The sequence below is a fragment of the Vulpes lagopus genome, chromosome 16 (genome assembly GCF_018345385.1).
Source record: "Vulpes lagopus strain Blue_001 chromosome 16, ASM1834538v1, whole genome shotgun sequence".
In the NCBI taxonomy this organism is placed as follows: Eukaryota; Metazoa; Chordata; class Mammalia; order Carnivora; family Canidae; genus Vulpes; species Vulpes lagopus.
The window spans coordinates 88,259-149,718 of NC_054839.1; the positions used below are offsets into that span (position 1 = coordinate 88,259).

Below are 61,460 nucleotides of genomic sequence, written 5' to 3' on the forward strand. Positions count from 1 at the left end.
AGCCGCAGCCCCGGCCCCAGCCGCAGCCGCAGCCCCGGCCCCAGCCCCAGCCCCGGCCCCAGCCCCAGCCGCAGCCCCGGCCCCAGCCCCAGCCCCGGCCCCAGCCCCGGCCCCAGCCGCAGCCCCAGCCCCAGCCCCAGCCGCAGCCCCGGCCCCGGCCCCAGCCGCAGCCCCAGCTGCAGCCCCAGCCGCAGCCCCAGCCGCAGCCCCAGCCGCAGCCCCAGCCCCAGCCCCAGCCCCAGCCGCAGCCCCGGCCCCAGCCCCAGCCCCGGCCCCAGCCCCGGCCCCAGCCCCAGGTCGCGGTCGCCCCGGCAACGCCGCCACCGCCGTCAGGCCCAGGCAGGCGCCTCCAGCCACCCGCGGAGCACGGGCCGAGAACACAACTCAAAGGTCTCCAATCTTTAATTTTGGGGAGAGTCTTCTTCGGAAGCTGCTGGATCTGCTCACACGGGTCTGGATGGCCCCGCTCCACAAGCAAAGACCCGAAAGTCCCCTACATGCGCCGCCGGCTACGTGAACACTGCCGGGGCCGGTCGAGCCTCAAGCGCGCCCTCCTCTCCGCGGCAGGGCGATCGCGACGGAGGCCCGCGCCGACGGGAGCCTCGGGCGGCCGCGCGGGGCCTGTGGGCCCAGCCCCGTCCCGGAGCTCGGCAGAAGCAGGAAGCAGGGCGGCGGCCTCGGAAGGAGGCCCTGGCGCTCCGCAGGCCCCGCCGCGCACGCTGCCAGTCAGAGGCACTGGCGCCGCCGGGGGCGTCACTTCCGGGGCGGGGCGGACTGCTCCGCACGCCTGCGTGCTTCCGGCCTAGCGGCGCCGGGCGGTCGCGGCCGGATCGGGCCCGCCGGAGGGCGCGGGGCGCCACGCTCGCTTCCCATCAGCCCCTGCCGCTCGTCCCGCGGCGGCGCGCACGTCCGCGCGCTCGCAGCCCGCGCCTGCGCCGAGCCGCCATTCGGGAGGCCGCCGCGCCGCAGGCCTCGCGGAGCAGCCCGGGACTGCGCGCCCGGCTCCCCCGGTGCTGCTCGGGTGCGGACGTCGCCGCGGCGCGCCGGTGAGGAGCGGGGCGGGCGGGCCGGGGTGTCGTCCGGGCTGGGACGGTCTCGCCGGCTCGGGTCCGTCTGAAGAGGCCCGCCCGGGGCGTGCGCCGAGGAGCGGCCTGCGCCGAGTCCGCCGGCGGGGTGGGCCTCGGGCTGGGAGGCGAGCCCCGCGGCGTCGGCGGGGGCGGGGGCGCAGCGCGGGACCCTCGGGGCGGGACTTGGACGCTCCCGCTGGGACTCGGGACGCGGCTCCCGCTGCCCGGGCCGGCGTGGGCTTTCGTCATTGTTGCTGCTTTGGAACGAGCTGGGCAGCCCCGACGGGAGCCGGCCGCGGCTGGCGCCCGCAGCGTGCGCGGGGAGGGCCCTCGGCGGCTCGAGAGCGCGGCTTGCACGCGGCGGCGGGGCGCGGGTCCGCGGGAAGAAGCGCGGGGACGGCCCGGGGCGCTTCGGGGGCGCTTGGGGGGGCGCGGCCGCCGGCGTCGAGGGGACGCCCAGCCGAGCGTGTGCCCCGCCGGGGGCGAGTGGAGTGCCCGCGCCGGCCGGGGCCCCGCAGCTCCGCCCCTGCCTTTTCACGCCCAAGAGCTCAGACAGGGGCCAGCAGCTTTGTTCAGAGTAGCCAAAGGGGAGATACTCCGATGTCCGTCGGGAGGTGGACGGGAGGCCGGCTGCGGCCTTTGCGGTGGAATGCGATTCAGACTCGGAAATAAAGACGGTTCCAGGACCTGCTGGGGTGTGGACGTGGGGACTGAAGTCAGCCAGACAGTCCCCCACGGGGCCCGAGCCCTGAGTAGAGATTACCGGGGGCACCGGGGTGGGGGCAGTGGGGATGCCGGTTACTGTTTGTGCTCTTGAAAAGTCAGGGAAACGGATAATGAGGATGGTTGTACAGCCCTGTGATGTACTTAATGCCACTGAATTGTGCCGTTGAAAATTAGAATGGTAAGTTTTGTTGTATTTTACCAAGATTTTTTAAATGCACGGTGGGGGGGCACCTGGGTGGTGCGATCCGTTGAGTCGCCAACCCTTGGTGTAGGCTCAGGTCATGACATCTTGGGGCCTGCAGCAGTGCTCTCTGCCCAGTACAGAGTCCGCTTGTCCCTGTCCTTTTCTCTCAAATAAATACATAAAATCTGAAGGGAAAAAAAAAAGTCTGAGAAGAGGCAAAACCACAGAGACAGTAAAAAGAGCAGCGGTTATGAGGAGCACAAGGAACCGTTACAGCTGTGAAATCATCCTGTTCCATCGTGTAACGCTGGGTATACGACACTGCTTGTGTCTAACTAAAACTTCTAACTAAACTTCGCGTTAGTAAGTATATCAGTATTCCTTCTTCAGTAGTAACAAATGTACTAATACACTATGTTAGGAATAGAAGTTGTGTGCACAAGAGGAAAGAAGTAAACGAAAGTAGAGAACTTTCCCTTTTTTTTTTTTTTTTTTTTTTTTGAAGTAGAGAACTTTGAATTTCTTCTGCCGGATAGGAGATAGGTGTGATGTGGTGGACTGGCAAACTACTTAGCACCTGTCTTAGGAACAGCATGTAGACTGTAGAGGCAGGAAGTAGGATGAGAGAAACTTACTAGTGTGGACGCTGTAGAGTTACTTTCATAGTTAGGCTCAGGAGCTCTGAAATTTAGGGTGGGAAATGGCTAGAATCTTAAAGCTGGAAGGAATCTCAGTGTCCAGCATCTACCCAGGAGCTGAATTCTGCAGCATGCTGATGGGAAAGACCTCATGGTATTTCAGGAAAGGTCCAGAATCAGGCAGCCTCTGACCTTCCTAATGTTGTGATCCCAAGCACTTTTCTCCATCAGCATCAGTTTTCTCAATTCTAAAGTGGAGAGTTTAGACTCAAGTCGTCTGACGATCCTTTCAGTCCTATACTGACCATTGGCTTGTGGTTATGGAGGGCTCTTACCTGGGAAAGCAACTCATTCTAGTCCATGATTGAGTAGTTTGTAAAACTTTTTCTTAAGCTGGAATCTGTTTTCCTGCTGGCTTCTACTTGTTGCTTCTAGGATACCTTACATATTACCCATAATTCTTCCACTTGAAATTAGTCAGTTTCTGTACTCAGAAAAGGCATGTTTTTAAAGACTGCCTGCCATCCTGGTTGCTTTCTTTTGCATGTTGCCTAGTATTCTGAACTCATCCTTCCTGCCCAGAGCTGGAGACAGTGATCCACTGGGACATTCTGTCTGATGTAGATGATGGAGTGCAGTTCTCTGTCGATTCGTATTACTGATTTTGTCCATTACACTACCTTGTCAACATCTTCTAGGTTCTAGTGTGTTAGTTTAGTCAAGATATATTAGAAAGAACCTAGGTAGATGACAGAACTTTAATCTCGTCCTTTGTGAGATGCTGATTACTTGCTTCATCTTGAGCAAATTACTTAATGTCTAGGTTTGAATTTCTCAGCCATAAATTGAAGTTTCAAAGTAGATGATCCCTGAGGTCTTTCTGCTCTGAATCACAATGATTTGTAAACTAGATGGTAGCACAGGTCTCTTCTAGTTTTAAAGTCCTATGAATCTAAGATCAAGTCTCTAGTCTTCATGATGGGATGTTTAGAGGTAACGAACAGATACTTTCTGAGCATATACCATGTGCCAAGAATGTGCAAGGGTTACAGGAGTGAACAGGTACTCCCTGCCCTCTGAGAGCCAGACTCTTGTAGTGCCAGAGAGTAATGGCTACATGGAAGGTGTGCACACAAAGAGAGTTGGGGAGGGTGTTGGCCATTGTTTTTTAGGAAGTAATTCTTCCTAAAGGATGGAGAAACTTGCCCAATGGCCGAGTGTGTAAACTTACCATGCCAGGGAGTATAAATAAAGTACAGGAAATGCCTGTGTGAAAGTCCAGAGGCTAGGTTTGTATTTAAAGAAATGAAGTCCAGTCAGGGGACAGACAGATTGTGAAGGGCTATATATGCCGTGGTTTTGTCTTCTGTAGGTGTTGGGGATATTTTGAGGAACTGTGAGCAGGCCAATGGCATTAGGTTGTATTTGGAAGATGACTGGAAACAGTATGACGATTGGATGGCGAGGAAGTAAGGCTAGAGAGGCACAGACAGCACAGCTATCCACATTACAGCTTGACCATGGGTAGAGTGGTATGCTGTGCACTATCGCCTGGCTTGTTCGTGGCCAGTTTTGTTCTTGCTATTCAAGTCAACAGCTTACCCGGACCCTGACACGTTCTCTGAAATCCATGTTTGAAGAGGCTGTGCAGTCACTGGAGCACCACTGTCCTTCCTTACCCTCTGATGCCTCTTCCTTCTTTGCCCCTTGGTCCTGTGGACAATCTTGTCCCTTCCTCACTACCTGTTACTTTACTGCTCTGCAGTGTAGTGTGGATAATGGACAAAACATCAGCTGCTCCTGTATCCTGTGGTCTCGGCAGCTGAAGTGAGACGATGAATCTGAGTGCTGTGGTTATAGACAAGGGTTCAGGATTCGGTCCTGGATTTTAAAGTGGAATAAGATGTGGGTGGTGTCATTGGTAGTATCCATGGTTATCTTTGGTATTATTTCATTAAAGCAAGTGGATTGACCCCTGTCACTGTTGGTAGGGAGCAGGTCAGCAAGAGAAATAGGCAGAGTTCTTTTGCATAGATTATCACAGAAATGTAGTTTTGATTACAGTTCCTTTATTCTTTTTCTCCAGGTCCATCTTCTCATCTTTGTTCTTCATGTACTACAAACTATTTTCTATAATTAACTCAGAAGCCATGTAGACTTGCTTGCCCTTTGAAGACATACTTTCAAGGCTTCTAGGAATATAAACTGGTAAGTCTACCAGAGAAAGTATTGTTGGTCTTTATTTCTTCCCTGCTCTAAGGGGAATTGGCCTGGATTTATAGTGTTATTTTACCAGCTTTACTTTGCATATTGTTTTTGTTTGCTTTATAACAATTAGGAGAGTATGTTTAAGATGTGAACATTTTTGAGAAGTGCTTACACCTAAGGAAAATCTACAAAAGCATATATGTGCATACTTAATGATGCATGAAGATGTGACAGGTATGCATATATATGACAGAGTTTGGGGTTTGAGAAGTGAATTTTAAACAGTTCTTTAAAAAATTTTTTTGAGTAAGGGGTTACTAGGGTCTGATGATGAGGCTGGGAAATAGACACTTTGAGACTGGCCAGAAGAGTTGATGGTAAGAAGAGGAAATAGGGAGGGGCAGATGAGGGAGATGGGAAACACCCAAGTCTAAGGAGCCATCAGATTTAACACAGATTGAGAGGGAGCAGGATCGGTGAGGAACTGATTGGCACTCCATGGAGGGTGAGAGAGCTGATGATTTAACATGCAGCAGTTAAGGACAAAAGGAATCCAAGCTGAGGTGGCTGGGGGCCACTTGGAGGCAAAAGAAGCAGGAATTACGGCAAGTGGTATTCATCAAAGAAAACTAATTGGGGATCCCTGGGTGGCTCAGAGGTTTAGCGCCTGCCTTTGGCCCAGGGCAGGATCCTGGAGTCCCGAGACCAGGTCGGGCTCCAGGCATGGAGCCTGCTTCTCCCTCCTCCTGTGTCTCTGCCTCTCTCTCTCTCTCTCTCTCTCTCTCTCTTTGTGTGTTTGTGTCTAAAATAAATAAATACATACATACATACATACATACATACATACTTTAAAAAAAAGAAAGATAAACTAATTTACAGAAGCAGCAATAAAATGTAGGGTTAGTGTAAAATTTCCAGAGAGGCAAGAAACAGAGATACAGCCAATGGAAAGTAGAAGTAAGCAGAAATAGTGGTAGAGTTTTGCCTATAGAAAGCAACCACAAGGGGAATCCCTGGGTGGCTCAGCGGTTTAGTGCCTGCCTTTGGCCCAGGGTGTGATCCTGGAGTCCTGGGATCAAGTCCCACATCAGGCTCCTTGCATGGAGCCTGCTTCTTCCTCTGCCTGTGTCTCTGCCTCTCTCACTCTCTCTCTCTGTGTCTCTCATGAATAAATAAATAAAATATTTTTTTAAAAAAAAGGAAAGGAAAGGAACCACAATTCTTTCATAGGAGTGGGAACAGGGGGTGTGGTTCTCCAGTTGTTGCACTAATGTTAGAGATGTTAATTTATGAGATGTGGTTTTATTTTCTTTTTCATTTGGTAAGTTTGCCAGAAGCATTTTTTTCCCTTAGATTTATTTATTAGCAAGAGAGTGAGAGAATGAGTGGGAGGAGGGCAGAGGGAGAAGTAGACTCCCCCACTGAGCAGGAAGCCGGTATAGGGCTCCATTCCAGGACACTGGGATAACAACCTGAGCCAAGGGTGGGCTCTTAACCAACTGAGCCGCCCAGGCATGCCATGGAAGCATTTTTTAAAAACTTTCCTGATGACAGAATAGTGTGCTCAGTAATTTCTGTAGGAAGAGAACAAAATGCTTTACTCTTACAGTTCATAATCTGATTCCTGTATTACACACTTATTGGGCTTATTGGTAACCTCTATTTTATGAACTAGTATTGGTAAAAAGTTGAGTTAACAGGGATCCCTGGATGGCGCAGCAGTTTGGCGCCTGCCTTTGGCCCAGGGCGCGATCCTGGAGACCCGGATTGAATCCCACGTCAGGCTCCCAGTGCATGGAGCCTGCTTCTCCCTCTGCCTGTGTCTCAGCCTCTCTCTCTCTCTCTCTGTATGACTATCATAAATAAATAATAAAAAAAAAAAAAGTTGAGTTAACATACAGGAAATGAAGAAAGTTGTTTTGTTGACAGGACTGTAAATTAGGCAAAGACTATAGAGAGGTTACTGAGTAAGATACTTTCTCCTACTCTACACTAGTTTCTTGAGAAGATGGGAAAAGTTTCATAGTTAACAGTTTAAGAAACTCAAGTTGTGAAAGTACAAGTCGGGATCCCTGGGTGGCGCAGCGGTTTAGCGCCTGCCTTTGGCCCAGGGCGCGATCCTGGAGACCCAGGATCGAATCCCACGTTGGGCTCCCAGTGCATGGAGCCTGCTTCTCCCTCTGCCTGTGTCTCTGCCTCTCTCTCTCTCTCTCTCTCTCTCTGTGTGACTATCATAAATAAATTAAAAAAAAAAAAAAAAAAGAAAGTACAAAGTCTATCTTCCTATCATAAATAGGACTTGAGTATATTTCAGATGAGATACTGCGTGCTGGTCAGCCATAACTTTAGCAAGGTCATTGGGCAATATTTACTTACCAGAAACTGAACTATTGGTTAGAGGATGCCCTTGTAGTTTCTAGTATAATAATCATAGCTGACACCGATGGTTCACCATGAGATACTGTTCTAAATATGCTACAAAATATTAACATCCGTTGTAGAGTCCAGGAACCTGAAACATAAGTTCAGCAACCTAACAAAAGCCATATACTGGAACCAGGACTCACTCAAACCCAACAAGCCTGAGGTCTTAACCTCTGTGTCATATATATGCAACTTAGGGTTTATTATACTATAATGATGGCTTTTAATATGTAATGTCCCACTTATGAACATCCCTTGACTATTGATTGTGGCCATTTAGGCCAGATGCGGTTATTGAGAAATCGCTGCCTTTTCTTATAACATTCTTATACTTTTATGAGACACTGGGTTTTAGGTGGATCGTTAACCTACACATTCTTTCTACATGTTATCTTCATTATGTTTGCAAGTTTCAGAGATTTTTTATTCAGTATTCAGTGATTATATTCTTTTTTTAGTCAGCCCATAGAGCCCTAAAAACAATTTTCTGAAAGCCAGGATAGTTGCAGGAGCTAATTCTTTCAGAATTAGCTTTCAGAATTCCTGAAGGAGCTAATACTTTCTGAAAAGCACTCGTTTGTTTCCTCAACTGTCTTGTCACCTTTTTATATTTAAACTGCTCCCGCCAGGCGCAAATAATAAACCAGTAATATAGGTGATAGAAAACAGTGTTGTAGGCAATAACATCTTCAAGACAAGTTCTCAAAATCAGAAATATTGTACAGTTTTTAAGTTATTGTTTCTGAAATTATTAAAGGGGATCCTCTTAATATAAATAAGTATCTCTAATCTGTATTGTAGTTTGAGGAGCAATAACCAACCTGGAAGGAATACATTTTGACCCCGTAATTACTATTAGCACAGAGCACATTAAATGCTCTTGGTGGTAGCTGATACTTTTGGTAAAGGATAGGACAGGGACGCCAGGGTGGCTCAGCGGTTTAGCACTTGCCTTCATGCCCAGGGCATGATCCCAGGGTTCCACATCAGGCTCCCTGTATGGAGCCTGCTTCTCCCTCTGCCTGTGTCTGCTCCCCACTGCCCCCTCCCCCAGTCTCTCATGAATAAATAAATAAATAAATAAAATCTTTATTTTTTTTGTAATAATAAATTAATTTTTATTGGTGTTCAGTTTACCAACATACAGAATAACACCCAGTGCTCATCCCGTCAAGTGTCCCCCTCAGTGCCCGTCACCCATTCACCCCCACCCCCTGCCCTCCTCCCCTTCCAGCACCCCTAGTTCGTTTCCCAGAGTTAGGAGTCTTTATGTTCTGTTTCCCTTCCTGATATTTCCCACACATTTCTTCTCCCTTCCTTTATATTCCCTTTCACTATTATTTATATTCCCCAAATGAATGAGAACATACACTGTTTGTCCTCCGATTGACTTACTGCACTCAGCATAATACCCTCCAGTTCAATCCACGTTGAAGCAAATGGTGGGTATTTGTTGTTTCTCATGGCTGAGTAATATTCCATTGTATCCATAAACCACATCTTCTTTATCCATTCATCTTTCGATGGACACCGAGGCTCCTTCCACAGTTTGGCTATTGTGGACATTGCTGCTATACACATCGGGGTGCAGGTGTCCTGGCGTTTCATTGCATCTGAATCTTTGGGGTAAATCCCCAACAGTGCAATTGCTGGGTCGTAGGGCAGGTCTATTTTTAACTCTTTGAGGAACCTCCACACAGTTTTCCAGAGTGGCTGCTCCAGTTCACATTCCCACCAACAGTATAAGAGGGTTCCCCTTCTCCACATCCTCTCCAACATTTGTGGTTTCCTGCCTTATTAATTTTCCCCATTCTCACTGGTGTGAGGTGGTATCTCATTGTGGTTTTGATTTGTATTTCCCTGATGGCAAGTGATGCAGTGGGATCAAGTTCCACATCAGGCTCCCTGTATGGAGCCTGCTTCTCCCTCTGCCTGTGTCTGCTCCCCACTGCCCCCCCCCATCTCATGAATAAATAAATAAAATCTTTAAAAAAAAAAAAAAAAAGGAAGTGCAAAGGGGCTTCTGACTTCCTGGACACAAATGCAAATCTCGCCTTCCTTAAAAAAAAAAAAAAAAAAAAAAAGATAGGACATAATTTAATGACAAAAAGACTTTATGATCCACTTGGATAAACTCATCAACTGTGTTACAGAATCTGTTTTGGCAGCTGTTGAGTTCACATGCTGAGAAGAGCATACAAGATGGAAATGGTAGAGAATAGAAGAGTCCAGGGGTGCCTGGCTGGCTCAGTTGGAAGAGCATGTGATTCTTGATTTCAGGGTTGTGAGTTCGAGCCCTGTTTTGAAGATAGAGATTGCCTAAGAAAAAATTTAAAAAGAAAGACTAGAATCCAGAATGGATTTATCAACACAAAATTTAGTAAATGCAAAATGGAACATTACATATCAGTGCAGAGACCACTGAATTGTCCGTTTGGGATGGAAAAATAGGCTGAATCCCTATCTCCCTCCTTTTACCAGATAAAGTAAAAATATAAATGTAAAGGAGTGCCTGGGTGGCTCAGTCGGTTAAGTGTCTGACTCTTGGTTTTCGCTCAGGTCATGATCCCAAAGTTGTGAGATCGAGCCCCATGTTGGGCTGTCTCACCCTGGGCATGAAGCCTGCTTAAGGTTCTCTCTCTCTCCCTCTGTCCCTTTCCCTCCCTCAAAAAAGTACAAATGTAAGAAGAATGAAATCCTCAAAATCACAGTAAAAAAGTATTGACTGCTTTAAAAAGTATCGGAATAGGAAAGCATAATTTATAACAATCGTAAGGAAGACACCTTTAAGTTTTTAATTTTTCCATAAACCAGTTGTGTGTGAAGAAGCGCACATATATATACATATACATACCATAAAGTCAAGAGACATGATAAACTATGAAAATATTTTCAATAAAAGAGCTGATTTCTTTTATGCATACTATTTTCAAATAATTAAAAGGAGAAGGCACATCCTACAAAAGAAATACACAGGGCTAACAAGGGAAATTTTCACTCTTTCTTATTAAAGTCAAGCACCTTAAAACAATGCTGAGACTCCAATTTTCACCCAAGAAGTGGCAAAGATTAGAAGTTTAATAATACTCAGTATTGGTGAGGGAGTTGGGGAATTGTCCACTTGTTGATTGGTACATAATAGTATTGTAACTTTTCGAGACTTCTGTGAAATCTATCAATTATAAATGTAAATCACCTTTTGCTCAGGTAATTCACTTCTAGGAATCTCCTCTTCAGAAATACCCTCATACGCAAGATATGCACAAGAAGATTTAGTGCTTGCTCTCTGTATAAGTAGAAACAGAACTCTAGGTAGAAACACAGAAACTTGGCCTTCTTTGGTTTCTAGAATCACTGAAACTCCACTTCTCACCGTGAAGCCTCAGGAGCTGGTCTTCTTTCTCCTGAAGCATCTTCTCTTCCCTAAATGAAAACAAGTTGCAGAGCAGTGTGTTTAATATCCCATTTTTGGCTATAAGCTCCTGTTACTTTTTACCACCCTAGAAGACTTGCTTAAACTTCGAAAAAGTCATAATTACTGACAAGCAAGTTCCTGCCTTAAGGGTTAGTCATCTCTGAATTGCCCTTTGCTAGGCAAACTCCTTTACATCATTCAGGATCAGTGCTTGAGCATCTTTCCTTGACAGCCTTCTCTACGTTCACAGTTGGTTTTGCACCTAATGTAACCGCCATAGTACAAAACACCTCTTTTTTTTTTTTTTAAGACACCCTTTAAACCCTAGAAAAGCAGGGCACAAAAAGTAATTCATTTATGAAATGAATGAATGAATGAAATACTTTATATTAGGTTGGGTAAAACATTACAGAATAATTTGATATTTTTAAAAACCATCTTTTCATAATTTTAGTTAAAGTATTTCTGAAGTGGATCTAGTTTTGTGCTCAGCCTTAAACTGCCTAGCTTTAATTTTGATGTTGGCTCAGCTTTATATGTTGACAGCTTGTTCATTCCAGATTTCACAGTCAGGCTGTAAGGCATGTGCTAGGTGATTCTGGGATCAAGCTTGGGTCACTGGCAGTCCTATTACTGGGGTAAGGCACCTCTGAACCTATTTCTTCATCTGCAAATAAAAGTAATACTGAGTCATAGTGTTAGGAAGATTAAAAATTAGTTCATTCTCTCTTTTCTCTTCAAAATCTCTATTAAGGTTTTATCTGATAAATGTACATGCCATATGAGACTTAAAATTATGCAGGTTTAGAATGGACAGAGAACAGCACTTTATTCAAAATTAGGTTTCCTGAAAATAATTAATTTCTACTTTGTTGCAGCACTGTTGAAAGTTTTTAAAGAATATAATCGTGTGTGTTGTGACAGAGAGAGAAATGGAAGTATTCCAGGAAGTCCGTAAACCATCATCACGTTTGGAGTGTGACCACTGCAGTTTTCGAGGCACAGATTATGAAAATGTGCAAATCCACATGGGTACCATCCATCCAGAATTTTGTGATGAAATGGATGCTGGTGGGTTAGGTAAAATGATTTTTTACCAGAAAAGTGCAAAGCTGTTTCACTGCCATAAGTGCTTCTTCACCAGCAAGATGTACTCTAATGTGTACTATCACATTACATCCAAACATGCAGGCCCAGAGAAGTGGAATGAGAAACCAAAAAATCCAGTAAGCAAAGAAACAGATCCTGGGAAAAGCCCTCCTCTTCCTGAGCACCAGAAAATGTCCTCAAATTCAGCAGAACTCCCAAAACCTATACCTGCTCTTTCCATAGAAACACAGAAACTTGGCCCGATTTTGTCTCCAGAATCACCAAAACCTACACCTCTCACTTACCTAGAGCCTCAGAAGCCTGGCCCTGTTGTTTCTCCTGAGCCACAGACACCCTCTCTTCCTTCTCCTGAGCCTCCAAAATCTGCCTCTGTTTCTTCTCCTGAACTTCCAAAACCAGTCCCTATTGTTTCTGAATCTCAGAAACCAGTCCCTGTTCCTTCTCCAGAACCGCAGAAACTTGGTCCTATATCTCCTGAGCCAGTAAAGGCCACTCTTGTTAATCCTAAACCTCAGAAACACTCCCATTTCACAGAAACATTGGGGCCACCTTCAGGCTCATCTCCAGAGTCACCAGTTTTAGCTGCTTCTCCAGAACCTTGGGGTCCATCCCCAACTGCATCTCCAGAGTCTCGGAAGCCAGCCCGGACTATCTCCCCTGAGCCAAGGAAGCCATCCCCATCGGAATCTCCTGAACCTTGGAAGCCATTCCCTGCTGTCTCTCCAGAGCCCAGGAGACCAGCCCCAGCTGTGTCACCAGGTTCTTGGAAGCCAGGGCCACCTGGGTCCCCGAGGTCTTGGAAATCTAGTCCTTCAGCATCATCGGGACCTTGGAAGCCAGCTAAACCTGCTCCATCTGTGTCTCCTGGTCCTTGGAAGCCAATTCCTTCTATCTCACCTGGACCATGGAAACCAACTTCCTCTGTGTCCCCCGCATCCTGGAAGTCTTCATCGGTTTCGCCTGGTTCCTGGAAGTCTCCCCCTGCGTCTCCTGAGGCGTGGAAGTCTGGCCCACCAGAACTCCGAAAGACAGCTCCCACCTTGTCACCTGAACATTGGAAGACAGTTCCCTCAGTGTCCCCTGAGCTTCGTAAAGCAGGACCTCCCTTGTCTCCTGAACTTCGCAAACCAGGCCCACCATTGTCCCCAGAGATCCGCAGTCCAGCAGGATCTCCAGAGCTCAGAAAACCTTCAGGGTCTCCAGAGCTTTGGAAGCTTTCTTCTGATCAGCGAAAAACTTCTCCTGCTTCACTTGATTTTTCCGAGTCCCAGAAGAGTTCCCGCGGTGGTTCCCCAGACCTTTGGAAGTCTTCCTTTTTTATTGAACCTCAAAAACCTGTCTTCCCTGAGACCCGGAAACCTTCTGGACCATGTGAGTCCCCTAAAGCAGGTTCCGATATCTGGAAGCCTGTTCTCTCTCTTGATACTGAACCTAGAAAACCTGCCTTGTTTTCTGAGCCCACCAAAACAGCCCCTCCAGCTTCTCCTGAACCACGAAAACGTGCTCTTTTTCCAGAGCCCCGGAAACATGCCCTTTTCCCTGAACTTCCCAAATCTGCTATCTTCTCAGAGTCTCAGAAGGCAGTTGAGCTTGGTGATGAACTACAGACAAATGCCATAGATGATCAAAAGTGTGATATTTTGGTTCAAGAAGAACTACTAGCTACACCTAAAAAACTCTTAGAAGACACTTTATTTCCTTCCTCAAAAAAGCTCAAGAAAGACAACCAAGAGAGCTCAGATGCTGAGCTTAGTAGCAGTGAGTATATAAAAGCAGATTTAGATGTGATAGACAGCAAGGGCCAAGAATCAAGCAGTGATCAAGAGCAGGTAGATGTGGAATCTATTGATTTCAGTAAAGAGAACAAAATGGATATGACTAATCCAGAGCAGTCCAAAAATGTGTTACAATTTACTGAAGAGAAAGAGGCTTTTATCTCTGAAGAAGAGATCGCAAAGTATATGAAGCGTGGAAAAGGAAAGTATTATTGCAAAATTTGTTGCTGTCGAGCTATGAAAAAAGGTGCAGTTTTGCATCATTTGGTTAATAAACATAATGTTCATAGCCCTTACAAATGTACAATTTGTGGAAAGGCTTTTCTTTTGGAATCTCTCCTTAAAAATCATGTAGCAGCCCATGGGCAGAGTTTACTTAAATGTCCACGTTGTAATTTTGAATCAAATTTCCCAAGAGGCTTTAAAAAACATTTAACTCACTGTCAAAGCCGGCATAATGAAGAAGCAAATAAAAAGCTAATGGAAGCTCTTGAACAGCCACTGGAGGAGCAGCAAATCTGATTTTTACACGTGGTGTGGATATATGATCTACAGAGTTGTTTGTTGAAACTGTAAAGCATAGTTAATAGCATAGTTGGATCAGTAGATGTTGATGTGTATGGTGTATTGTGTTTAATTGTCTCAGTAGTGTTACAGAGAATAAGCATTTGGTTCTTTTTTTCATGGTCTCTGTTTATGTGATTATCTTGTAAGTCAATAAATTCATAACTGTATTCCAGATGGATAAAATTTCTCTAGTTCCTTTTAAATATATTTGAATAATATGAAAATGTAGGTGGTCCACTTAACAATCAATAGCAAGTTGTACTCAATTTGAAACATCTAATCAAAGTGTCTGTATCTTTTTTTTGTGGAACTAACTCCAGACAATGGAAATTATTAGTTGGAATGTTTAAGAATTAGGTATGAAAAATTTCAGAAATTTTCTCTTAAATGTATTTTCAGATCATAAAAGTTATTTTGAAGTTCCTATTTGATCATATGAAGTTATTTATAAATCTTGAGCAGTTCTAGATGTTTATTAGCTTTTACGTCATGGAAAATTAGAGTCTCAGGGTTACTGATTTTCTGCTAAAAGATGTAGAGTAAGTTTTAAAAGGTTTGCGGCTTCCTCTAGGAAACTGGGAAAGATGAGTGTGACTTAGGTCTTGTCCTTAGTTGTTTCCTTCTGAGGAGTCTTCCATTCTACATCGCCTTCCCCACCCCACCCCCAGGTCTGGTTCTTCTCTTCCCTGTGAGCCCATACCTATAGATGATCCTTAACCGCCAAATGTGTTAGAACTGCACTTGCTGCTCCTGCGCCTCACAGGTCACCTGTGGGGTTTCAGACCTGGTGATGAGTAGGAACTGAGAGTCTTCCAGATTCACAGTAGAAAATTTTTTAAGTAGACATTTCTGTTTGAGAGTATGTCAGTTGTATGTTTTCCACAGTTGTTAACTGTAAATACTTTGTGCCTGTTTGTTGATTATTTTTGTTCTAAACTATTTTGTCAAATGTGTATCAACCAAATTAAAAGCAAAGGCTATCATGTCAGCAGCATCCTCATGTGTGTGTATTCTTTTGTGTAATTTTCATTGTATGACACCCAGATTCCATTATTTCTTGTTCCCCCTGTTCTCAGCATGCTAATTTTCCTATCTGGAGCAGCATTTCCTAAAGCTGGGTTTTCTCAGTTCTGTGGTCAGGTAAGTGAAGGAAATGCCACACTTGGCAGTGTTCCTTGTGGAAGATCCACAACCTAGTGGACTTGTGTAAACAGTGTGAAGCATTTAGTGCCATAAGGATTCTCCTGTGCACCCAAGGGTTGAGAGACTACGTTTATTTAAGCTGTTCCTAGACATTTTTGAACAGTGAGCACTTTTTTTCATAGCCTCCAAAGTAATATGCCAATTGAGAAGACTTAGTGTTTATAGAATACTGGGAAGAACTTACAGGCTCCAGGTCTCACCTCCTGGGTGAGTAGTTAAGCTGTCGTCAGTTAATATTGGGTCCCTTCAGAACAAGCTTCCAGTACTGGCATTTCCTTCTAGGCCAGCAAGTAGGACAGGTAGGGTTCCTTGGATAAGACAGTCCTGTTCTCATCAATGCTGGCTTGATTAAAATTACGACGAACATACAAAGGTGTGGAACGTGCAAAAACCGTTTTGAAGCCTGCAGTCTCAAACCAGCTGTGTTATGTGTGACATTATTTCCTTAGGACTTTACACTTTTGGTGCACACTTCTCACAGAACCCTTCCTAGACCTTTACTCAAGGTGGAGCCAACTACATCCCCTGACTTGCTATCTCATGTGGGTTTTTTCATAATACAGAGGATATGATGCTGAAGATGCAGAAATAGTTTTGGCCTTTGGTTAAGCCACTGTGTTCTTGGCCTCACTTCATTTGTGGCTTTCTACATTTTTTTTTCTTTTACGTCTCAGATCAGGATAACCTAATACTTTTTTTTTTTTTTAAACCTTGGCAATTTGCTTCCTGTACAGTCACATGCCTCTAGTCATTGTGACCCTGTCTACATTTTCATTTTCTTACTTTCCTATGTAATTATATAACTATTTTAAATAAACTCAGTCCAGTGATTTTATATGAGAAATTCTATAAATATGAGAAAATTAGAAAATTATAAGAAATATGTACCACCTTTCACTCAACATTCATGGACCTGATAACCACTATATTTTAGGTGACCTACTTCCTTTTCATTAATTGGACTCTTACCTGAACTGGGATGTCTTTTTTTTCTTTCTTTCTTTTTTTTTTTTTTTTATTGAAGTCCAATTTGCCAACATACAGTATAACACCCAGTGCTCATCCTGTCAAGTGCCCGTCACCCAGTCACCCCATCCCCCTCCATTTCCCCTTCTACTACCCCTTGTGAACTGGGATGTCTTTAGCAGATACTGCTTGTTTTGTTTTTTAAGATTTTTTTTTAAGTAATTACTATACCCCATGGGCTTGAATCTACATTTATGAGATCAAGAGTCACATGCTCTGCCAATTGAGCCAACCAGACACCACAATGCTTTGGTTTTTAATATTGGTTGTGGATTCTATAGTTTTGTCTTAGATGAAGACATAGAAGGATTCTTGGTTGTGGATTCTATAGTTTTGTCTTAGATGAAGACATAGAAGGATGCTTACCATGTTGGATCTAAGCAAGCAACAAGTTACATGAAATTCAGATGCTTAGAACATAAATTTGTTTTCTTAAATTTCTATAGTTCACTGGGCCAAAGCCAGGGTGTCAGCAGGGAGGCACTAGAAGAGCATCCATTCCCTTTGCTTTGCATTTTCTATCGGCTCATGGTGCCCTTCCTAGCACCTAGCATCTTCCATGTGTTTACACTAGGCCACCCAGATAATCTAAGATGATTTTCCTATTGTAAAGTCAGCTGATTAGCAATCCTAAATCTCCTTTGCCATTTAAACTGCCACAGTCATGAGGCCTGACAATTGGGACCAGACCTGGGCTTGAAATTTGGGGTTTTGGTTCCTCTGCTTGGCTTATTGCAAGACAGGTTTCTTCAGCAATACATCTGTTGCCACCTTACTGGTCTAGGCCCTCATCACTGTGTAAATCTATTAGTACAGTAGACTGCTTATAGTGTGGGAACTCAGTGTCAATTCCCATTCACCCTTTACACACTGAAATAAGGTCTCCACAAGACTGATTTTATGTTGCACATTTAAGGTCCAGTTACTAAGATCTGTTGACAAACCAGACCTTACTCAAGCAACCTTCAAACCCCACTCTGCTCATTGTTTTTTCTTCCCCCAAGAAAGTGCTCCCTGTTTCCTGTTAAACTGCCACCCTGGGATGCCTGGGTGGCTCAGCTGGTTAAGCCTCAGCTTTCAGCTCAGGTCATGATCTCAGGATCCTGGAATCAAGTCCTGCATTGGGCTTCCTGCTCTGGAGAAGTCGGAGTCTGCTTCCCCCACTCCCTGTGCCCCTCCCCTCTGCTGAATCTCTCTCTCTGTCTCAAATAGACAAGTCTTTTTTTTTTTTTTTTTTTTTTTTGAGTTCAATTTGCCAACATACAGCATTCAAATAGACAAGTCTTAAAAACACACATACAACTGTTACTCACTAAGCAAGCTTAGCACAATTCTCTCCACCTAGGGCTACTCTTCCCAAACTTTTTTATGAACAAGAAAGAATGGGGCATCTGGGTGGCTTAGTGGTTGAGCATCTGCCTTTGGCTCAGGTCATGATCCTGGGGTTCTGGGATCAAGTCCCCACATCAGGCTCCTTGCAGGGAGTCTGCGTCTTCTGCCTATGTCTCTCTGTGTATCTCTTATGAATAAATAAAATCTTTTTAAAAAATTTTTAAGTGAATTGGAGAAAGAAGAGAAAACCCTATACAAATGAATTGGGCCTCTTTTACTGTTGACTCAGTGCAGGTATGCTATGTTTACATTACAAGTTCTCCAGACTAAAACTGAAAAAAAGTTGGGATAGAATAATAAATACATTTCAACACTTTTGATCCTGACCAATTAGTGGCTTAGTTGGCTTGAGCATAATGTTAATTAACTTGCTTCTATCACTAGCTGATCTCTTGCAAATGCTTGCCATGGACCAATAAGACTAGTTGAAATACATAGAAGCCTAGTAAATTCTTGATTTGTATAATTGGAAGAGTTAGTTGTAAGTCAAGTGAACAAAAATCATATTTGAATCAAAAACAGAGAACCCTGGCCCTTCAGTCAGTTCCCAGACTTGAGCTAGTGTACAAACCCAGAACCCTTTGGATGCAGGGGAGTCCTGGTCCCCTTGAGCAAGGACCCAAGTACACTGCCAAAACTTTATAGTTAGCCTTTCTCCTAACCTTCACCCAACTGATGGCTTTGGAGCAGGACAACTGTGAGCTGAGGAGAGGAAATAGACCCTCAGGGATACCTGGACATGGACTGGACTGGAGTGATCTCAGGAGACCCCAAGTGTCCCTGTGGCCCCTCCATTCCAAGCAGGGGCTCATGCAGGTCAGGTTTCCACAGTGTCAGCTCAGGGCTGTCTCAGCTGGCTCTGTGGGCCCATAAACCGTCCTGTGGCTATTGCCCCAGCTTGGAAAGTATATAATTATAGTAGCTATGTTCCATAACTGGCAGCATCCCCACATGGGTTCCCTGGCCTGTGGGGTAAGAGCTATTACAGTGGAAGAGACTAACTGAAAGCCACTAGCCTCTACCTAGGAAAATAGCAAATCAAAGGCAGTCAAGAAGTGAGAATTCTGGGAAGATAAGAGTAGGAAGCACCAGGAATCTGTTCCCCAGGTAGACAACAGTTGCACTGGAGAACCTCTCTGATGTAGCCTTGGAACATCAGTCGAAAGCTTGCAACTCGCAGGGGAAGGCTTGGACAGTAACTGTTAGCTCTTCACACAGTGGCACCCATCCCCACCCTCGGCCATGTGAGCATCTTGCGAACAACTTGCAGGAGCTAGGGTGGGTAAAAAGGACCCTGTCTTCCAAATGTTGGGGATCTGCACTTTGCTGATTCCTAATTTTGATCAAAGAGGCAAGCAGCCATTCTGGTTGCATCTCCCTCATTGTTGCAATCCCTTCTCCATCCAGCTGAAATGACTTTTAGGAGATTTAAAGGGCAGGACTCCCCCCCCCCCAACCACCACCACTACTACCCTACCCCCACCCCGGCCTCAGTTTTGCTTTTCCTCTGGGAAGCCAGATATTAGGATATTAAAAAACAGCTGCATGTACAGGGAAAATTAGAAAGTGGCTATGAATGCCAAAGGAAAGTCTCAGAAGAGACATAAGACATTGTTTATACCTCAGGCTGATCTCAGCACAGAACCTACAATAATAAAATGAAAACAACAAAAAATAGCAAAACCTGGGGAAGGAGGAGACTGATTTCCACAGTTACACATTTTAGATTCAAATGTCCAGTGTTTCACAAAATATTACAAGACAAAGACCCATTCAAAGGGAAAAATTTCAGCAGAATCTGTGAGAAAGATTTAATGGCAGATATACTAGACAAAGACTCTAAAACAATGGTCCTAAAGATGCTCAAAGGACTAAAGAAAGGTGGAGAAAGTCAAGAAAAGGATGTATGGACAAAATGGAAATACTAACAAGGATACTGAAAACCTAAAAACTTCTGGAGCTGAAAATACCACAACTAAATGAAAAATTCACCAGGGGGATTCAGAGGCAGACAGGAATTCATGAATTTGAAGATAGGACAATGGAAATTATCCAGATTGAGGAACAGAAATAAAAAGGATTGAAGAATAGTGAGCAGAACCTGAGACATGTAGGACATTACCAAGTAGACCAACATACACATTGTGGGCATCCCAGAGAAGGAAGAGATAAAGGGGAGGAGTGAATATCTGAAGAAAAAAAATGGCTGAAAACTTTCCAAACCTGAGGAAATACATGAATATAAATATCCAAGAAGTTCAACAAACTCCAAGTAGTATGAACTCAAGAGACCCACCCTGAGACACATTATAATCAAACATTTAAAAGTCAAAGAACAAATCTTGAAAGCAATAACAGAGAAGAAAATTATCACATACAAGGGATCCTCCATGAGAATATGTGCAGATTTCTTATCAAAATTTGTAGGCCAGAAGACACTGGATCAATGCATTAAGAGTGCTAAAAGGAAGAAAAAAAAAACCCTGTCAACCAAGAATTCAATATCTGGCAAAACTGTCCTTCAAAAGTGAGGGAGAAATCAAGACATTTCCAGAATAAAAAGCTGAGTGATTCTGTGACCTCCAGTTGTACCCCCTCAGTAAATGCTCAATGGAGTCCTGTAGGGGGACATGAATAGACACTAGACATTACCTCAAAGCCAATATGGAGAAATGAATATCTTCATAAAGGTAAATATATGGGCAATTATAAAAGCTAGTATTATTGTAACTATGGTTTGTAACTGTACTTTTTTCTTAGCTAAGTGATTTTTTTAAAAGATTGTATTTATTCATGAGACACACACACACAGAAGCAGACAGAGGCAGAGGGAGAAGCAGGCTTCCTTCAGGAAGCCTGACATGGAACTCAATCCCAGGACCCCAGGATCATGACCTGAGCCAAAGGCAGATGCTCAACCAGTGAGCCACCCAGGCATCCCTAGCTAAGTGATTTAAAAGATTATCACATATAAAGGAAAAAATGACTACTATAAAACTAGTATTCATAACTTGGCTTTTAACTCCAAAATTTGTTTTCTACATTACTTAGGAGACTAATGCATTTATTTGGGGTTTTTTTAATGTTTCATTTATTTGTCAGCACAAATGAGGGGAGCAGCCCAGGCCCCCAGAAGGCTAGTGCCTTCTGCTGGTGGAAAGGGGGCTTTTCTCTTCTGCCAGGCAGAGTTGGTTCTGCTGAATGACCACCGAAGGTTCACAGCCAGCAGAGGGTGGCAGGTGGGAACTAACATGGTCTCCTGGCTCCAGAGTGCCCAGCACATTGTAGGCACTCAGTACACACTGGCTGATTACATGAGTGAATGGCCTTTCCACAAACATGCACAGGCTACCAGGAACGTGATGCTGGCCAGCCGAGTTCCTTTATGGAATGTAAGTGACAATGGAAAGTCTACCCTTTTCCATACAGTCTTGTTTGCTCCTGTGAAGCTGGGGGCAGAGAGCACTTTGCTTGGAACAGGATGCTGTGAGAAAAAAAGGTGGTGAGAAAAAAAGCAAGAGTGGTGAGCACAGAAACCACCCTGGCCATGCATACTATTTGTGGTTGTGGAACTCCAGAAGGAGCTCATGACCTCCTCTCTCCTACCCTATGATCTGTATAAGACTAGAAGACAGGCTCCCTCTCCATGCAAGGACTTCCACCACCTGGCCATCACCAAAAGTGAGGTGAGGCACCGGCAAAGCTAAGGACCCACCTTCTTGGACATTACAACTTTAATGCTTGATGAGCACACACCTACTTTCCTACTGGGGATGATGAGCACAGTGGTTGAGAGCTTGGGCTGTGAAGTCAAACCCACATTTGTACCCGCCTCCCTTGTTGAGTGTGTATGTGTGTGCATGCCTGAATGTGAATTTGAACAAGCTATTATCCTCATGTGCAAAATGGGGCTTACTTGTAGGACTTACCTCATAAGGTTTTTGTGGAGTAAGACAGCACTTAGTAAAGTTACTGGCACACTGAATGTAATTCATAAATACTGGATGTCATTGTTACCTCATGCTCTGATTGAATCGTGCTAATGAGAATTTTGACCACTGGTGGGGCAAGTAATAGTGAAAGATTAAGATTTTATGGCCTACCTCTTCTTTTTTTCTTTTTGTTAAGATTTTATTTATTCATGAGAGACACAGGCAGAGAGAGAAGCAGGGTCCCTGTGGGGAGCCCGATGTGGGACTCGGTCCTGGGACCCTGGGACCATGACCTGAGCCAAAGGCAGATGCTCAATCACTGAGCCACCCAGGTGCCCTGGCCTACCTCTTCATGACAATGAGTTGCGAGCCTTTTGTGTCTGCTTCCCAGAGACAGAAGATGAATGAGTCCAACTGAATAGCAAACCCTTTTAAAAGTTGGGTCTTGGGATCCCTGGGTGGCGCAGTGGTTTGGCGCCTGCCTTTGGCCCAGGGCGCGATCCTGGAAACCCGGGATCGAATCCCACGTCGGGCTCCCGGTGCATGGAGCCTGCTTCTCCCTCTGCCTGTGTCTCTGCCTCTCTCTCTCTCTCTCTCTCTCTCTCTCTCTGTGACTATCATAAATTAAAAAAAAAAAAAGGGTCTTTGTTTTCAGTAAGATTGAAAGAGTTATCAAATGATAAAACCCTTACAAGTAATATTTGATTATAGATAAGTTGAACACTTGGCCTATAATTTGAAAGAAACTTAAAGAATTAGGTAGTATTTCTATTACAAGACCCCTCTGGTCCCTACTACATCAACATGATCTCAGCAATTAGAACAATGAAAATGAAACACTGGTATAGAACTGTCCAGCATCATCTTATTGTATCAGTACAAAGAATTCATTCAATTAATCTGTCAACATATGAACCAAGTGGGAAAAAATCCCCATCTGAGATGAATTTTTAAACACTTTATTACTAAAATTTTTAAACATTCATAAAACTGGAGAGAGTAGTGAAATAGATCCTTACCAGCTTCAACCAGCTTGTGAATATGCTGCTGTTTTTAATTCACAGAGGGATGTTGTCAATTCAGGTGCTGTAGCAGACTACCAGTGATGGGCCCCCACAGTGGGAAACTACTGTGCCAGAATGCATGTGTCTGCTTCTCTGGACAGCTTATCTGGAAGTCACAGACAGTTTTCTCTCCACCTAGAACAACTCTCCCAAGAGAGGTGAGGAACATCCACGCAGATTTCCAGCTGAACAAGTAGCAGCAGGGCAAGTGTGGTAGCAGTGGCGGGGGAACACTCTGCGGTGCCTGCAGCATTTCCAGTTGTCTCAGGCTCCCATGGCTGCTCTTTCCTCACTCTTTAAAGAAAGCCCGTATTCCTGGCTCTAGAGGCCTGGCTGGTGGGTGTGAGGGAGCCCAGGGGCTGCCCCACTTGGCTGAACTCCTACAAGCTGTGGGTTTGCACCAGCCCCCAGCAGAACTGTGATGCAGTCACGTGACCTCCTGTCTGGGGGCTCGGTCAGACATTTCTTGCTCTACCCTAGGAGGGTCCCAGAGTGGAACCAATGAAGGATGCATGGATTTGTTCACTCCTTTGAAAGTGCCCACTGTGTGTCAGAACCAGCTCTAGGTTCGGGGATAGGAAATGAATATAGCAGCCAGCTTCTGTGGTATTCAAAGGCAGAGAGTGGTAATAGGCTGAGTGAACACTAAGTTGTTCTCAAATGAAGAGTGAGTTTCTCAGGGAGGCCCAGGCAGTCAGGGCACTGAGAAGACTGTTCTAGAGCAGCTGGCTCACAGCCTGAGGTGAGGGTGGAGCCTGGGAGCCTTGTGGGGTCAGAAGGCCTGCATGGGGCTGGAGATGCTGTACCCTCCAACAAGTAGGGATGTAGGGGAGAGGCACATTAGTAGGATACAAGGGCACAAGCAGACGGCAGTGGAGGCAGCATGCAGGTGCTGGACACAGAAAGGAGCACCCAGGAAAGCTTGGATGGTCCCAAAGCATGGGTCATCTCAGATGACTCAGGGTCACAGCAGTGCCATCCCTAAACCACCCCGCACTGCTGACACCCATGCTGGTCCCCTGTGTCCTCTACTTGAGACTGTCAACTCCACAGTTGCGCACAGAGCGTCAGTGAGCTGGAGTCTTGCAGGTTCCATACCCTGACAAACGCGCAGTCTTGCCAACTGTCGAGCTTGTGGGTCTTTGCCAACCTGCAGTAAATGCCTACAGAAAAAGTCACAAAATAGATTTGTTCTCACAGGGTTCCTTGAGTGTAGCTATCTACCTGGACAGCTGAGGATCTCTGGTCTGTGAAACCATTCTAGTCTAGAAACTGGTTGAAGGGCCAGGTATCTCTTAGCGCTGCTCAAATCAGGCCTATATTTACAGGACCTGATGTAGGGTTTGATTATGCCAAGCAGGCAGGAATCTAGCAGGCAGTTTACCCTTTCCTGCCCCAGGCACTTGGTAATCAGTCACCCCCAGAGTCCTCCGGAGGAAGGCCATTCTGATTGCCACCTGGCCCTTCTGCCTGCTACAGTCAGCTTCTCTCAGCTTTGCCACGAAACTCCTGGGTCCTCCTTTCCCATTAAACCCAGGGTGCCTACAGTAGTTTCCTATGGCTGCTGTGACAAATGACCACAAGTTTGGTGGCTTAAAAGCACAGAAATTTACTCTTGTTACAATTACGGAGGCCACAGTGTCGGCAAGGTTTGCTCCCACAGGAGACCCTGGGGAACCATCTGTTTTTGGCCTCCTCCAGCTCGTGGGGGCCGCAGGCTTCCATGGCTTGTGATGGTGTCTGCATGTCACCTTCTCTTCTGAACACAAAATATGAAATTTTATTTACTCATGAGAATTTATTCATTTTTTTCACTGGGGGTGAAACCCTTCCCTGTTTCCCTTACCTGCACATCCCAGGAGAATCTCCCCATGTCAGACCCTGAATTTAATGAATTTAATCATGTCTACAAAACCCTTTACCTCCCCATATAGGGTAACCTTCACAGGCCCCAAAGACTAGGATGTGGCCACCTCCTGGGGCTGTTTCCCAGCCCAATCCAGAGCTCACTTCAAGTGTGATAAGAATTTTGGATATTTCAACCTCATTTGGCCACTACTGAATATAGGCTCCTACCAACCAGCTGTATCAACAAGTAGAACCTCCTCTTTGTTTAAACCAATACATTATTCATAAAATCAGCCTATTTTATTCTCTAGACTCCTACACTCAGAACCCATTCCTCCATTTTTTCCCTTCATCTTTGCTGACAGGTAAAGGACTGTGTTCTTTTGTGGAAGCCGAGTCTTCCCAGCATCGACCTGTATTTCAGGTCTGATAACATTGGTGGGTTGGGAGGAGCCTGAGAGAATCTGCTTCCCTGGGGAGGGAAGGGCATGAGAGCATCAGTGGGGTGTGGGTGTTGGGACAGCCTGGTGTGTTGCCAGTCTGTCAAAGACTCCTAAATACCTATATTCTGGCACAGAGGCCACTCTTTCCATATTATTGAACCAACTTTCATATTTTGTGGCTATTTTCACCATGTGACCATACAACAATTTTACGACTTGCATAGCAACTCCCAGTTTCTAGGTTTTAAGAATTTAGAGGTTTTGTTTGGTTTACATTCCAATTCAGTGCTGCTAGAAATCGCCACCCCATACCATATCTTGCACTCCTTTCGCCTTTTACATTGTTCCATGGTGGTAGCAATGTGATTTCCACAAACCTGAACCAGTGGATAGTTGATTCTAGGTGACCACAGATGATTACCACCATAGGATACAGGCTGCCAGATTCTTATTCCTGGATACTAATGGTACTTGTACTCAAGCCAGTGTAACTTCTTCCCCCAGATTTCCTTGTTACTGTTGCCTCTAACTCCCTCCCTATTTATCTGTTTTCCTGTGGAGTTCTTAGTTTTAAGTAACAGATAATTGATCCTAGCTGACGTAAGCAGAAAAGGGAAATTATTGGAAGGATCATAAGTAGCTCAGAGAATGAACGTGAAGCCTGGAGAATGAGATGAGGCTCAGAACCAATGGACAGGGTGGAGTGCAGGAAGCTGCACCGGGCCCTGCCACTGGGTGCCATTATCACCAGTGCCACCACATGCTGCTGCCTTCAGTGGCTCCACATTGTGCCTCACCTCTGCATCATTCCCAAACCAGGGTCATGGGGTGTTGAGCTTCGGCTTCCTGTTGTCAGGGGCAAGGGATCCCAAATTTTATTACTCCCAAATAGATCAGTGTCCCTGGGAAGATGACTTTAAAAAGTCAGGAAATACCTGTATTTCCTGTGTACACTTCAGCCCTTACTTCAGCCCTTATGTCAGTGAACCATAATTGTCTCTTCATCTACTTATGTGGATTTCCCTGGCAAACAGAGAGCTCACTGTCAGCAAAACTCTTGTGCTTTGTAACCTGAGCACACAGCATCTGTCCCTGGTACGACATAGACACCCACACCAGTGTATCTTCACTGAAGCAATGAAGTAGAGGGGTGTAGGCTGTGGGGCTGCCCATGGCAGGTGAAGGGTTGTGTCTGTGCTGTGGGAGAAGATGCAGCCCTGTCCCTTATTCCTAGAGGGCAGAACTTGTAATTCACCTCTTAGAAGCAGCATAAGAGGATTATGGAAATGTGTATAAAATGGAAATGCTTAAGTTCCAGGAAAAATTTGGAGGACTTCGTATTTCTCTTGTCTGTTTTTTGTTTTTGTTTTTTTTTTTTTTTAATTTGGGAGAGAGCAACTGCATGCACAAGCAGAAAGAGAGGCAAAAGGAGAAGGACAAGTAGACTCTTCACTGAGAGCAGAGCCCAGTGTGGGGTTCAATCCCAGGACCCTGAGATCATGACCTGAGCCAAAATCAAGAGTTGGACACTTAACTGCCCGAACCACCAAGGCGCCCCTAAATATTTGTTTAATTAGCGAGAGTTGCAAGAGGAACCATAGCTTTATCACATTACAACCTCAGGCCTTTGGGTTGTTTCTTTGCATCCATTTGTAAATGGAGGTCATGGCTGCGCACTGGTGTGGCCTCTGGTTCTTACAGAAAACATGGTGGGATGAAGAGGGTCTCTGGAGGCTTCAGAACCACATGGAGGATGAGAGCTGGGCCCAAAATTATCAGAAGTTCTTAGGCAGCACTTGGGAATGCTTATTTCAAGTAAGTCCCCCAGGAGCTGCTGGGGGTGGGGTACCGCACTGTTGGGCAGGCAGTGGATTTCCTCAGGGTGAAAGCTTTCATATACATTAAAACAAAACAAAACCTGTCAGTCAGGATCAGATTTGACTGCAAGTAATGGACACAGTCACTCAGCTTAAACAAGGATACCCCCTCTCACCCAGGAGTCCACAGGAGATGAGCTCGCTGCACTCACAGAGGCCATGAACCCACCACCCGACCAGGGACAGCTGCCCCACACAGGTCCAGAGCAGACTGGTTGCATCTGGGGGCAGCACAGATCAGACAGGGGCAGGATGCTAGGGGCTCTGGTCAGAAGAAAGCAGGCAAGAGGGATCATAGGCCTACTTGGCAGTGAAGTGTCTGTGACTTTAGGTGACAGCTTTTGCCTAGAATGCTCAATTGCTCCATGTTATGTTTATGGCAAGAGGCCTGTGGAAACCATTTAGCACTGGATTACAGACAGCCTAATGTAGGAGACTTTTAACTTTTTAAAAGTTGTTCCTTTGAGGGTCTGACAAAAGCTTAATATAGACCAGACCAGAGGAAAAAAAATATTTTATCTTCTTATTCATAATATGGTGAGGTTAATTAGGGAGCCCGTGGATGGCCACAAGAACAGCAGCGTCAAAACAGTGTGGATTTCAAAACAATGTGGATTTCAGGTTAAGGATTCCTGATCTAGAGGACTCAGTTCTGCCATTTATGACTCAGAGGACATGAGGAAGACCCTCCCTTTTAGGTATTTCTCCTCCTTTTGTGAAGGGTATGAGCCCCAAAAAGTCAAGAGGCTGGTCTTTGCTCACTGCTGCAGGCTTGATGCCTACAAAAGTGCCGCCTCCCACAGAGGCATTCACTGCAAATGTGATGAATGAGTAAATGAATGGACATCCTAGAGTGATGAAATTGCCTCTTCAAAGAGCTGTTGTCAGACGAAATGTGAGGAACGTAATGGTGAGATTCCATCATTTCACTGAAGCAGTTGTTATTTCTTAATGAGGACCATCTTTTCAGTGGGAATATGGCTTTATTCCCTTTGTGAAGAAGCACAGGTACTTTTAAAATCAAGTGACTTCTTTAGAGAGTGGGTGGGATTGAGTTGGCCTGTCATAACCTGTCCTGTCTCTGCCCATGGCTGTCTTGTTCTCTCGCTGATATTTAGGTCAGGTGTGGAAAGTGCTTGGGAAAGAATCCTATTCCTCAAGGAGGATTCTTCTTTGAATCTGTGTCGGGGAAAATTTGATTTGTTAGTTCACATGCCTGACAACATAGTCCTACAGATCTTCTCTTTTTTTGATTTGGATGACACTGGGCAGCTGTTGAAACCTGCAAAAAATTCCAAAAGGTAAGGCCTTAAAAAATAAATAGATGTATTTTTATACTGGTAAATATTATACAGAATTCCAAAGAGAAGGAGCATGATTTAGAAAACCCTAACTTCATGTGATGACAAACCCTGGATTTGGGCAATGACAAAATAGGTTTTACTTACAGCCTAAGAAACTGGTTAGGTTACTGCTCAAGAGGCAAAACAGTGGCACATCTGAGAGAATGATAAGGTGGTCATTGTAAAACATAAGGTCAGTAAGTGTTGTAGACAAACCTATTCTTGCAAAAGGAAATTCATCATGCTGCAAGTCAAAGTAAAGGGTATTAACACACATATTTAAGGAAAATGTTAAAAATAGTACTATTATAGCTTCTAGTTGAACTTAAGCAAATACTAGAAACAGAAAAAGAAACTGTATGGAAGCTCCTAAATGCTGGTTTCACTAGTGTCCTTCAATGAGAAACTTGGCAGATTAGCAAAGACCCCTGGGGAAAGAATGTTTTCAAATTCCTCATTTCACATGTATTATTTCAAGCATTTGTATATATTTGGTAACAAGTTTTGAACCCATTTGGAATGAGAAGCAATGAAAATCTATTTTTGTACACAGTTATTATTTAAAAATCAGAAAACAACTAAAAATCATCTTAATCCTACCTCCAATTGCTATTAAATTGTAGTATATGTCCTGTATTTTTCCTAAAAGATTGAGTATTTTTGTGTTTGTACCTCTTAATCCCTTTCACCCATTTTGCCCATCCCCCCATCCCCCCCTCTCCTCTGGCAACCACTGGTTTGTTCTCTTACTTAGGAGTCTGTTTCATTTGTTTTATTTTTTTAGATTCTATATAAAAGTGAAATAATTTGTATTGCTTTTTCCATCCATGTTTTCACAAATAACAAGATCTCATTCATTTTTGTGACTAATATTCCATTTATATACATACCACGTCCATTCATGGACGGACATTGGGCTGCTTCTGTATCTCTACTATTATAAATAATGCTACAAAAAACACGCATGCATTTTTTCAAATTAGTGTTTCGATTTTCCTTGGGAAAATAAACAGCAGTAGAATTACTGAATCATGTGGGATTTCCATTTTTAATATTTTCAGTAACTTCTGTACCATTTTCCATAGTGGCTACACCAATTAACACTCCCACCAACGGTGAACAAGGGTTCCCTCTTCTCCATATCCTCTCCAACACTTGTTATCTCTTGTCTTTTTGATACTAGCCATTCTGAACAGGATGAAGTGATTTCTCATTGTGGTTTTAATTTGCATTTCACTGATTAGAGATGTTCTGCATCTTTTCATGTGTCTTTTGACCATCTGTGTCTTTGGGGAAATGTCTCTTCAGGTCTTCTGACCACTTATTAATCAGATTGTTCTTCCAGAATTGATTTATATAATCTTTATATATCTTGGATATTAACCCTTTATCAGATATGTCATTTATGTCATTTGCAAATATTTTCTCCTGTTCTGTAGGTTGCCTTTTTGTTTTCTTGGTAGTTTCTTTTGCTGTGCAGAAGTTTTTCATTTTGGTGTAGTCCCAAGAGTTTATTTTTGCTTTTGTTTCCTTTGCCTGAGATATATCCACAGATATGTTGCTAAGGCTGATGACCACGAGATTGCTGCCTATGTTTTCCTTTAGGAGTTTTATGGTTTCAGGTCTCACATTTAGGTCTTTAATCTGTTTGGAGTTTATTTCTAAGTGTGGTGTAAGAAAATGACCTGGTTTCATTCTTCTGCCTACAGCTATCCAGAACCCAGCACCATTCATTGGGGAGACTATCTTTTCTCCATCATGTATTCTTGCTTCCTTTGTTGTAGATTAACTGACCATATACTTCTACAGTGGTACACATCTTTGCAGACATTTTCTAGCACAAATATCCTATGTGTCTATAAACTACTTAAAGCAAATCTTGCACTTCTAAATTTTTAACACACTGTGGACATTTCAGTGTCAGTTTTCTGCCAGCCAGCCACTGCTGCTGAACAGTGGGCAGTCTCCATTTCTCTGGTTAGGACAGGGAATAGGGACAGCTGGCATGCTTCCTGTCTGTACTTGTGCGAGTCTGTCTGTAGGATGTAGTATTAGTTAGGAGTTCACATGCTGGGTGTGAGGATATTTCCATTTTATGTCTCAATATGGTAATTTTGCCCGAAGAATTTTCTTTGTAACATAGGAATGACCAAATCTTATTGGAATGATGCAGGAGAGGGGAACCACCACTGGGTTCCTTCCTGATATTCTGCACCCTCTCAGTCCTCAGGTTCCCTGAAACAGGCCTGTCTCAGTCAGCTCCAGCCACTGTTAACAAAATACTACAGATGGGCAGCTTCAGACACACATACTTATTTCTCACAGTTCTAGAGGTTTAAAGTCCAAGATCATAGTGCCACTTGTTCTGGTCCCTGATAAGGCCTTCCTGGCTTGCAGGTGGGCACCTTTTGGTGTCTCCTCTTACAATAATGCTAATTCTATCAGATCAGGGCACCATCCTCATGACCCCATAAACACTGACTACTTCTTCGTTCCAGATATAGGCCACACAGTGGGGGGTTAGGGCTTCAACATGTGAAGGAGTTTGGGAGTTCAGTCCCTAACAAGGCTTGAGTCTGAATATCATGGTTTCTACCATCTGTTAAGACATCCAAGAAATGCCAGCAGTTTGGCACCCAAACATCTCCTAGACTGTCCCTCACACCCCAGAGTGGCAGAAGAAACCTTAGTCAAATCAGTTGTTCCACTTTTTGGTTCAGAAAAGTATGGTCCCAGTGATGTAGGAAATGGCTACATGGTGTGTGTGACTGGGTAATTATATGTAGGCACACATCTCTCGGTTTGGCACCTTGACATTTCTACGAAGACAATAATTTCTTCTACTAAAAATGCTATTATCATTGAAAAATGCCATTCCTCTATGAGAGAGACTGCTTGTGTTTAAGTCTGCCAGGTCATCTTTTATTGCTTTTGTGATACAGAGTAACTAATGTACTTATTTTTCTTTTAGACTTGTCACAGTAAAGAATTTGGGGAGAAATTTAAAACATTGTATGATAAACATGCTTCTGATACAAAGATAAGGAGGAGCACTTACAAGAAGCTGTTAGCTCTCCACCAAAATGCAGCCAACAGAAGCTCACACAGAGCAGACAGCATTTTTCTAAACTTCATTGAAATGACAAAAGTTTTAAAATAAAAATTTAAAACTGAATTTTCATATAACAATTACTATCCCCTTAGATCTTGCTATAGTTGGGACTGCACTGAGGAATTACCAGGTGGATTTAAGTGGGCTAATTTGCTTTAAAAAAAAAAAAAAAAACCCTCTTGACTCTGAATACTATTCTGAAAATAAACTTATTCTCTCTTATTTTTCTCTTTTTTGCTATTAACACAGATCAAATAGGTCAAATACCTACTTAATTTTCCACTTTAATCTCTGACATGTCCTTAATTTTAGACAGGAAGAACAGAAAACAAATCTACCTGAAGTAGATACCTGATACTTATCTCTTTTCATCAGAGTTGAGAAGACAGACACAAATGAGAGTTCATGATAGATGTGAAAATAAAAGATCCTTCCTCAGGGTGTGATGTGAAAAAGCTCACAACCTTCACCATCTAGGGTCCTCTACATATGCAGAAAGATGGTGGCCAGAAGGGCCACCCGGCCATGGCCTTGCACTCTGTACAGAGAACATACCGCCTCATGAGCTGCCTCACTTTCCTCCAAGGGTCTCACTGTCATTTGACTCAGGAAGTGGGAGACGATGACTTGGTGAGGACTATTATCAAGCAAGTGAAAACCTGTTTCCAAAGATATGAGATTCTTCAAGGTGCCTATTTCATGTCAGATTTGAGGAATTACCTCAGTCAGCTAGTGTTTATAATTTACTAACAAGACTAAGATCCATTAAAATACTGATAGCTAATGTTCTGCTTTGCTATGTTCACATTTAAATTATTAAAATTATTAGGTAGCTGAATAAAACCAGACTGGCATCTAAAATGAGAAACAATAGGAAAAAGAAAGTTTTGCAAAGCCAATTAGAAGGCAAACCAACAGGTGGCCAGCCCCACGCCACCCCTCGGTCACGCTGAGCACTGCAGTCCAACTCCCATGCGTGTGAAGAATATTCTTTCTTAACATTTCTACCATTTCTTAGACAGGTGATAAACTCAGAAACCTTTTCTTAGGGTTATTAGTAATAAAAATTCTACAAATATTAAGGCAACTTGACTTTGCCAGCAACAGGTGCCAGATATCTAAACTTACAGGGACATCATGTATGTCCTGCCCAACCAATTCTAAAGTGAGTCTAAGCCAAAACTGGGAAGTAAATATGGAAATGTTTTATACCAAAGTAACTCATTATCCAAATGTGTTATTGTTTATTTTTTTAAAGATTTTATTTATTTATTCATGAGAGACAGAGAGAGAGAGAGAGAGAGGCAGAGACACAGGCAGAGGGAGAAGCAGGCTCCACGCAAGGAGCCCGACGTGGGACTCGATCCCAGGTCTCCAGGATGAAAGCAGGCGCTTAAACTGCCGGGCCACCCAGGGATCCCTGTGTTATTGTTTCAAATCAGTAATCTCAAAGTGACTTCTGGGAAGCCCTGGGGACACATCTCAGGAAACTTTCAGAGCATGTAACTAATTTTTACTTATTTTCCAGCTCTACTGAGGTATAACTGACAAATTTATAATGTATTTAAAGTACACAACATATTGATCTGTAAAATGTATACATTATGAAAGGATTCACACTGAGTATCACCTCACATATTTACTTTTTTTGCATGAGAAAATTCTCTCTTAAGCAAATTTCAATTTACAATACAGTGTTATCACCTACAATCATCATGTGTACATAAGATCCTCGACCTTACTCTTCTAACTGAATAACCTAGGACTTTCACTAACGTTTCCGTATTTCCCTCATACTCTAGTCCTGGTGGCCATCATTTTACTCTGTTTCTAGTAGTTTGACTTTTTTTTACACTGTCCATATAAGTGATACATGCAGTATTTGTCTTTTTTCTGTCTGGTTTACTTCATTTAGCACAACGGCCTCCAAAGTTTACCCATGTTGCTGAAAATGGCAGGGCTTCCTTCTATGAGGCCGCATAATGTTCCATTTCCTTTATCCACCCATCCATAGTGGACACTAAGGTTGTTTCCATCCTTGGCTACTGTGAATAACAGTGAAAAACATGTGAACAGCTATCTCTTCAAGATAGTGATTCTGCTCCCTTTGGACCTATGCCCACAGTGGAACAGGTAAATAGTAAGGTAGCTCTATTTCTAATTTCTTGATGAACTTCCATAATGGCATACTATAGTGGTTCTACCAATCGGCATTCCCACCAACAGTGCACAAGAGTTCCCCTTCCTTCACATCATTGCCAAGCCTTGCTCTCTTGTCTTTCTGGTTTTAGCCACTCTGACAGGTGTGAGGTGATATCTCCTTGAGGTTTTGATTTGTTTTTCTCTGATGAGTAGTGGTGTTGAGCATCTTCTCCTGTACCTGTCGGCTATCTGGGATGTTTTCTGTGGAAAAATGTCTATTTGGGACTTTTGCCCCCTTTTTAAATTGGGTAATTTGGTTTTCTGCTATTGAGTTGTATGAGTTCCTCATATATTTTGGGTTAGGATATTTACACTTACTAGGTGTGTTGTGTGGAGATATTTTCTCTCTCCATGGGTTGTGTTTTCATTTTACAAATGAGTTCCTTTCACGTGAAGCTTTTTAGTTCAATGTAGTTCCATTTGTTTAGTTTTACTCTTATTGCCTTTGCTTTTCATGTCAAATACAAAAAATTATCACCAAGAATGGTGACAAGGAGTTCCTTCTGGGAATTTTATGGTTCCGTGTCTTATGTTCCAGTCTTCAGTCCATTTTGAGCTGCACTCCTGTTTCCAGATCAAAGCCCAAACAAATAGTGAGAATACAGTGGCTCACTCATCAGGAGATCCAGCCTGATCCATACTCTAAGTTGAGGTCAACAAACTATGATCCATAGGCCAAATATGGCTTGCTGCCTATTTTTATAAATAAAATGTTATTGAAACACACCCCTGCCCATTCATTATTGCTTACTGGCAGAGTTTACAAGCTGTAACAGAGACCAGAGAGCTGGCAAAGTCTACAATAGTTACTACCTACCCCTTTTCCACCACAGCTGGCCATGCTGGGTCACATGGACCTCATTAAATCACAGCAAGTCCTTCTTACTCCTCCTCCACCAAATTCTTGGAGCTCCAGAGTCAAGAGCAAAAGCATAGCAATGCCAAGGGACGGACTGTATGTCCCACAGTCAAACGTCTTTAATGATAAACGAGTAATTCTCCATTTTTTGATAAACATTTCATATTTATTAAGGAATAATCAACAAAATACTCAGGTAATTAAAGCTACATTTTGAAAATATTTTATTATGTAAAATTTGATGTAGGAAAAGTACAACTGGACTTCAAATCCATAGCAACTAAAATTAGTGTTCTAAAGCATAGTGCCAAAAATACATTGTTTAAAAATTTCACTAACATTAGAAAATACTGCGAATACTTAATTGCAGAAAACTCCATTATGTTCTTTCAAAATAAAACTGTCTCAGTCTGCAAAAAGGAAAACGCCAGATGCTGTACCTAAGTTATCTCTGTACCCAAATAATGCCCTTATGCTATCTCAGCAGCCTTTACATAAGTGGTTATAACCGTGAGCAGCACATCCATCATTAGACTGTGAAAATACCAGCCAAATTGTTATAGGGGCAATACTTAAAGTATTACCCCCTTTACCCAGGGGTAAGGTTCCTGGCTTCAGGGCTACGGCACACAGTTGGCATGAGGGGCTGGATCACCAGGTTACAAAGGCCTAAGAGCTGCTCCCTTCCCTTTTATAAAGTACAGCTCACACACATGCGATCCGGATCCTGACAGATCACTTACTTATAAATGGGCAGAATTCAAAGTACATGTTATTCCTACATGTTTCAAAGTGCTTCAGAGTCCACACTGGTACAATACTAATTTCTTCCCTGTTTTAATCATACATTTCTACTTTCCAAAGGATATTATTTGTTCTGTTTTGGCTAAACAGTATATACTAGTTTGTACTAGAAACAGTAACATCTATGACAACTTTTCAATTTTTTAAAAGCGCTTTTTTCTTAAGAATGGTTTCTAGATGTATATTTCTAGTTTCTGATTTCTTTATAAAGAGTAAATTCACCTTGCAGGTTATACTTGACACTGATTGATACATTTCTGGAATGCCCTCTCTAACCCACAGAACACTGAATGGGATGTCCCCGTCAAATGTGCATGCTGACTCACCCTGCCTCTTCACTCTTCTGGGAACCAGCCAGTGCCAAATCTTCAGCCTCGCCCCTGCTCCCATCACAGCCCTCAACAGAGATTCCCCCACCACTTTCTTGTGCTCGGATGTGAGCTTCTGGTTGGTACAGCTGCAAGGCCGGCAAATCCTGCTAGGACAGAGGGAGGGGTTACTCTTCCAAAGGTTGGCAACACAGGAGGGAGCAAAACATCTCTATTTCCAGGGTCTGATGATCCTAATCATCTAAAGCAATCAGTCTTACAGCTAAAAAAAATCTGCCTTTTTTTCACCGCACTATCTCAAAAACCAGGCATTTTAAAGACAAAAAAAAAAAAAAAAAAGCCATGACGACAGTTAATACTTAAAATAACTCGAAGTCAGGTAAAATTAGAGTCTGGGAAAATGTTCTTGCTCAAGCCCAGAACACCCCTGGGGCCAGGAGAATCATGGTATTCTCCTCCCAGGTGGAGAGGTGGAGACTTACAAGCACACCTCAGCGCCTTCCACTAAGGAAAAAAAAGCCCAACCAATAGAGAGAGTAGGAAAGGGCAAGGCAGGCCTCATGGATCTGAATCCCTGTGCACACAGATGTGCAGGGTTTCCATGTCACCTCCTGCCTGAGGCTGACATGTAGAGTCCTGCTTTTCACCAAGGCAACATGGGTGTGCAGAGATGGTGAAAGGACCGTGTAACTCGCAAGGCCTCCTAAGAAATGAGCCACTATGCACAAGGCACCTTATTACCAACAGAGCATCACAGTTAAGTGAGAGGAGTCCCAACATCTAAACCTGTGCAAACACAGATCACTCAGTGCTGCTATATAAACAGACAGCTGAAACTTAAGTGTTTATGTGAACAAGCCCCACCAAAAAGACCCATCGGGCCCTGCTGTTAAGGTAGGTTACCTGACGTTAAGGTAACCACATAAACCTTTTGAGTGATACAGACGTGATTAGGCAAGGGTACAGATAAGAAGGCTCCCTTCTTGCCTATAGCTCTGCCCTTGCCTTTGCTGGAAACATTTTACAAATCAACATCACTGATACCAACAACACCTTGGGTAGATCTGAAGGGAATTACGCTGAGTGAGAAAGCCAATCTCAGGTCACACACTGTGTATCTCCACTTATATAGCATCCCTGAAATGACAAAATCATGCAGAGGACAGTGTGCCTGCTGAGGCTGGGACAGGGTGGGAGGCATGGCCTACAGCTCGGGCAGGCTCAGTCCCTTTAGTCACTGGTTGGCTGGGCTGTATAGGGGACTGACTGGCACTGTGGGGCTGGGCCCTGGAAGGGAGGGGACCCAGTTAACAGTGCTTCTCTGCAACAATGTAATCTGAATAAAAATTAACCTCAAACTCTTGGGGGAAAAAAGCCATTTGTTGGTCTAAGTGGGTAATTCCAATCCTGTGTCAACTGCACAGACTTAACTCGTGAGTATTTATGAGCCACTATCTACTAATAATCAGTACATTATTAACAACGTAAGGGAAAGCTCCACAAAGTGTCATGAAAAGCAAACTCTCAGGGTGGTGCACTCCCTATGAGCACAATACCCAGTGGGGGTGGACGTCCCATGACAGAGTATGTGAGCCTACTATAGATTTTTCGCTTTTGGCTAAATAAAAGAACTTCTGTTTAGCAAAGCAGGTGTAAGCATGCAGACATGTAGCTTATACTTTTAGGATTGATGAATGAAAGATTATCCCAAACAAAGAGGAGACCTTGTTTCCGGGGCACTCCATGCTGGATGCTAGGCCACCTTCACTCTTGTGTTCTCTCCCAGGCCACTCTGCTGCCTCCACAGGGATGCTACTGTCCTGGTTCCCCTTCTTCCCTCGGTCTGGGGGTACTCCTTTCCCCCATCTCGGCTCTTCTTCATTTCTCCTTGCAAACCTGTTAAACTCACAGTGCACTCTGTGCATGCTGCCATCCATGTGGCATCTTTGTGTCTCAGGCTCCTTTGCTTGAAGTCTTCTCTCCATCTCTCTTTGCTCTTTGTCACTATCATTCTGTGACCTGTGATTCAATACAAATTCTCAGGAACCTTAGGTATACTGCTTGTCCATTACCTGTCTTCCCATTCAGACTGCAAGTTCTAGAAGAGGCAGGGAATACCTAAGTCTGCTCATCAGCACGTCAGCAGGTGTGCACGTAATGGGCACAAAACAGGCATTTAAGACAAAATTGCTGGGCAGCCCTGGTGGCCCAGAGATTTAGCACTGCCTTCAGCCCGGGGTGTGATCCTGGAGACCCGGGATCGAGTCCTACATCGGGCTCCCTGCATGCAGCCTGCTTCTCCCTCTGCCTGTGTCTCTGCCTCTCTCTCTCTCTCTCTGTGAGTCTGTCATGAATGAATGAATAAATAAATAAATAAATAAATAAATAATCTTAAGACAAAATTACTGAAAGATGAATCAACAATAGTAACGACACTACCTAATGTTAAATATGAATGCCAGACAGGATGAGCACTGGGTGTTATTCTGTATGTTGGCAAACTGAACACCAATAAAAAATAAATTTATAAAAATAAAAAAATAAAAAATAATAATAATAAATTTATTATAAAAAAATATGAATGCCATAAGTAATAGGCAAATATATTTAGTTTTCTAATTCTCAGGGAACCTCCCAAAGTAAATATAAGTCCCCTTTACAGATAAAGTACAGGAGACCAAAGTGCTCATCTGACTAGGAAAGTGGCCCAGGTCCACCTCCATCATGACACAGAGCTGACACTGATGGCTTGGTTTCTGCCTCAAGAGAAGCTAAAATTAATTGAAATTTACTGATTTTTATACATATATCAAACTGATAAATGCATACTATATAAATTAGTGGCTGCTTAGCTCCCTTGGTTCTTAAAGTCTTTCCCTCCACAATCCACAGGTAAAAGGGAAAAAAAGCCCACACACTGGTAAAAGTCCTCACACATTGTCTGTGTCTTCCCCACAAAACAGAAGCAACAGGATTGGTGGGGAGAAAAAGATCTATAAGCAAAGTGTGAATTCACACCAGAAACATGACAAAAAGCACTGCTATATCATAAGCAATAATAGAAATACCTCCAACAGAAACAGTGCTATCAGAGATTTCATAATCATGTATAAATTAATTTTATAAACAAACCAGTAAATCAGAACCCCCAAAAAGAGGGGAAATTTTTTTTTAATCACAACTCTGTATGTAATAAAGACTGTAAGAAGTTATTTAGATTGTTGGTTTTCTGGGCAAACGGCAGCTTAATCCTATGACCCTGCTGTCTTGCCTGCAAACATAACTTTATTTTCAGACACCTCAGAAGCAAAGCAGCCCTGGGCTCCAGGAAGCCCCAAGGGTGTCCTGATGCCGTGCACAGGTAGGAGCCCTGGGCCAGGGGAACAAGAAGCCTAGACACACATGGCCCCCCATTGGTTATGGGGAGGTGACCAAACCGCAATGAGGCTTGCGGACAGGAGGGAGGTACTCCCACCTGACAAGATTCTGAAGGGCCTCTCTGGCCCCCATGCAGAGACTGTGTCTGTCCCATTCCCACAGAAGCCCTGCTCAAGCTCCTTTCATGAGCAGCATGTCACAAGTGGGCAGAGGAGTCCATGACCAAGGACCTCTAGCCTGAGGCAGGCAGGGCTGGTGGAACAGTAGAATCCAGAGCGGCTGGACAAATTCTATGGAAGGGCCACAAGGACACTAATGCCAACAAAGGAAGCCTAGCACTTGGACAGGAGACTGGGAAGGAGATCCTGAAGACCTAAACGGGGAGAACAGGAATCCGAAGGAAGAGGCCAGGACAGGCACAGCTAAGGAACCAGCAGGACATGTCCCTCCTTTGAAGACAGACTTGAGGCTGCTGACGAAATGAGTTTACCAAGTTCCTAGCATGACCAAGGAGGAATAAAGACATGGACAAGCATATCCTGGTAAAATCCCTGAATTCCACAAGCAGTATGAAATACAAGCACTTGTACTGAAAAAGGACATGTGTTTCTGACTCAGCCACAGTCTTAGATCTTTAATGTGGTCAAACAAAGCAACAAAAACTTGGGCTTACTTTTTCCTGGGCTTCTCCAGCGAGCTCTCCAAGGGCATGGGCTTCAGGACAGCATAGCTAAGACTCATCTCCTGCTTCCCATCTCCTACATCCACTTCCTCTCCTCTTTCCTTTGGCTTCTCAGTTGGTTCCTGCCCCTTTTCTGGTTTCTTAAGAAGCTAAGAAATTATAATGTCAGTAAAATATCATTTAAGAATGAAACAGGTAAAATGTTAAAGCCAAGGACGAAAAGCTGCTTCTCATCACAGGTGTGTACTATGTCACTTTATATGCTCTTAATCTGCCTGTGGGATCTGTGAATGTAAACATTTCCTTTCAGATATCTATTGACTTTTTTTTTTTTTTAAGTTTTATTTATTTGAGAGAGAGAGAGAGAGAGAGAAAGAGCAAGAGAACACATCAGGGAGAGAGGCAGGGGAGAGCAAGAAGCAGACTCCCCACTGACCAGGAAGCCCGATGTGGGGCTCAATCCCAGAACCCTGATCATAACCTGAGCTGAAAGCAGAGGCTTAACTGAGCCACCCAGGCATCCCTACTGACATATATTTTAATTAAAATGGTTCATATACGCTGGTAATAAAAGCAAACCATAGGTATAATAGTTTGTTTCCACCCATCTCTCCAACAAATAATCTTCTATACCTATGAATTGTTTTACTTGTTTCTGAAACCAAATGTGTGGTGTCTTTTCCAATACCACTTCTCCAACCCTCCAACACAGACTGGGTGTCCTACAATTCCATTCAGTTTGACACTAGCTAGCTGGAATTAATGTCAGATTGGACAAAACTGTCCCCATTTCAGATGCCTGAAGCTACCCAGGGCTTTAGTCACCTGTCATCTCACTGGCATATAGAAGACACTCATCACCCCAGAGATTACAAGGATTTTATGAGCTATGTGCTGGGAACCGGAGAAAAAGACCCTATATTTGGTGCTAGGAATACAGTTGTGAGTAAGAGAAAAGTCACCATTATAGGAATTCACAGGACATTCTACAGCAGTAGAATGGTGGCCCTGGAGGGAGGGGAAGAAAGGTATACACAGAAAGAGTGGACCAGATAACCTTAGGAGTCATGAATGCTACAAACATCTAATAAACGGAAAAAAGGACAGAGAGGTGTGGTGTGAGAGGGGATGGCTTCTCAAGGAGTTCAAGGGCCTCTCCATGGAGGTAAGACATGAATGGAGACCAGATAATGAGGAAACACTTCTGAGAAGCCCTAAGTCTTGGGAGAAAGCTCCCTGTGGAGGGAAGCAAGCAGAGGCCTGATGTAAATCAGACTGGCAAAGGGAGGAGGAGAGAGAGTGAGGAGAGAAGAAGGGGAATGGAGAAGGGAGAAAGAAGAGGAGGAAGAGGAGAAGGAAGAGGAGCCCAGCATAGGAGGTCAAAGCAGTTGCAGATCTTCTATGCTTCCCTCCAGCCGGCATTTGTTTTTAATAAGCTTTGTGAAAAAAGATAACACAACTTCGTTAATATAATCTATTGCCTATAATCTGTATATTCAGGAATTTTATTTGTAACTTCCTACTCCAACTTAAGAATCCTCAGAGGAGGGGGGCAGATGGCAGAGGAGCAGGGTCCTCACCTCACCTGGCCCCACCAACTTAACTAGGTAACTTTCAAATCATCCTGAACCCCTATGAATTCAACCTGAGATTTAAAGACAGAGCAGCTAGAATGCTGCAGAGAGAAGGGTTTTTGCTTCTAACAAGAAGTCAGAAAAAAAGTAATAAAAGGAATCAAGCAGGGGAGGGACCCTGAGAGGAGCCGGGCTAAGGCCCTCGGCAAGAGCCTCCAGGACAGGAAAGCCCAGCCCTAGAGGAGCAGGAACTTTAAAAACCCATGCTGGGGGGATCCCTGGGTGGCGCAGCAGTTTGGCGCCTGCCTTTGGCCCAGGGCACGATCCTGGAGACCTAGGATCGAATCCCACGTCGGGCTCCCGGGGCATGGAGCCTGCTTCTCCCTCTGCCTGTGTCTCTGCTCTCTCTCTCTCTCTGTGACTATCATAAATAATTAAAAAAAAAAAAAAAAAAACCCGTGCCGGATTCTTCCCGAACTGAAAGGCGCTTAGCAGGGAAATGGGGCAGAACCACAAGAGTGCAGTGAAGCCTTCAGATTCCTGGCTTCAACTATTGGGGATTTACCCCAAAGATACAGATGCAAAGAAACGCCGAGACACCTGCACCCCGATGTTTCTAGCAGCAATGTCCACAGTAGCCACACTGTGGAAGGAGCCTCGGTGTCCATCGAAAGATGAATGGATAAAGAAGCTGTGGTCTATGTACACAATGGAATATTCCTCAGCCATTAGAAACTACAAATACCCACCATTTGCTTCAACGTGGATGGAACTGGACGGTATTATGCTGAGTGAAGTCAATCGGAGAAGGACAGTGTATGTTCTCTTTCATTTGGGGAATATAAATAATAGTGAAAGGGAATATAAGGGAAGGGAGAAGAAGTGTGTGGGAAATATCAGAAAGGGAGACAGAACATAAAGACTCCTGACTCTGGGAAACAAACTAGGGGTGGTGGAAGGGGAGGAGGGCGGGGGGTGGGGGGAAATGGGTGATGGGCACTGAAGGGGGCACTTGACGGGATGAGCACTGGGTGTTATTCTGTATGTTGGCAAATTGAACGCCAATAAAAAATAAATTTATTATTAAAAAAAAAAAAAAGATCCCTGGCTTCACTAGGAGAGGAGGGGCGCCTGGGGGAGCGCTCACCACACACCACAGCCGATCTTAATAAAGGGCTGGAGCGCGCACCCGGCAGGGCCTCGGGAGAAGCCAGTGGGTCGGGTGGGGCTCCAGGCTGAGGGGTCTTGTGCCCTGGTGCCTTCGGGAGCCACGCCCCGGGGAACCCGATTCCAGCAGCACAGGGCCCAGATTCCAGGGCACGGGAGACACAGACCCCAATCCTGCACTCCCCCTGGGACTGGCAGAGGCAGGTAGGGAGGGCACAGGACAGTGAGGACTCTCCTGCAACCGGATGCCCCCAAGTTGTGCACAACAGCACCCACTCTGCCCCAGGAACACCTGGGCCAGTGCAGACTGGGAGCTGCAGGTGGTTATTGAGGGAGTTGACTCCAGAGCTGGAGACCTGGCCCCCACCAGTGGTGTTGTTCCTCCTTGTGTCACCTTGTGCCTGTGGGGGCAGGCCAGGGAACGGGGGCCTCACAGGATAAACAGCTCCCACTGAGCCCAGCATCAGCAGGGGGCAGGGCAGCTCCCCCAGGTGCACACACCTGAGAATCAGCACAGCAGCCCCTCAACCAGAAGAGCAGCTTGTAAGGACAGGGGAAGAGCAAGCTCTTGACCAAGCAGCACTGGAAAGCTCCAGGGGAAGTTGAGGGATTTACAGTATATAGAACTAGAGGGTACCCTCCCTTCCCCCCCTTTTTCCAGTACAACTCGTTTTTATATCAGACTAAGAATTTCCAGTATTTTTTCTCTTTTCCCACCTTAACTACAATATTTTTTTTTTTAATTTATTTATGATAGTCACAGAGAGAGAGAGAGAGAGAGGCAGAGACACAGGCAGAGGGAGAAGCAGGCTTCATGCACCAGGAGCCCGATGTGGGATTCGATCCCGGGTCAACAGGATCGCACCCTGGGCCAAAGGCAGGCGCTAAACCGCTGCGCCACCCAGGGATCCTTAACTACAATATTCTACCACCTCTTCATTTTTAGGTTTCTTCCTTTCTGACTTTCATATTTCTACAATTACAGGTCCTAGATATATTTTCCACTTCTGAATTCTCTTCAACATACTCAATTTAATTTTGGGAGATATATGAGATATGGGCTTTTGTGTTTTTTCTCTGCCTCAGTTTGTTCTACAATGGCGGAAGTTAATACCTTCTAAAACATGACCAGCATGCACCCAGAACCAAGTGGAATACCATGCTGGTTCATTCTGTGAGAGTATATTCTCTCTTCATTCTCATTCTGCCCCCTTCTTTTATCTTGTTTATGTTTTGGTGGTCAATGTTGGGGCTTTCTACAAGTATCGCTGGTTTATATAAATTTGGGACTGAGCATCCTCTAACATACAGAACTTAATACACTCAGAACCAAGAGGATCACCCTCTAGGACCCCTTAGGTGGACTATATTCTCTCTCCACTACAACTTCTTCACCACCACCATCTCCCAATGGTGGGAGAGAAGGTCCACTTTTTTCTCTTTCTTTTTTTTCCTTTCTTCTCTTGTTTTTCTTTTTCCACTTTACTTTTGTTTTTTCTCTTTCTTTTTATTCTTTTTCTTCTTTGGGATTTTTGGCCTTTTATTTTTTACTACTTTGTTTTAAAATTTTTCACTCTAATGGTCCTTTTGTTTTATTTTGTTCTGATCTTTGTTTTCATTTTTCTGGTCTCTGACCTTGTCAGAATCATCTAGGGTGAAATTTACTTAGGTCGTGGTTGATATTATTTTTTTTAAAGATTTGTATCTGGTTACTGTGCGGGGGTGGCTAAGAAGGTGGCTGTGGTGGCGGTGGCGGCGGCGGCTGAGGCAGTGGCTGAGGCAGCAACGGAGGAAACAGAAGATGGCAGATTTTTTGAAAGGACTGCCTATCTACAACAAAAGCAATTTTAGTCGATTTCATGCTGACTCTGTGTGCAAAGCTTCGAACCGGCGTCCTTCAGTCTACTTGCCCACCCGGGAATACCCATCTGAACAGATCATTGTGACAGAAAAGACAAACATCCTTTTGCACTACCTACATAAGCAATGGGACAAAAAGAACGCCACAAAGAAGAGAGACCAGGAGCAAGTGGACCTTGAGGGTGAGAGCTCTGCACCCCTCCGCAAGGTCGCATGGACCGATAGCCCGGACATGCATGAAGACACTTAAGACTCTCACTCCCCCACAGTCGCCTCCTGTCTTTCTGCTCCTCGCCCGCCCGCCTTGTGTAAGTGCCCCCTGCCCTGCCCCTACCAGCCCACCCACACCTGACCATCCATACCACTTCCAACCTCATAGGAGCCGATGTATTTATTTTCCTTGAGTTTTTATTTATGCTGTAAAATGTACCAAGCGATGGTTAAAGGGGACGTCAGATCCAGTAGTGTGATGTTGGTAGATGCTTTTTAAAAAACATTGTTATTCACAAACCCCACTACCCAGAACCCCTTTTACTCCCCGACCCCCTCCAGTTCTCCTCCAGAAAAACAGAGCGTGTCTGCAAGGGTCTAGAGCCAGGGCCCTGCTGGAGCCCAGCAGCATGGGTGGGAGCCTTTCTCCCTGCTCCTGCTCTCCAGTCCGGGCCTTAAAGACATGGCTGGGACCTATTCTGTGCCCAGGCTTTGCTCTGAATGTGTGCCAGGGGGAGAAGTAGGCATTTCCGGATCTTTCTCTTAAGTCATTTTATCATGGACTAGTGCGTACTCCGTGTCCACCCCAATAAAAGGATCTTTCCTACTCAAAAAAAAAAAAAAAAAAAAAAAAAATTTTATCCATTCCTTCATGAGACACAGAGAGAGGCAGAGACAGGCAGAGAGAGAGAAGCAGGCTCCATGCAGGGAGCCCGATGTAGGACTCAATCTCCAGACCCCAGGATTACATCCTGGGCCAAAAGCAGGCACTTAACTGCCGAGCCACCCCGGCATTGCTGTGGTTGATATTCTTGACTCAGCCTGCTCATTCAGGCACTCTGCACTGAGCAAAATGACTAGAAGGAAAATTCACCACAAAATAAAGAAGCAGAAACAGTACTTTCTTCCATCGAGTTACAGAATATGGATTACAATTTGATGTCAGAAAGCCAATTCAGAAGCACAATTTTAAAGCTACTGGTGGCTCCAGAAAATAGTATAAAGGACTCTAAAGAATTCATGACTGCAGAATTTAGATCTAATCAGGCCGAAGTTATAAATCAATTAACTGATATGCAATCCAAACTGGAGATCCTAATGACACGGGTTAATGAGGTGGAAGAAAGAGTGAGTGACATAGAAGACAAGTTGACAGCAAGGAAGGAAGCTGAGTGAAAAAGAGAAAAACAATGAAGAGACCATGAGTAAAGGTTAAGGGAAATAAATGACAGCCTCGGAAGGAAGAACCCACATATAATTGGGGTTCCAGAAAATGCCAAGAGGGACAAAGGGCCAGAAAGTATATCTACACAAATCATAGCTGAGAGCTTCCCTAATTTGGGGAGGAAAACAGACATTCAGATCCAAGAGATAGAGAGGACGCCCCCCACAATCAATAAACACTGTTCAACACCTCGACATTTAATAGTCAAATTTGCTATTCCCAAGATAAAGAGAAAATCTTTAAAGCAGCTCAAGACAAGAGATTTTTTAACTTATATGGGGAGAAATATCAGATTAACAGCAGACCTGTCCACAGAGACCTGGCAGGCCAGAAAGGGCTGGCAGGATATATTCAGGGTCCTAAATGAGAAGAACATGCAGCCAAGAATACTTTATCCAGCAAGGCTCTCATTCGGAAAAGAAGGAGAGATAAAGAGCTTCCAAGACAGGCAGAAATGAAAGAATATATGACCTCCAAACCAGTTCTGCAAGAAATATTAAGGGGGATCTTGCAAAAGAAAAACAAAGCCCAAAGAAATAATCCATGAAAACAGGGACTGAATAGGTATTACAATGACACTAAACTCATATCTTTCAATAGTTACTTGGAACATGAGTAGGCTAAATGATCCCATCAAAAGATGCAGGTTTTGGACTGGATAAAAAAGCAAGACCCATCTATTTGCTGTCTACAAGAGACTTATTTTTTTTAAAAAAGATTTTATTTATTTATTCATGAGAGAGAGAGAGAGGGAGAGAGAGAGAGAGAGAGAGGCAGAGACACAGGCAGAGGGAGAAGCAGGCTCCATGCAGGGAGCCCGACATGGGACTCGATCCTGGGTCTCCAGGATCACGTCCTGGGCTGAAGGTGGGGCTAAACCGCTGAGCCACCCAGGCTGCCCCAAGAGACTCATTTTAGACCTAAGGACACCTACAGCCTGAAAGTGAAAGGGTGGCAAACCATTTACCTACCATTCAAATGGTCCTCAAAAGAAAGCTGGGGTAGCACCCTCATATCAGATAAATTAAAGTTTATCCCAAAGATTGTAGTAAGAGATGAAGAGGGACACCATATCATACTTAAAGGGTCTATCCAACAAGAAGACCTAACAATCATGAATATTTATGCCCCTAATGTGGGAGCTGGCAAGTGTATCAATCAATTAAAAACATAAGTAAAGGCATACTTAGATAATACCCTAATAGTAGGAGACTTCAACATGGCACTTTCTGCAAATGACAGATTTTATAAGCACAATATCACAAAAGAAACAAGGGCTTTAAATGATACACTGGGCCAGATAGATTTCACAGATATTTACAGAACTTTCCATCCAAACGCAGCTGAATACACATTTTTCTCAAGTGGAGTTCCATTTTTCTCACATGGAACTTTCTCCAGAATAGACCACATGCTGGGTCACAAATCAGGTCTCAACCGATACCAAAAGACTGGGATTGTCCCCTGCATATTTTCAGACCACAATGCTTTGAAAGTAGAATTCAATCACAAGACGAAATTTGGAAGAAACTCAAACATATGGAGGTTAAAGAGCATCCTACTAAAAGATGAATGGGCCAAACAGGAAATTAGAAAAGAATTAAAAAGATTCATGGAAACTAATGAAAATGAAGATACAAGCATTCAGAATCTTCAGGATACAGCGAAAGCAATCCTAAGATGGAAATACATCGCAATACAAGCATCCCTCAAAAAATTGGAAAAAACTCAAAATACACAAGCTAACCTCGTACCTAAAGGAACTGGAGAAAGAACAGCAAATAAAACCTACACTAAGCAGAAAAGGAGATAATAAAGACTCGAGCAGAACTCAATGAAATAGAGACCAGCAGAACTCAATGAAATAGAGACCAGAAGAACTGTAGAACAGATCAACAAAACCAGGAGTTGGTTCTTCGAAAGAATTAATAAGATAAATAAACCATTAGCCAGCCTTATTAAAAAGAAAAAGACTCAAATTAATAAAAATCATGAATGAAAGAGGAGAGATCACAACCAATACAACGAAATACAAATGATTTTTAAAAACGTATTATGAGCAGCTGTATGCCAATAAATTAGGTGATCTAGAAGAAATGGGTGCATTTCTGGAAAACCACAAACTACCAAAACTGAAACAGGAAGAAATAGAAAACCTGAACAGGCCAATAACCAGGGAAAAAATTGAAGCAGTCATCAAAAACCTCCCAAGACACAAAAATCCAGGGCCAGATGGCTTCCCAGGGGGAATTCTATCAAATGTTTAAAGAAGAAACAATACCTATTCTACTAAAGCTACTCCGAATACTTGGAACAGTATACTTGGAATACTTCCAAACTCGTTCTATGAGGCCAGCATCACCTTGATTCCAATACCAGACAAAGACCCCACCAAAAAGGAGAATTATAGACCAATATCCCTGATGAACACAGATACAAAAATTCTCAACAAGATACTAGCCAATAGGATCCAACAAGATACTAGCCAATAGGATCCAATCTTCTCCAATTAAGAAGATTATTCACCATGACCATGATAAATGGGATTTATTCCCGGGATGCAAGGCTGGTTCAACACTCGTAAAAAAAAAAAAAAAAAAATCAATGTGATAGATCACATCAACAAGAGAAAAAACAAGAACCATATGAACCTCTCAATAGATGCAGAGAAAGCATTTGACAAAATACAGCATCCATTCCTGATCAAAACTCTTCAGAAATTATCCAGCACTGGATAGAGGGAACATTCCTCAGCACCTTAAAAGCCATCTATGAAAATCCCACAGCAAATATCATTCTCAATGGGGAAGCACTGGGAGCTTTTCCCCTAAGATCAGGAACAAAATAGGGTTGTCCACTCTCACTACTTCTATTCAACATAGTACTAGAAATCCTAGCCTCATCAATCAGACAACAAAAAGAAATAAAAGGCATTCAAATTCACAAAGAAGAATTCAAACTCTCCCTCTTCACAGATGACATAATACTGTACATAAAAAACCCAAAAGACTCCACCCCAAGATTGCTAGAACTCATACAGCAATTCGGCAGTGTGGCAGGATACAAAATCAATGTCCAGAAATCAGTGGCATTCCTATACACTAACAATAAGACTGAAGAAAGAGAAATTAAGGAGTCAATCCCATTTACAATTGCACCCAAAAGCATAAGATACCTAGGAATAAACCTAACCAAAGAGGTAAAGGATCTATATGCTAAAAACTAATAATAAAAAAAAAGAATCCTCAGAGGAAAATAAAAACAGCTTGAATCAGTTTATTTTTAAAAATAGACCTGAAGATCTCTCTCTGCATTTGTATTTTTGTGATATCAATACAAACTCTTTTAGTGTTTCTTCATTAATTTTATTTTTCAGGTAAAAAAAAAAAAGCTACTTTTCCAAATTATTTGTAAATCAGACAGTCCTACAATGAGCCCAGATGATTACTAAGGGCAAACTTTGGGCTCAGGTGAGTGCCATCATGTCAGGATACCAGACACTCCATAGGCAGAGACTGTTGATTACTCATGTCATTGGGGTCTGCCACTAAGATTTTGTTTTACCAGACTTGGATAAGAATAACCTTTTCTCAGGACACCTGGATGGCTCAGCGGTTGAGCGTCTGCCTTCGGCCCAGGGCGTGATCCTGGGGACCCGGGATTGGGTCCCACGTCGGGCTCCCTGCATGTAGCCTGCCTCTCTCTCTCTCTCTCTCTGTCTCTCATAAATAAATAAATAAAATATTAAAAAAAAAAAAAAAAGAATACCCTTTTCTCTTCCTCTATGTTTTGACTTATTTTTTTTCTTATGAAAGAGTATATGTTTATTTTAACAGACTTAATTTTTTATTTCTTTGGCTTATTTTTGGACTCTAATTTCATAATATAAAATATAGAAGTAAAATGCTATACTCCAAAACTTTCTGTCTTAAAATTATAATTGAAATTATAAGCTACAAGTTTCAAACATTATTCCTGAAAAACTCTCAAAGCTACTGAAAAAAGTGCTTTTGAGAGTGTAAAGATTAGGCACTGGATTAGCCATTATGTGTTTAGAAAGGTCAAAGAGAAGGTCAGAAAATGTTTCCATCTATGACCATAAAATCTGCATTAAATGCAAATACCTCCTCTATGCCTGGACATGATAGAGCTGAATTCCAACCACAATTAATGTTTTTTTGTTTTGTTTTAAAGATTCCATTCATTTATTCATGAAAGACACAGAGAGAGAGAGGCAGGGACATAGGCAGGGGGAGAAGCAGGCTCCATGTAGGGAGCCCGATGTGGGACTCGATCCCAGGACTCCAGGATCATGCCCTGAGCCAAAGGCAGACACTCAACCGCTGAGCCACCGGTGTCCCCCAACCACAATTAATGTTAAAGATTTCCCTATATTAACGTTTTTATTATTACCATTCCAGAACTGTTAATTTATGCTACTGGAAATGACAAGTTATAGGAAGTTGAGTTGCTACAATTTTCTTGGGAGAGTTCTGTGGGTCCTAAACCACATGGACAAACAGAAAACACCCCCTCAGAGTTATTTCCCTGAGGAATACCCTGGTTTTGCCATGTTCTTGTCAATGGGGAATGGATCATCTTTACTTGATAGTCTTGGTTGGGTTCCTCAATCTCATCAGTTATCATCAGATTATGAAATACTTTTTGTGGGACATCTTGCACATCTAGGATTTGTCTTCACAACAAGGGATGTGGTCAAGGGATGTGACCTCTTATCAAGAAAGGGTGTTCGGCAATGTCTTTAAACTTAAAGAGAAGCATTTCCAGAAACAGTCTTCAGAAATTATTCATTAGTGTGTTCATCAGATATTTCTGGTTCTCTTCCTGGCTTGCTTCTTGAATATGCCTCCCGATCTGAGATTAGGTGCCACCAGGTGGCTTGCTATGGCCAATGCCATGTGGGCAGAAGGGCTGTGTCTCTTCCATGTGATTTAAGAACCAGGGTACAATCTGCTGGGTTAAACTTTCCCTTCCCCATCATAAGGGACTGCGGAAGAAAGCGCCATGGTGGAGCCTCCATTGTTGGGTCACCAGATGGCAATGGTGAGCAGCATGCAATGGCCAAGAAATACCAACAACAGATCCAGTTATGTGAACCAGTGAGCTGTGAGGCTGTTACTGCAGAAAACCCAGTCACATGCTTGTGTGTTTTCGTAGGAATTTTGTTAAGAAATTGTTCCCTCCAGCTAGTGAGTCCCATATGACCACCTTCAGGAGAAAGTGACTTAGAAGCAAAGGCCTAGGGATCCCTGGGTGGCGCAGCGGTTTAGTGCCTGACTTTAGCCCAGGGCGCGATCCTGGAGACCCGGGATCGAATCCCACGTCGGGCTCCCAGTGCATGGAGCCTGCTTCTCCCTCTGCCTACGTCTCTGCCTCTCTCTCTCTCTCTCTCTGTGTGACTATCATAAATAAATAAAAATTAAAAAAAAAAAAAAAAAAAAGAAGCAAAGGTCTAGAAAAAGCTTTGCCTCCCTTGAAGAAATGACATGTTTTCTCCTCATGGATAATGAAACTATGTTTCTGATCAAGCATATCAGAAACTAATCTATGATGGATGCAGTCTACATATATAATGGACTGTTACTCAGCCATCAAAAAGAATCAAATCTTGCCATTTGCAATGCTGTGGATAGAACTCCAGGATATTATGCTGAGTGAAATAAGTCAATCAGAGAGACAATTATTGTATGATCTCACTCATCTGTGGAATTTAAGAAAGAAAACAAAGGATCATGGGGGAAGGGAAGGAAAAATAAGACAGAATCAGAGCGGAAGACAAACCATGAGAGGCTCTTAATCACAGGAAACAAACTGAGGGTAGCTGGATGGGAGGAGAGTCGGGGAACGGGGTAACTGGGTGATGGACATGAAGGAGGGCACGTGGTATGGATCAGCACTGGGTGCTATATAAGATGGATGAATCACTGACCCCTACGTCTGAAACTAGTAATATGTTGTTATATGTTAATTAATTGAAGTTAAAAATATAAGTAATATACATATATTTAAAAAAAGAAACTAATCTATGGCAACTCTGACCTCTTCCCCATCTTCTCCCTTTCTACTCTATCTTCCCCCAAAGTCCTGATCTTTTATTTTCTTTCTTTTTATGATAAAATTTCAAAGAATCCCTAAGAGCAGTTCAAACCCTTTATGGAATGAGGGAAGATGCACATCAGGTCGAAATCTAGGTTTAATAAGGTCATCTGAGCAGAATACTAACAAAGAAGGGCTGACTCACACTGGAACATATTTTACACAGGGGAAGAACAACTTCTACGCACTAACCCACCCTTCTAAATGAACATATCCATCAAAGGAGAAACTGGGCAAGAGGTGTAGAAACCACTGCTACTACTGTAAAAGAAACAATAAAAACCAGTTCCAGGAGTGAGCCTTTGTCTAGAAAAGCCAGTGTACACACCAAGCCAGTGGTTTCCAAATGTGTACATTTTAGTCAGGGAGTCTTTTCTCTAAAGGAAAATGTAAGCAGAAACCCAATCCATGACAAGTAAGTGTGGGGTTCCTCTGGGTGAAGTGCTATCATTCACACCCAGGAGGCTGGGCCCCCTCCCCAACAGTATGGCCAAGGAACCCCCAGGGCGCAGGGAACACAGTTTGAGAACCAATGTTGTACTCCAGAGAAACAGTACCATAATAACAAAAGGGCTAACTGGAAATGTCCTTATAAGTTGGAAGAGCAGGATGCTTGGGTGGCTCAGTGGTTGAGCATCTGCCTTTGGTTCAGGGCATGACCCCGGAGTCCTGGGATTGAGTCCCGCATCAGGCTCCTTGCAAGGAGCCTGCTTCTCCCTCTGCCTGTGTCTCTGCCTCTCTCTGTGTCTCTCTCATGAATAAATAAATAAAATATTTAAAAAAAAAAAAAACAAGCTGGAGGAGCTAAATACCTAAAAGACATAACTGTAGCAGAACTGGCTTTAGAAAAAAGAAATGAGCTATCTCCTCAAAATTACCTTAATCCTTACTTCTCTCTCAGCAGCTCTCTTCTCTCTGTCTGCCTCTTTCCTCTTACACCTCTCCTCTTCTCTCTTCTTCCTCTTTTCTTCTTCCCGTAAACGCTTCTTCTCCAGTTCCCTCCTCCTTCGCTCTTCTTGCTTCTCTTCTCGAATCCTCTAGAGACGTGGGAAAGCATGTGTATAAATGATCTGTGTGGACGCAGCAGAGACAGGAAGGATACTCATCAGGTAAGAGGGCAGACCTACCTGCTTTTCTAATTTTCTATTTCTAATATATTCCAAAAGAGGTGTAGTTCTTCTAGCTAAAACACAAAAATTGTTATGCAAGATTTAACTCTAAAATAAGATTTATTTTTCCTTCATTTTAAATACTTGTTTTCAATTTAACGTTTAAATAAATTAGCATGGCTCAGTTAGAAGAGCATGTAACTCCTCATCTCCAGCTTGTAAATTCGAGCCCCATGTTGGGTGTAGAGATTGCTTAAAAATTAAATCTAATAAATAAATGAATGAATAACTACATACATATATACATAAAATTTAGATGAGCATATATTGTATCTCAGAGTTCCTATTAGGAATAGAGAGTATTCCCCTATTAGGAATAGGGGAATACTATTATCCCTAATAATAATAGGGATAATAGTAGGGAATACCAATATCCCCTATTAGTAATAGGGAGTTCCTATTCCATCACTATAAAGTCAAGTTATTTGGAGGTACTGACAACTCTATAAATAGTAAGCAACAAATTCCTGATTCTCAAGGACTCTTCATATTACTTACAAAGAGACTATACAAGCAAAAAAAGAAAAATGAGTACAACGCATTAAACTTTCCAATTGAAAAAAATAAAGATAAAAATAAATTTAAAAAAACTTTCCAATTGTTATAAGTATCTTCACATGTTTGCAGATATTTTAAACATTACGTAACATTATAGATTCACTTCGATTCAGAACATATTCTGGAAATTTCTTCCTTTTCTACTCTCTTGACAATGATTTTAAGCAATGTGGATTCTTATCATATACGCTCCACAAACCAAAATAAACCAGATGTGAAAGTTTAGACAGTGATCTCACATGGCACTTCATCTAATCAGCACTAACCACCCAGGAATGAACCTCTCTGTAAACTCAAACTCCATCATCAGTTTTCAGGCCCCAGATGTGTCTGACCTAACCTGGAATGGGGCACCCAAATATGGTGGGCCTCAAGGCATAGCCTCTCAGAGGGACTGGTTCTGAGAAATGTGTTCCCTATAGCAGTAGCTGAGGATACAGGTGGAAGGTGGAAGAGTGGGTCTATTCTACAGCTCTTTCAAGACCCAAGATTAAATGGGGGAAGGAAAATTCCCTGGAAACAACTGGAGACTGGCCATGACATTTCTCAAATTCTTAGATCAGGAACTAATCAGGAATTCTGTAAGAGAGACTTTGGGCAGGGAATTAAGAACTCCTGAACACCTCAACACAATGTATCAAATGGCTTCTGCCAGGAAAGCTCTTCCCCAGATACAGGGCTGTGAAAATGCCCACATTTCATCCCAGGTACAGGGGCCAAGACAAGAAGAGCCCATTCCCTCCCTGGGTAGCTCCTGTGTTAACCATGAGCTCTGACCCAGGATGAGCACAGCCTCTGTAATAGGCAGCCTGCTTTAAATTGAGGAGGACTCTTGCTCTGCACCGTGGGAGTTCTGGATTTATCAGCAAAGAGCAGGACCAAGACTGGGTGGGTGGAGGGGCTGATGCCAAGACCCCACCCGCCTCCCCCCTTCTCCGAAGAAAATACCTGCCTTGTTACCCCAAAGGATCAATGTGAAGGGTAAATGAGACCTGTTTATGAAAGTGCTTTACAAACCACAGAAGTATATCATTTGTTCAACAGAATATTGCATGGCTGTATAACAGAACACTAATTTAACCAACAGTCTAACTGTCAGCACTTAGAGAGCTACTGGGCACTGTCACAACCACCTGGGAGGGAACAGGACACTGAGCCCAGACCTGTCTGCTCTGTTGCCCCTGCTAGGACACCGCACTAACCTGCAACTTCCGAGGGGATTCCTATTTCCATTTAACCCTCACTCCTCAGATTAGATCATAAGAATCCACTAAAGGCCAAAATCTAAGAAAAGAAAAAGGCAAACTACCTTGAATTGCTTAAGATCCAAACCTGGATGGGCAGAAACAGGATCAAAGCTCCCTAGCCTCATCTTGGACTAGTAGATTGTGAATCACACTTACTCATTCTGTAAAATGCTATGAAACCTACTATGTACCAGGAGCTGGGCTGGGGATGGGAGCTGGATGGTGTGTGTGTCTGGCCACCAAGGACTGCCTCAAAACTGCCCATAAGTAGAAGACTCTGGTTCTTCTCTGTGGCTATTCTATACAAGGGCATTTACAGCAAAGTGGAAAAGGAAAAAGGGTGGAGAGTCCTAGAATTTCTAATTTGTCTTTTTTTTTTTTTTTTTTAGCTCTTAAACTTAACATGCTCTATAGTGAGATCTTACATTCCTTCCAGTAATGTTTCTCCCCCAGTCTGTCCCACATCAATGATGCTGCTTCCATCCACTGATCTATTCCAGTCATACTTGAAGTCTGGATTCCTTCTGCCCCTTTCTTCCCACACCCAACTGGCCAGAGCATACACAGACTCTGCCAGCTAGTGCAAGCAGTCCACCCTGGGCTGGAGCAAAGCCTTCCCATTGGAAGCCTAATGTCTGCTCAGGGCATCCACAATCCAACATGTATGAAGCCATGGCCATGTGCCACTCACACGTCTTCTCCACTGCTCATTTGGAAGCTCTGTAACTGAAAGCTCTGGCACTCTCCTTCAACTGATGCTCAGAAATAGTTTCCCAGGTTGCCATATTTTTGTTACAACTGGAAAAAACTCTAAATCCCTGGTAAACCTGTCATGAGCGTGAATTTTAAAGTAACTGGAAAAGAAATAAATATATATCTCAATAAGGTAAAGAGAAGAAGAGAAGAATAAACAGACCAATAAGTTCTCTTGTCTTTGCCTCTATGTCTCCCAGAAGAGTTTCGGGATTCGCATTAGGTTTCTCTTCCTCCACACAGTAAGTTTCCAAAAACTTCTTATATTCTGGATCTATTAATTAAAAAAGAAAAAAAGAAACACGTTCCTCCCCACATGAGAGAGAAATTATATTTGATCACTATATTTAATTTGGCAGTTTCATAAGCCAGTCTTTATAAAAGGACTCACCGTCTTCAATGCTTCCAGTTTTGGCATCTTTTTTCTTTAGCTTCTTTTTGGCTATCTTCTGGAATGGGGCAAATTCTACCACTGCAGGATATTCTAGGCCTTTAGCAGAAAAGAAATTGCAAAAGCCATTCTAAAATTCCACTATATTCATTCTGGAAAATAATGATTTAGGTTTTTCTTTTCTCTTTTTTCTTTTTTTTTGGGGGGTGGGGTGGGGGTGGGGAGGGACAGAAGGAGAGGGAAAGAATCTTAAGCAGGCTCCACACCCAGTACAGAACCCCGGTACAGACACGGGACTCAATCCCACAACCCTGAAATCATGACCTGAGATTATGAAATCAAGATCAGATGCTTAACTGAGTGAGCCACCCAGGTGCCCCAAGAGTACTGTTTAAAAGGACATAGATGTAAATGAATAACATATCCTAGAAAATTTCTATTGAACATGAGGAAAGTGATTTAGTTTGGGTACATAAGTGAAGATCACTTATCTAGAAAACTCATTTATGTGAAAAACATCATTCTAATGATAATTAGGTTGTCACTGATACAAAGAATTGCTAGAGTTCTTTGGTTTAGGTATAATTTTAATTTTCAACATAAGCACACAAGTACAGTAACACAATCGAAATTTATGAACTTGTTTTAGATTGGTATCTGAGAGGGCACCATCTGAGGTGGTTCAACCAGTTAAGTGTCTGCCTTGGGCTAAGGTCATGATCTCAGGGTCCTGGGATCAAGTCCAACATTGGGCTCCCTGCTCAGCAGGAAGCCTGGTTCTCCCTCTGTCTCTGCCTCTCCCCCTGCCTGTGCATGTGTGTACGCACACTCACTCTGTCAAATAATAATTAAAAAAAAAAAAATAGGTTGGTATCTGAAAACTTACTTATAATTCACAAACATTCCAGCAAAACTTTATTAACATGCTTTGAGATGATAATAAAGAGTCTAAAAAGCCAATGATACAACCTTTACTGTCAGTGAAGATATAGCCATCAAAACGATCTCTAAAAAGAAGGATGTCCTCAGGATTTCTAAAATTAATGTATGCTCTTGAGTAGAGATGAGGATAAAGACTGAAATAAAAGATAACGATGAAAATTGTAAAAACTGCAAGACTTCTTTAATTTTGCTTTTTTTTTTTTTTCTTTTCTGGGCACAAGAAACTATTTCAGATAAAACCTATATGCCAAAGAATCATTTCTCAGCTAAATACAACAATCCGAGTATTCTTTTTTTTTATAATAAATTTATTTTTTATTGGTGTTCAATTTGCCAACATACAGAATAACACCCAGTGCTCATCCCATCAAGTGCCCCCCTCAGTGCCCGTCACCCAGTCACCCCCATCCCCTGCCTTCCTCCCCTTCCACCACCCCCAGTTCGTTTCCCAGAGTTAGGAGTCTTTATGTTCTGTCTCCCTTTCTGACACTTCCCACACATTTCTTCTCCCTTCCCTTATATTCCCTTTCACTATTATTTATATTCCAATCCGGGTATTCTTTAGCAAAAAAGCAAAAATAAACATTACTGGAAATCTTTTTAATAACTTGGAAAAGACATGTAAGGTCAGTATCTCTACTACACAGAATCAGAGTTAAAATACTGGTCTTCCAAGGTTGAAAAGTCAAAGGAAAGCTTATTCAAAGGTCATTCCTTAGCACACATCAAGACCCAACACTACCTAGTCATGATTCATTCATAATGAAAACGTCCTATCCTATAAGAGCTTCTTCACTGACTTAGAGAACACATTTATGTACTTTAGAGGGACCATTAACTACAGCACATGGTATGGGGACTACAGAAGAACTAAGCCTTTCTCCTATTGGTAATTTGGTAGTCAGTATTTCACAACTACCAACATCCTTCCTAGGAGGAACTTTCAATCCATTTCAGAGATGAGAACACTGAGGCTCATAGAAATTCAGTGTGTGCAAAAGGTGCAGCAAGTTAAAAGGTGGGACTGGGATTCCAACCGAACCACTCTGAGTCCAGGGCCTGTCCTTTAACTGTACCAGTTTTCTTCAACTTTAGTCATTTGAAAATCACCTATTATTTTTTTAAGATCAAATTTGTATTTCACTGTTAGTGATATTTTTCTTTGAAGAGGCTGACTTAAGTTTTCACGTAAAGGTATTTATTCAGGAGGCCTTATACGGCCATCACAAACGCAAACTCACAATGATTACAAAAGGTGTAGTAAACACAGTGAAAATCGCACGATCTGGCTGGGTTTTCTCTTTGCTAATAAAAGGAGATCTGGAAGTGTCAACGCGCCCTCAGAGTCACCCTTCCACCGAGCTGTAAGGGACTAAAAGAAGAGATGACCTGGTAGGTGTGGGGCGGGGGCGGGGGCAGCGGCGCGGGGAGCGCAGGGTTTGCAGGGGCCGCGACACGCTTCTCCCTTCGGTGCGTGTCTTTCTCCTTAGACCACGGCGGTGCCGGCGGGGGCTACGTCCCGGCCTACTCCAGAGGAGCCGCAGGACCGCCTGCTCGGCGCTCACCGAGGGAGGCTCTGCACCGGCTCCTTCCCCCAGGGCCCGACGCGGCCAGACCCTCACCTCACGTCGGCGGCGAAGAACGCGAAGTAGTCGTGCGCCGGCAGCGGGCGCAGCTGCTCTTCCAGCTGCCCCTCGGTGAGGCTGGGGGGAAGCCGCCGGACCACCACCTGCGGAAAGGGTGCCGGGCGCTGGGTCCTTCCGCGCCCATCGCCTGCCGCCCGTGTGCGGCCAAGAAACCCGCGCGTTTGTCAGGGAGGCCAGTGCGGTCGGAGGGCTGCGCGTAACCCGGACGACACGGCTCCTCCCGGGCCCCGCCCGCCCGGGCCCAGCGCCTCAGGCCGCCAGCCCCGCCGGGTCGCCGCGGGCTCCAGGCGCTGTCCTTCCTCGCACGCACGCGAGGAGCGGCCGCGTCGGGCCGAGCGGACCTGCCCACGCCGCCGGCGGCCTCCGTCCCTTCGCCGCACCCCAAACCCCGAGCCCGCCGTCCGTCTGCTCAGCGCCATCCCCCACCCCGCAAGGTTTGCCGGCCCGGCCCCGCCCACCTGCTTCCGGAACGCCCCCCGGCTCCGCCCCCGCCCCGGTCAAGACCATCCCTCTTCTCGCGACATTTGCAAGCACCACCCTGCCCCCCGCCCTCGTCTCAGCGGTAGACGACCTCCTCCTCTCGCGAGGTTTGCGTTCCCCGGCCCTTCCCCACCTTGCTCAGAACCGTCTTCTCCTCGCGAGGTTTGCCCGTACCGGCCCCACCGCCAGAGGACGAGGCTGGGTGTGCCTCTGCTTCTCGCCACGGCGACTCCCGGCGGAACCGGACTTCCCCAGCGGACTGCTTCTCCCTCCCGCTCGGGCCGCGCCCAGGAACTGCCGCCCGAGGGCCTCCGACCCCCTCCTCCTCTGAGCGCATCTCGCACCCGCCGCGAAGCCACCGCCGCCTCCCGCCCGGCTGCAAACGTCGCGAGAACTGGGTCTCCGCCGCCCCTCCCCCCCGTGACAGTCCACGTCCGGCGCCGCAGGCCCCGGCCCCGGCCCCGGGAAACTCGGAGCGCGCCTCGTGGAGCCCTGACGGCCACGTCCCCCTGTCCGAGGAGCGCTGGACTGCGGCCTGAGGACGGGCGGGGGCTGGTGGCGGAGGGCCGGGGCCGGCGAGCGCACGGGACAGCGGCGCGGCGGCTCCTCGTGTTCCTGTCCTCGCGCGGCCTCCCTGCCAGGCCCTGCGGTACCAGCGGCAACGCCGAGGAACGACTGCGGCCCGGACTGCTCGGCCCCCGACAGCTGCGACCCTGCGGGCGCCGCAGGCCGGCGAGTTGTCCGCAGCTCCTCGGAGCCCCCTTGGAGACGCGTGACAAGGCTGCACACCCGGGATCGCGACTTCCACTTGTTTTTGAGATTTTCTTCGTCAGAGCGCGCTAGCACAGGCGAGGGGAGGGGGGAGCAGCCCCCGCCCGCCGCCCCCCCCCGGCAGGAGCCCCGCGTGCGGCCGGTCCCCGCACCCTGAGGTCCTGACTGCAGCCGGAGGCAGCCGCTTCACCGAGTCAGCTCCCCGGGCACCTAAGAAGTCAGGATGGGGGGAGCTCGGTGGCTCAGCGAATCCGCCTTGGGACGATTTTGGGGAGCTCACGATCCCACGGCGTGAGCTGGAGCCCCGTGTGGGATCTGCTTCAGACTCTGCCTCTCCCGCCCCACGCCTGCGCGCGCTCTCAGAACAAACTGGTGGTAAAGAGGAAAGTATCGTTGCCAGATAAAATATTTTAATATGTCGTTAGAATAGGAAGTAGGTGCAGAAGCGGCTAATGGTGAAAAATGTGGAAACCGTCCATTTAAACACGAATGTTTCCAGAGCATACTTGGACTATCTTTTAGAATACCGCTCTCACCTACCTGCAAGTCTTTACTCTCTGATTTTTAGACTTTATTCAGACTAAACAAATGAAAGACTGATGTGACTGGAGCGATTTTATTTATTTATTTTTATTTATTCATGATAGAGAGAGAGGCAGAGACACAGGCAGAGGGAGAAGCAGGCTCCATGCACCGGGAGCCCGACGTGGGACTCGATCCCGGGTCTCCAGGATCGCGCCCTGGGCCAAAGGCAGGCGCCAAACCGCTGCGCCACCCAGGGATCCCTACTGGATCGATTTTATTTTTTCCCTTTTTAAAAAATGTTATTTATTTATTCATGAGAGACACACACAGAAAGAGGCAGAGACACAGGCAGAGGGAGAAGCAGGCTCCATGCAGGGAGCCCGACGTGGGACTCGATCCCTGGACTCCAGGATCAGGCCCTGGGCTGAAGGTGGTGCTAAAACGCTGGGCCAGCAGGGCTGCCCTGGAGCGATTTTAAAGTCGAGTCTGAACAGCTATTGGAAAGAAACCACCTTCTCTGCCTTTGGACTGGGCAAAATGGCAGTTTTAAGCAAGTGTTTGAGAAGTCTGCAGAACAACCTGATGACAAGTCTGGTAGTTGTGAACTTTCTAAAGATACAATTAGTAGTCAGTCAATATATATTAACACGCATAGAAAATTCTTTTTTATTTTTTTTAAAGATTTTGTTTATTCATGAGAGAGACAGAGAGAGCAGGGCAGACACAGGCAGAGGGAGACACAAGCTCCATGCAGGGAGCCCAACATGGGACTTGATCCCTGGTCTCCAAGATCAGGCCCTGGACTGAAGGTGGCACTAAACCGCTGAGCCACCCAGGCTGCCCAGAAAATTTCCCTAACTCCTGTAACTGCACCTCCCTTCCTTTCACCCTGCCTGGATCTTTGCTCCTGAAACTGCAATTCTTTGCTCCCAAATACACACTCATTTTCTGGTTGACAGTCCTCTTAAGTATCGGCCCAGTTAGCCAGCCCACGGGAAATTAGGGACATGCTTCATGTGGTTTAAAGCAGCAGTGATTTTCTGTATGTTGGTAAATTGAACACCAATAAAAATTAATTAAAAAAAAATAAGATAAAGCAGCAGTGACCATAACATTCCCATATTCCTCTGAAAATGACAGTATGGTCACTTTGAAGTTGTCAAAAAGGATGCCTTTTTAGGAAACTCATTATAAGAGTACAAAATTTCAGCTCTTTA

General features: G+C 44.2%; 4 protein-coding genes across 16 annotated transcripts; 2 read left to right on the forward strand and 2 right to left on the reverse strand.

The window, feature by feature from the left end:
- Window positions 1-753: 753 nt before the first annotated feature.
- On the reverse strand, window positions 754-2,275 carry LOC121477171 (nascent polypeptide-associated complex subunit alpha, muscle-specific form). Its single transcript, XM_041731399.1, has 2 exons — window positions 2,252-2,275; window positions 754-1,923 (listed from the first exon to the last, which is right to left on the reverse strand). The coding sequence occupies exons 1-2, from the start codon at window positions 2,273-2,275 to the stop codon at window positions 754-756; spliced, it is 1,194 nt and encodes a 397-aa protein (XP_041587333.1).
- Window positions 913-15,108, forward strand: CHAMP1 (chromosome alignment maintaining phosphoprotein 1). Its single transcript, XM_041731001.1, has 3 exons — window positions 913-1,046; window positions 4,702-4,823; window positions 11,541-15,108. The coding sequence occupies exon 3, from the start codon at window positions 11,595-11,597 to the stop codon at window positions 14,067-14,069; it is 2,475 nt and encodes an 824-aa protein (XP_041586935.1). The 5' UTR covers window positions 913-1,046; window positions 4,702-4,823; window positions 11,541-11,594; the 3' UTR covers window positions 14,070-15,108.
- Window positions 9,240-59,421, reverse strand: UPF3A (UPF3A regulator of nonsense mediated mRNA decay). Of its 13 annotated transcripts, none has more exons than XM_041731003.1 (13): window positions 59,081-59,420; window positions 58,444-58,550; window positions 56,849-56,955; window positions 55,880-55,978; window positions 55,652-55,762; window positions 52,889-52,944; window positions 52,640-52,798; window positions 39,600-39,757; window positions 37,273-37,567; window positions 35,546-35,694; window positions 22,687-23,894; window positions 20,114-20,195; window positions 10,620-10,670 (listed from the first exon to the last, which is right to left on the reverse strand). In XM_041731003.1, exons 1-11 carry the CDS (start codon window positions 59,282-59,284, stop codon window positions 23,696-23,698), a joined length of 1,644 nt encoding a protein of 547 aa, XP_041586937.1. In that variant the 5' UTR covers window positions 59,285-59,420; the 3' UTR covers window positions 10,620-10,670; window positions 20,114-20,195; window positions 22,687-23,695. The 13 variants fall into 13 exon arrangements, with proteins under 13 accessions (XP_041586940.1, XP_041586941.1, XP_041586939.1 ...); XM_041731008.1 differs by lacking the exon at window positions 20,114-20,195 and having other exon boundaries at window positions 10,645-10,670; window positions 22,687-22,837; window positions 23,830-23,894; XM_041731006.1 differs by lacking the exons at window positions 20,114-20,195; window positions 22,687-23,894 and adding an exon at window positions 9,240-9,544 and having other exon boundaries at window positions 10,444-10,670.
- On the forward strand, window positions 43,950-45,906 carry LOC121476867 (DET1- and DDB1-associated protein 1-like). Its single transcript, XM_041731015.1, has one exon. The coding sequence runs from the start codon at window positions 44,151-44,153 to the stop codon at window positions 44,457-44,459; it is 309 nt and encodes a 102-aa protein (XP_041586949.1). The 5' UTR covers window positions 43,950-44,150; the 3' UTR covers window positions 44,460-45,906.
- Window positions 59,422-61,460: the final 2,039 nt, after the last annotated feature.

Coding starts and splice junctions, on each gene's coding strand:
- CHAMP1 (XM_041731001.1), top strand. CDS start 11,595: ATGGAAGTATTCCAGGAAGTCCGTAAACCATCATCACGTTTGGAGTGT.
- LOC121476867 (XM_041731015.1), top strand. CDS start 44,151: ATGGCAGATTTTTTGAAAGGACTGCCTATCTACAACAAAAGCAATTTT.
- UPF3A (XM_041731002.1), bottom strand. CDS start 59,284: ATGCGCTCAGAGGAGGAGGGGGTCGGAGGCCCTCGGGCGGCAGTTCCT. Junction 56,956..58,443: donor TTCTTCGCCGCCGACGTGAG/GTGAGGGTCTGG, acceptor CTTTTATTTCAG/TCTTTATCCTCATCTCTACT. Junction 35,695..37,272: donor TGGAGTGCCCCGGAAACAAG/GTCTCCTCTTTG, acceptor CTGTCCTAGCAG/GATTTGCCGGCCTTGCAGCT.
- LOC121477171 (XM_041731399.1), bottom strand. CDS start 2,275: ATGGAACAGGATGATTTCACAGCT. Junction 1,924..2,251: donor AACAGGATGATTTCACAGCT/GTAACGGTTCCT, acceptor AGTACATCACAG/GGCTGTACAACCATCCTCAT.